Source organism: Camarhynchus parvulus, chromosome 5 (assembly GCF_901933205.1).
Source record: "Camarhynchus parvulus chromosome 5, STF_HiC, whole genome shotgun sequence".
NCBI lineage: Eukaryota > Metazoa > Chordata > Aves > Passeriformes > Thraupidae > Camarhynchus > Camarhynchus parvulus.
Window position 1 is genome coordinate 18,766,561 of NC_044575.1, and position 71,389 is coordinate 18,837,949.

Below are 71,389 nucleotides of genomic sequence, written 5' to 3' on the forward strand. Positions count from 1 at the left end.
CCCGTGGGCTATTTTGCTTGTCTTCTCCTCAAGGTTTGCCACTGGCGTGACAAGCAGTGCTCTACAGAGGAGGAAGCTTTAGAAACACAGAAATTAAAGATGGAAAATTCCTCTGTAAAAGATCAACTAGCCCACTGTGCTTGGTAGGCCAAGGGATAAACACTGTGTTTTGCTTATTTAAAATACCGCAAGAAGTCTCCCACAGCAACTGCTTCACCAGGCAGTGGATCTTACAGCCAAGCCATTGTGATGGCACTCATCCTAATCTTTTTGCCTTGTTTTATCCTAGTTTCTCCCTCCTCACAATAAAAATGCTCTCACTTTTGTAAACCAAAATAGCTGTTCTCCCACAACTGTGTTTATTTTTTTGCAGTGTTGTGTCCTACACACCGTGGGCAGCTGTATTTAGTTCTTCCAACTCACGTGACAGGGTCTCTAAATCAATCCTCATCACTTCTGCTTTTTAAAAAATAATTCATTTATGTTTACTGATGTCTTTTTGATGAGAAGATAATCAGGACTGAATATAGTATTCCAAAGAGTTTCCACAACATTACCAGTAACAGAGGCTTTTGTAACAGTTTCTGTTTATGAACTCTACCATCCCATTGTTTTCTTGTTTCTGTTTTTTTTTCCCCTCCCATCATCTCAAATTATGGGCCTGTCTAATTTACTGTCTGCTTTCCTGCTATTTTAGGTCTCTCTCAGCATTACAGCTTCTGAGAATTCATCTTCTCAATGAGTATCTGTGAGTTGAATTATTTTTTGACAGATGTAGTAGTATCCCCTGTAGAACTACATTTTGTTTCCTGAATAACATTTGTGCCAGAGCTTTGACTTGTAAAATTAATAGAATAGTGTACCCTCAACCCCACAGCTTAGAGGTGTTTCCTTCCCTTCCCCTTCCATCCCCAAGCTTGAAATCATAAAAATGAACATTAAATGGCAACTAAAGAAATTTTTTTTTAATTCTCTTTGAAAGAGTTGTTTAAGCTTCATGGCATCACTGATACATGAAATTTTCTCACTACAGTCCCAAGAGAAAGATGAATTGCTTTGTTAAACAATTTCCAGTTTCACTGAGGATTACCAGACATGTCCTCCCCGTCTGAGATGTGATAGGAGGTTGCTGCTCCCAGCTTATCCTCATTTGTCTGCCCCATACTGCTTGCAAGAATCTGCAAGGCAACTTCAAGTGTAGCTATTGCCTAATTCTTTGTTGCCAAAATCATCTACTTTAGTTGAAGTAATTTTTTTTTTGCTGGCCCCTCCTCCCTACCACACATTGGACAGATGCAGGACCTACTATCCTTGCAGATGGAATGGGCAAGAGATGCATGTGGATTGGATAAGAATAAAATGTAGGTTGGTGACTTCTTAGCCTGTTTTAGCTGCAACCCTCACTATTTGAAATTAGTGCTAGGATTGGCACTAATGCTCTTCAGAAATGATGACTCTCCTCACTGCCCTCCTCACAGACTACTCTGTGGATCTTTTCCCAAGACTCTTTTCTGGGAAGCACATGATGCTGAAGACCTGTTGGATCACACAGCCAAAGTGAATGCGATACATTGTGGGTTCATCCCATCATCAAGTGCATTATAAGCAAACCAATAAAAGGTCACATCTGTTAGTCACAACTCTTGTGGTTAGGCTCCTATTGAACAGCAGGCTGTGTGACAGCAGGGCGTGTGTGTGCTCAGTCCGCTATAGAGTGTGCTGCAGAGAGGATGTGTGGTGTTAAGGCAGAGTGGCAAAAACAAAATTAAGGCTGTAGCTATTTTCCACATGGCTGTTCATTATAGAAATGTCTGTGGCAACATTGTTGATGCTGTCAGTTTGCCTGCTTTTCAGTTCTCAGAGATGATGCTGTAGGACAAGGCCATAGAAGAGCCTGTTCCTCTCACAGAAAGCACACAGCAGTGCATCTGCACCACACATTGTCTTTGGGGCAGAGAACAGACACCTGTGAATTAGCACTTGTCTGTGTAAGGCAAAGAGTTTTCTTCGAAAACCATGTTCTTCTCTTCTTGCTCAAACCACAGCTAAAAGGGGAAAATGAGCAATTCAATTTTCTCATCTGTCAACCTGAACACAAGTCTTTTCTCTTCAGATCCCTTTTACTGCTACCTTATTCCACTTGGGCAAGCTGTAGGGCAGGATTTACCTTATCTAATTTTGAAAGCCAGATGTGTTTTGCATGGACTCAGAGAGCTAAAGTTAGGTAAAATGAATCCCACCTAAGTATTTTATCTCTTTCTGCTGGGCTAGTATTTCTAGTTGTCTTTTTTGTCTGCCCTTGCCACATATTAAAGTCTTCCCAGTACCTATACTCCTGCATAACATATCTGGAGGCCCTCACTCTCAGAGACAAAGACCATTTTCTTTCCACAGAATCCTGACTTCTTCCTAACGAGGAAATTAAAGAGGACCTCCCCTTTCCTTCTGGTATGGTGGCAGGGGTCTTTTCAGCTCTTTCCTTCCTCTTCTCCCACAAGTGAGAGTCCAGCCATATATCAGGATGGTCACAGTAAATCTGTGCTGTGGCAGTGATGTCCCTCAGTGGTAGTCCTGGAGCTAGAACCACATGGGTACAACAATGACCTTTTCTTTCAAAAACCTTATGCAGGAATTTGTCCCACACCTGAAATGTCTTGTCAAATTTTGATTCATAAATATGTGAGTTAAAATTTGGGGAAAGATGCCAGCTTGTAGGATGGTGTTTTGGTTTTTTTAAGAAAACCTGGGAATTTCTCTTAAATGGAGCATGCCACCTGAACAAATAGGTCAGGTCACCAGACTCTTCACCTGAAAATTCCTTAGGATTTTTGCTGGCCCATGGAGAACAGTTGAAGTACAGTAAGTCCCATCCTTGCTTTGCAGTTGATCTACCTGCAGTGATGGTCACTTCCCAGCTATACCATGAGTCACAGATTGGGATCACCACTCAAACTCCACTCCAGCAATGCTATCTCTGAAGAATAAGTAATTGTTGGCTTGAAAAGCAGGTGCAGAATGAATGACAATATGCAACTTTAATTATTTGTAGATTAACCGATTTTATATTCTGAGTAGGTATCAACTCTCATCATATGACACGAGTCTGAGACAGGAAATATGTTTTTGTATGTGTTCATAAGCTTGCAGTAAAGTCTTGTCTACAATCTCTAGGTAATGATTTCATGTTCATAATAGTAAACCCTAACTAGTAGAAGCAATGGGGAGCAGGTAAGGTTCGCAGAACCCCAGTGAGTCTTTGTTTTAAGCATCTGGAGATAGAAAAAAGACACAAGAATACCTCTCCTACAAACACATATGGCAGCTGTTCTTATCTAAGCTTACTATGGATATTGACACAACTTAAAAGTGTTGAAGGAACTATGGATATTGACACAACTTAAAAGTGTTAATGGATCCCAGCATGAGCTAATGGATTTACATACTGGTTTCAGAGTAGCATCAAGTTTTTCCATTCTGAGACCAGAGACAACTCAGTTGTAAAGTTACGATTTGAATTCTCTTAACAAGGAGTGCATCAGGTTACCAAGCTTCACCAGTATAGTGCATAATTCACAAAACGCTCTTAAACAGTTTGAGAAAATTACACTATTTTACCAATTTGGTTTGTCTCCTTTAAGCGCTTAAAAGTCTCAAGTGTTTTCAATTAATGAGCAGCTCTCCAAAAGTCAGCGTAACTATTTGACTTACATGTTCCATGCGACTGCTCCCTGATTGCAACTAATTGCGGCTTTTAATATCTTTAAGGACCCCGAATTACACGTGGTTTTTTTCAGCAGTTTCCTGTCTGATACCTGCTGTATGCTGTGACAGCAGAACAGAGCAAACTGCACGGCGCTGCGGCTGCCAGAGGAACCTTGAACCGTGAGATCAAAATAAAATAAACCCTAACTTTAAACGGCACATCCCTTCCCCCGTGCTACACGACCCGTTGCTTTGGCTGGGTGCGCCCCGAGCCGGGCCAGCGAGAAGCCGGCGGAGGTCCAGCATCTCCCGGCCGAGCCGGGACCCGGGGCCGGGAGCGCCCCGCAGGACCCGGGCCGGCCGCCCTTCCCCGGCAAGGGCCTCCCGAGCTCCTCCATCCTTCCCATTCCCTTTCTTTCGCTTAAGGTCAGAAGAATTTAAACTTCCTGACTCCGGCGGGACGGGAGGGGCACCCCCGGGCGGAGCGGGCCGGGAGCCGGGGAAGGCAGGCGCGGCCGGCCCCGCTCCGCCCGGCCCGGCCCGGCCGGCTCTTGTCTCGGCGGGGAGGAGCCAGCCCGGGGCAGGCTGTAGCAGCAAAGGCTGGCCGGCCGCCAGGAAGTGTAAAATCCTGGCCGGTGGGTGGCAAATTTCGCCAGATCGCGGCGAGGAGGCAGCGCGTCCGTCCGTCGGTCCGTGCGTCCGTCCGTGCGGGCGCGGGCAGCGGCAGCCCGGCAGCGTGGCCCGGGGTGAGTGCGAGCCGCGACTTCGGGCGCCGGCCCCGCTCGGCCGGGGGGGCTCGGGCGGCCCGGGCCGGCGGCGGTGCCGCAGGGGATGGATGTTTACCGGGGGGCGGCTGCGGAAGGGAGCGGGCTGGGCCGGCTCCCCGCGCTCGCCGTGCCTCCGGAGCGCTGTGCAGGCATGAGACCTGGGTAAGTTCTCCATTTAAAAATATTAAAAATAGACCCTCCGGCTCCATAGCGCTGCCGAGTGAGTCATTTCCAAACCAAATGTCTTAGTCTAACCCTTCCCCCCAGGAGATGCAATAATTCTGAAACCGGGGCGGAGGGAAAGAGATTCTTCTCCCGTCTCTCTCTAAATAAATTGAATTAGCACGTAGAGGAGACAAAAGCCATAAGAGTAGCTGGCCACCTGTTTAACAAAGTGAAGCATAGCTCCATCCCTTTCTCTCTTCCCTTGTACCTCTCCCGTGCTGTCGCCACCCATCTTCCCCAACGTGCGCTCCGAGCCTCTCTGCCCTAGGAATATTTACAGTGCTTTCCAATTTCGTGGGCATAATCTACTTCCCAGTTCCTTCCACTGCCAAACACATTCACTGCCACCGTCTTCTCCATGGGACATCAGCCACAGCCACACGTCATGCCAGCAGTCCCCCAGTCAATGCAGCTCCTGGCTGTCTATGCTGAAAAGAGTAGTCCAAAGCACAGCTATTTTTTTCTGCCTTTTCCAGTCATATGATGATTTGTTCATGTAAGTGGGCTGTCTTGACTAGAGGGATGTTTCATTTGTCAAAAACAAGTGCTGAGCGTATTTATAGGCAATGCTGCAATTTTGTGGTGTGAAAGACCTCGGTTATGCAGAACTCGTTGATACCTGGATCAGCATGCAGGACCTGTTTACATCTTGCCTATAGTGCTCTCTGTGTGTGCATATTTCATGTATATACCCACAGATCGTATTTCATGGTGAGGCAGCATGCACAAAACACAGGAACTGATACACAGGTTGCGTATTTCTTTTTCTTAAACAGATGCCACAGTCCAGCTGTGCAGTAGCTCCTGACAGTATAGCTCTAAATCAGAGAAGACAAGACACTGTGGTCTACTAATGAACTGACTGTCCTGAAAACCCCCTACCAGCAAGTAAAATCCTATCCTCTTACCTCTGTGAAGAACTTTGTTAGCAAAAATTTTGACAACAAAAAATGACCTACAGTTGAAAATCTGTGCAGTAAATTATGTCCCCTGTTTTACAGCCATGATAAGGATGTTAGATTTGAGAATGTGGTCTGTGGTAGCAACCCAAAACTTAATGGCATGTTTGTGTAGGTAAGTGGAGAATTGTGATGTAAAAGCACTGGCATTCTTTTTTTGCTGCTTAGATTAAAGTTCTCCTATTAAAGCTACATATACTTTTTACAGCCAAGAGAGACCATTGTGATTGATGGACCTGTCACAAAGGTGAAGAGTGCTAAGAAATTCCTGCAGAAGGCATGCAGCTTTTCTCTTAGCTGTAACATAGAAGAGATTGATGAACTTAGGGGTGCTACTGAACTTAAAAAATGAAAAGGTTATTCTCTTGTGTTCCAAAACACAAGAAAAAGTAGACTTCAAATCCCAAGTAACTGCAAATTTCACAGCAATCGAGGACGAGGTATGCTCTTCATGCACAATCATTAGCATTCAGAATGGCATTCTTACTAAGATATAACATCTGAGGGAGCAAAGTTCTTGGGCTTGAGTCAAAAAACGTGCATTTTGATGAAGCTAGGAAGAAACTTTTCCAGAGGTGGATTATTCTTGGTTGTCCATGAGGGGGCGTGTCCTAAATCTCTGGCTGAAGTAGCTATCATGTCAGCTATGGAGTGTTGCACTGGGTTCTGCATGGATGGCACTGGCAAGCTGGCAGTGATGAGGGTGGGCAGGGAAGTATGAGTGCACTCAGGCCCTTATTGGGAGTCTTTTTTGGTATGTCAGCCTAATAGTAATATCTCCTTTTGGCAGTTTTACAGCACAGTTAAGGTGACAGTTTCGCATTTGTCTTCCGCCTTCAAGATAAAATTCTTTGTAATAACTTCATGCAGTGTGTTTATGGGTTGTCTGATATCACCTGAAACTCTGATAAGGCTTTCAACGTTCGCTTTCAAAGTTCAGCTGGAACACAGGTAGTGTTTACTGAGTCCTTACTCCCTTTTGGAAGAATTTCAATTCCTTAAATTTTCAGCAACCAAAGACAGAATAGGTGAGATATTTAACCTTTGATGTAGCTTCCGTTCTTATGAAAAGAGTGGAGGGATGGGACTTGCATGTATCAGCAAGGATTTGAAAGTAGCACACACATAAATACCAGAATTTTATCCTTCTTGTAACTCATATTCAGTGAGTTCAGTTTTCATGTGACTTTTTTAGCCGCCTGTAGTATTTGTGGATTTTTTTGCCCATAATGTATGGCCTTTTGTACTCATTGTTTCTGCTGATGTGAGTTCAAGCATAAATATACACTGACTAAATATGTGCTGGGTTCCAGGGCCTATTCAGTAGGGCATAACAACCTGTTTTTACTGCACAAGATGAGTTTAAGTGCAGCTCAGATGGACTGAGGATTTTAGCAAAACCCCAGTTACACTACAGCTGGCTGAGGATGGGCTGTGATGTATAAGCAGTTACTTAACTGCCACGTTTTGTAGCCTCAGGGTTAAAAATGTGGGGCATACTTAGGTTTTTAATAACAACAACAGGAATTTGAAAACAAAAGTCAAACAAAAAGGAGTAAGAATGAAGTGCAAGAAAGCACAAAGATAATAGATTCTCATTCTAGTTGCAGTAGGGATAGTTCTGAAGTCATTTTGGTGGCTGACTTATTGTTTGATTTTGATAAAGTATATCTTGCATGCTTCTGATTAACATTCCTAGAAAATTGAACATGTCATTACATTTAGAGTGATAATGACCTTTTTGCTTCTGAAATGACATTTTTCGCTCACGCCATACTTTTGCCTGGCATACAATCATAGAAACATAGGATTAGAAGCATTGGATTAGAAGGGGCCTTAAAGATCATCTAGTTCCAAGCCCCAGGCATGGGCAAGTACGCCTTGCAGTAGACCAGGTTGCTCAGAGCCCTATGCAACCTGGCCTTGAACAATTCCAGCTTCTCTAGGCAACCTGCTCAGTGTTTCATCACCCTCACAGTACAAAGTTTCTTCCTAATGTCTAATCTAAAGCTATTTTCTTTAAAGCCATTCCCCCTTCACCTATCACTGCATGCCCTTGAACACAGTTCCTCTCCAGCTCTCTTGTAAGGCCCCCTTTAAGTTCTGGAAGGTGCTCTATCTCTCCCTGGAGCTGTCTCTTCCCCAGGATGAACACCCCTAGCTCTCCCACCCTGGTCCACTGCTCTGATCATCTTCATGGCCCTCCTCTGTATTCCTTCCAACAGGTCCTTATTGTGTTGGGGGCTCCAGAGCTGGATGCAGCACTCCAGGTGGGGTTTCAGGAGAACAGAGTGGAGGGGAAGAATCCTCCCCACTGACCTGCAGGCCACGCTGCTTTGGGTGGAGCCCAAGATGTGGTTGTCTTTCTGGGCCAGAGCTGCACATTGCTGGGTCATGTCAAGCTTCTTGTTCACCAGCACCCCCAAGTCCTTCTCCTCAGGGCTGCTCTCAATCTGTTCCTGGCCCAGCCTGTATTTGTACCTGGGATTGCTTTGACCCAGGTGCAGAACTCTGCACTTTGCCTTGTTCAACTTCCTGTTGAGGCCCTCAAACCTGTCTAGGTCCCACTGGATGGCATCCCCTCCCTCCAGTGTGTTGATTGCACCACAAGCTTGGTGTCATCAGTGAAGTTGCTGAGGACGTGCCCAGTGCCACTGTCCTTGTCACTGACAAAGGTGTAAAATGGTGCCTATCCCAGAACTGACCAGTGCTCTCCACTTGGGTAAGGAGCCATTCACCGCAACTCCTTGAGCGTGACCACCTTTAAGAAATCATCCTGTGGCTTGTCTGTTCCTCTCTTGTGAATTCCCTTAGGAATTTGTTTGTGAATTCACCACATTTGATCAAGGAAGGAATGGTCTAAAAGGTCAAATGGTCTAAATGGTCAAAGTTTCTCTGAGATTTGTGAAAATATTTTTAGAGCCCGTGCTGAAGGAATGGCTCTTCACTTCCCACATGGGTGAAATTCAGAAGGGAGAGCAATGCTAAGTTAGTTTCTGGGTTTGAAAACCTATTTGTCAATTCAGTCCAAAGGCCTTTTCTACAGAAGGAGTTTGATAGCTTACTCATGCTTGTGTCATTCAAGTGATACATTCTTGGGCTGTTTTTCTCCAGTAGGGGTGCATTTACTAGGGCATCTGTTGAATGCAGGAATACTGCCAGTGGAAGGAAACAACTGTGTGTGTTTCATCTTCCTTGTTTTCTTGTGTGTTCCCATTTAGCTGTATTTCTTGAAAATCACCTGCTTATCAAGTGAGTTTAAGACTGGTAGGAACAGCATAAGGGGGCCTGAGATCCTTGGAGTACTTTGCTATTAAATCAGCTGTGGTTTTTGGAGTGTTAACAGCTTAAGTAAAGCCTTGCTACAGAATTGGAGATGAAGCAGTGGTGATTTTACATTTGCCATGTGTTGGTGGGTGAAACTCAAAAAACAGTTGAGGGTAAGTTTGGTGCTGTGGATTATGATAGCACTGCAGTGATCCATTTTGAAAGGATTGTTGCTCCAGCTGTTATGGATGCAACTTTATGGAATGCCTAAAATACCCTAAAGCTTTCAGTTGATCAGAAAATGGTGATAGATCTTATCTTTCCCCCTTCTTATCCATTCCTCCTCTCTGTTGGATTGTTTTTTATTGTACCAAAGAGGTAAGTGTATTTTTTCATTCTCAAACCACTCCAACAGTTTTATTTTTCTGAGCCTGTGTGACATTTTTGTAGCTAGGTTTTGGTGTGGTAATCGCTTATTAGGGAGATAAAATTTATTTCAACCAGATTAAATAATCTGTTAGTGCATCTAATTCAAATTTGTCTCTACCTTCATTCTGGTCAGCTAAGTGATCCTAATGAGCTCTTCTTCTCACCCAGGCATGTCAGAGTGTTTTGCAACCATATCGTGCCTTTTAATAGCCATAAAAATTTTCTTCAATTTTTGAATGATGTGAGTCCTAGGAATTAAAAAAATTGTTTGAAATAACTCAGAACATCTATGGTAGAAAACAAAATAACTTTGCTGTCTTAGATGCTACTCCTATATAAGATATTTATTTTTCTGTGTGTTCTTTACTCTGAGCAGATCTCTTTAGTTCACATTGAACTGGCTTGCTCTGTGTTATTATTGATTTCTTAAATTTCTAATGAGTAGTCGTACTATCATGTATATAGATGTGAAGTAGCAGTCTTGCTTTGAACTGGCTGTAAACTCCAAGGGGACTGCAGGGGTCTCTCTGCTACAGAGAACGTTCTCAGACCATGGTGGGATATACACAAAGGTTTTTTCCCCTCCTCATATATTTACTCTCACTCTTAAACAGAGTTTCACTTTGAGTTTCAGGTTTGATTTAACCTCAGAAACTCAGAGCACAACTGAGTGAATACCACTGAATTTCTTCATAAATGGTTCTGTTATCAAAGCCAAGTTAGATCTGTTTGTGAAATTGTTTGATATGTATGGTGAAATAAAGGCATGGTGTGGGTCAAATTGGAAGAAGGAGTATGCAAAAGGTGGGGATGGAAAAGAGGGATGCTGTTGTCTCTGTTGTGGAGATGGGTGTGTATGAGGAAGATAAGGAAGGGGAGATCTTGTTTTGTGGCAGTAAAATTGTTGATTATACGATTGCATACCAGAGTGTGAACTTTGTATCAAGAGGGCTGTTTTCCCCAGTTCTATTGATGTCACTTTGATAACATATTTAAGCTCAATAGTTAAAATCTATCCATTTTAATTACAGATATATGAGGCCAGTGGAACACCTCAGGACTATTTATGGGACATCAAGTTGCTGCCTTTGTGGTGGTGAAGCCAGGAAAAAAAAAAGACACCTTTTGGTATTCAATCAGCTTAGGAAGGGAGAGGTAAGGAGAGGTAGATCAGATTCATCCTTTTCTCTCCAACCCTGTCAAATAATTTGAAAGGTTCATTAAAGCAGCTTAGAGGGATATTTTTGTTTGATGAATAGGATCCTGGCTTGCAAGGTTGAAGACCAGGCTAAGTCACTTCACTGGCTTAGCAACTTTTATTTCCTCAGCCAGAAAATTGAGCAAATTATTTTTACTCTTATTAGCATGCCTCCAAGAGCTCTTGATGAAAGGAGTGATTTGCAGGACTGAGTGGCCCATCTGCCTGGGGCTGAGCCTCCCTGGGATCCCTCAGGGCTTTCCCATGGTGCAGGGAGGGGTGATGATTTTTGGGATCAGAAACAAATGCCATTAATTTATGGGTGGAAGAAGCTGTCTGTTACAGTTTGTGACTTGGATCAATCCTATTGACAAGACTGAAAGACCTGAAGGCTGGTCTCACACTCTTCCACTTACCTTCCTGAACTGGGAATGTCTCCTGGCATGGGCTGTGCTCCTGGTGCTGGCATGAGCACACCTGGAGATAAACTTTTCCTTATTTAAGGAGCTGCTCACAAGACAAAGTGTCACCACTTCTCCATGCTGATTCAGGACTTGATTCAAATCATATTAAGATCAATATTTAGTTCAATTCCTGTTGTTTTTATGGGCTGTAGATTAAGCACTAAACTTTTCATGGGTCAGATAGCCAAAGGTGTGAAGGCATGAAAGCATGACGGTGTAGGAAGGAATATTTCCTAAAACTGGACCCTAGACTGCTTGAACATTTTTGAAACTCTTTCAATAGCTTCTGAGGTGTATCTAAGACACAGCTTCTGATCATTGTTGACCAGAAATAACCTCTGTTAGTTATTGAGTGAATCTCAATTTTATCATCTTCTCTCCTGAAAAGTAGGCGAGATGATGATCAAACCTTGTTTAAGAAACTGAGCAACTGGACCTGTAAGAGGAGCTGAATGTGCTGTTGATGTAGTATTGGCAAATACTGCCTGTGTAAGAATATAAATAAAATTCATGCATGTGCCATGTGTAATTATGATGAGCTACAAGGCTCCAAGTTACAGGTTGTGAGCTGCTTTTCCACTTCTCAGTGTGGCTGCATAGCAGGTAAATAAGGGATTTTTGTCAGAAGTGGTGTCTTCAGATCTTGTCAGATGAACTTTCATCAAGGGTTTTGCCAGTCACATACTTTGTTGAAGATTTATTGGGCTGGAAGAAGAATCAGCTAACAAGAATCTGGTTAGCTCTCTGCATACTTTTTGTGTCTAAGGCAGGATGGGACCGCTCATTAAGCACTGTAGGCTTAGTACAGTGGGGCATTTTTCTAAAGGTTCTGTCTTCTACACTGAAAATGATTACAAAACACTCAGATGCTTATTGCAGTGTCCAGTTTTTGTATTTTATGATCATACGTCATCAATGTCACAACTGCATGAAGCATATAAAAGACAAATATAAGCAAGTGTGTATTTTTCTTCATGAAGGGGCTATTTTTAACACTAAAAATAATTCAATGGCAAAACGTCAGTTATGTCAGGATAACCCATCATTCTCTATTGCTCTGTTTCATTCTCCACTATTTCTTTCCCTCCTGTTTTAAAGTTACTTTTGGACCTGTGGCTTTTTGGTGTGAATTTGTTGTGAAGTAATGTTGGTGAAAGTTTTCTTCTAAGAAGCAAAAACAGTTGTAGATTTTTCTGCCATGTCACTTCTGTTAGCAACTGTTGCTCTGAGTTTCACAGAGAAGACATCAGAGGAATTTTAAACGGTCTGTTCTGTTAAATCTCAGTTACCATGGGCCTTTTGTTTGTTTGGCCCAAGATTATCATGAAGATTCATAATTTGGAGACCTTGGTGCCCATTTTTAATTTGGGTTCTTCTTTCTTCAGTAGAGAGAGATGTTGAAGTAGGGGTGACTCCTGATCTTGCTTTTCCTCCAGACAGTCAGATGTATTATGGTCTGTTGGGAGGGAAAGGTCAATTCATGAAATCATTTTATAATGATTTCTCTGTTGTTTTTCATGGCTAACAGAAAACAAATAATAAAAGTTTCCTAGCTTCATGACTGTAATGTTTTTATAAATGTCTGTATCTATGTGTGTTGGAAAAGGATTTGTCTTGATGTTCAATTATTTTCTTTGAAGATTCATATTAATCCTAAAAGTGTTTACTCAGATGTGATGAATTACAAGTAGATGAAATTACATTGTTGTCAGATTGACTCATGGTCCTGCTGTGCTGCCTCGGTTGGGGACATTGACTTTCATCTCTGCAGAGTTAGCTCCCTTGGAGACCTGAGTTTTACACAGATGACATTCTGCCTTGTTAGAGCTCTAGAGGGTTTTGGTAGCCGGACTTTGAGATGACAATCAAGGGTAAGGAAAACAAAAGGACTGGGAGGTAGGACATCTGGCAGGGAAGGAAGAGCAGTACCTATCTCTCTGACTTAGTCATGACAAGTGACTTGCCAAAAAAGGTGTGCACGGTCATTAAGCAAGATGAGAAGAATGGGGAATGTTTTAGGATATATCAGCTGGCAAACAGTTTGAAATCCCCTGATGCTATGTAAAGCATTATCCCAGCAGCTCAACCACATGGCAGTGAAAAATTATCTGGTATGGCTGTATGTCTTATGCAGTCACTGCACTTCAGTCTCTGACTCTTAATGTGTTTTATAATTGATGGAGAGAATGTTGTTTGGTGCCCGGAACATGCTGCATCCTGGTGTCTCCCATCATTCTGTGTAAAAGGGGAAAAGTGATTGCTTCTCTGTAAAGCTTTTTCAAGTTCTGTGTTTGCTAATAGGATTGTGATTATTAGAAGTTGAGTTTTATTTTGTAGCCTTCTAAACCACTTTAATCCTAGCAAGAAGACAATGCAGATGTGAAGGAGTTTATAGTGAAAGCCTCTAGAAGAACAGTGTGTTTCTGAACATTTCTGCATAATTCTGTGAGAGTTTTCACAGCAAGATGAAATTGTTCCTTGCTCAGCATTTTGCTAAATGCTGTTTGTTCCCAATAGCTCAAATAGCCTGAATACCATGAGGGCTTCTTACTAGCCTATAACTATGTTAATGCCTTTCTTGCCACAGGGGTAGTTTCTCCCAGTTTTTAAAAAGCCAAAAAATTGCACACTGCAGAATGCACACCACAGACATTGCCAAGAAACTGCTGCTGCAACCTCCCTGTGAAAATGAAGCATTATTTACAAGGCTTCCTTGCTTTGGGGAAAACATTCAGTGGAAGCTAGTTGCTGTGAAAGGAAAATCTGGAGTGATGGAAGTGTTTGATTGGGTTCAGGTGCTTTGTTGTACCTTCAGGTAGGTGCACAGGATCTGCAGAGTACCTGTTACAAAAGTCAGTTTTTTAGTAAACACTCTGTTACTTTGAGCTTTATGGAGCTCTGAAAACAGTTTAAATGGGCTGTGGGCATGGGGAGAGAATGATCCTTCTCACAGACTGACATTTCCAGTTCTGGTAACACGAAGGTCAGTTATGCTTGGATACCATTTAGGGTTAGCCTGCCTTCAGAGTAAGAGTTTGGTGGGCCTGCTATTTAATAGTTACTGGGTTTAGATAAGATAGGAGAGATTTGAGTCTTTGAGTCCTGAGGAAATAAGACCATGAATCAAGTCCTAAAGCTGAAGATCTTGCTTTAAATTCTTAATGAGATTCTAAAGTAAGGTTGACTTGACAGGAAATTCATCATAGGGCCCAGTGTAAAGCCATGGTTCTGCTGTGTGGAATCAGTCTTGTAAATCCCTAGCCCAAGCTCAGAAGAGACCTTCCTCGTGCTGGTTTACTGTTTGCACAGAACGGGCCGAAGAATTCCCTACCCATACCTGAATTTATATATGTTAAGGCACAGAGGTTGTTATATTGTTTTACATTTCTGATTTTAAGCTTTCCCCTTGCAACTTAATATAATTCAAATGGATATGAATGCATCCTATAAAATGATTTCATTGTTGGGGAGAAGGGTGCTTGCATGCCTTTGTGGCACCTGGGGTAGTGGTAAGAGGAGGCTTGTGGGTTAGCACATCTTAACCACTGCTTTCTAGCCCTGTTAAATGCCTGCTAGAAATAATGCTTATATTGCATTTTATACCTCTGAAAGTGAAAGGTGTCTCTGCCTGTGGCAGGGGGGCTAGAACCAGATGGTCTCTAAGGTCTCTCCCAACCCAAATAATTTTGTGTTTCTATGTGTAAAGATTGTTAAGTGAGAAGTTTTACACTGTGCTGGGAGAAGTGATCTGTCACTCATTCAGCTCCTCATGCTGTCAGCTTTAGAACTTGTAGACAAACATTGGCAGGAGCTCTTGTTTTGCAACAGAAGCAGCCTCTATACTTGGGCTTTGCCTTGCGGCCACCCTTTGGTCTGCTATGAAAAGAACCTGCCTCGGCTCTCCAAGGTGCTGTAGCTTTTTCCTCTGGTGCTTTCTGATGTGATTACAGTTGTCAATGGAGAAATTGCTGGCAGATTGAAAATGTGTGGGCAATGTCAAATGAACTGCTGCTGCAAAATGCACACAAAAGATTCTGCTGATGTGGTTGTACTAGTTTACATTTAGTCTTAATGTCTAAAAGTTATGACTTTGTTTTTGTTTTTAGTTTAATTGTAACAGAGCAGGCAAAGAATCAACATACCCTTTCAAGCAACAATAGTTAAGGCTAAGCTTATGTCACAAAAGACTGTCTGGGCTTTGTCGTCTCTGAAGACAGCCAGGAGTTGTCTAAAGCAGGAAAAAGTTGCACTTGTAGCCATGTTCCAGTTCCACAGACATCTCTGCAAACTGTATTTAGCTTGTGAGGATATAACAATGGTATTTATTTCTTGAACAGCACCAAGAATGATAGTACTGTGTGTTTCAGTGCCTAAAAAGTGGAGTGTTTTCTCCATTAGCTTCCTCATTGGCAGGGCATGTGGTGTCCATGGCACAGCAAGGGCCTTGCAAAGGCCTTCTGGTGATGGATCAGAATCTGCCAACGCTGTGCAGAACTGGGGTAACAAAGTGAGCTCAGCATAAAATGGGGCTGGCCAGGTGGGAAGAAAGCTGTTTTCTTATATGTAAGAGTTAATTATAGTTTGGGCAGTGGAAAGATTTTCCCGAGGCTGAACACCAGTCAAATTAGTGCAGACACATAGCATTGTTTTTGTCTGACCATCTCTCTTTTCACCTCGTGCTGTAGATGTAGTAGAAAAGAGATTTTGCTTTACATCTTTCATGTACAGTTCAGTTACACAACTCTTTTGTTTGTTTCTTTTCTCCTCTGCTCTCCTGTGTCTCACATCTCATTCTCAAAACTGCCGACTACATCTATTGCTTGTATTCATCTAAAGTGGGAGGATTTCAAAGTACAGAAGCTTTGCCAAAGTTTTTTTGTGGCTTTTATTCAAGCTCGCTTCTTCTATTTCTGTGGTTTACTTGGGGCTACACAGTCATCTACATGGAGATGATGATCAGAGTGGAAAATACGGGCATTTCGTAATTGGCCTAGCAATTACTTCTCATGCTGTAGAAAAACCAGAAACATAAAAGCCCTGCTCATGCTCAAAATATCTGTATGTTAGAACTCTTTTGAAGAAGCTCCTTATTATATTCTTTTTGTAGTGAGCTGATAGCAAGTGGGTTTATTCCCTTGCACAACACTTCCCAAAAAAAAGCACTGTTAGACTATTCATCTCTTTTTCTGTTGTTCATCTTTTGTACTTCTCTAGTGGAATAGTTTTCTCTTTCTCCAGTTTTACTATTTTATATACAAGCTGAGTGGCTAACTGTATTTAGGGGTATTTGCAAGTGCCTCTGGCAGAAGAGTTGAGGCATCTTGCAGCTCTGCTAATTGAAGTCAAAAGAGAGACCATGCTTGCATTTCTGACTGGCTCTGTTGGGTCATCGTTTAAGAGGCAAGATGGGAAATAGGGCTGTTGAAGAACTCTGGAATTCCAGAGTCTTCTCAAGCTGCTGTTAATGGCACAGGGTATTTTCATCCCTCCCTTTTGTTCCTTACTCTTTTCTCTTTTTGTTGCAGGACTGCTTCAGTTCCTTCATCATGCAGCGCATGTACAGCCCGGCACGGTGGGGAATTGCTAGTCCAGGGCTGGCTTTTCAGTTTTGACTGAGTCCTTGGGCTTGAAGACTCATGGACATTGCTGAGATTGATGCTTGAACCTTGGAGAGAAGAGCCTTTCTGATGGTCCTGCTCCGCTGCACCTGACCCTATGAAAGGAGGGTTCACCGTAGCTCTGTCCTTTGCGCTCCAGTTCCACAAGATGGGCTCGTTCAGAAGGCCCCGACCTCGCTTCATGAGCTCCCCTGTCCTCAGCGATCTGCCTCGGTTCCAGGCAGCCCGGCAGGCCATGCAGCTCAGCTCCAACTCTGCCTGGAACAGGTCAGCAGGACCCACCTGCCTGAGCTCTTGCCCTGCAGCAGCTCCTCAATGAGGGCTGTGTGTATCTTATGCTTGTGCTTCACACCATTTAAGACTAAACTCATCTGTTTATAAGCATGCACAAATTTTTGGTATGTCCAGGCTTTGCTGGCATTGAAAGCATCTGTGGAGTTGAAAAATTTAGACCTACTAGTGCTCAGTTGGTTTTGGATAATGTTTTTCAGCCATACTGTCTTGAAAAGCAAAATTGCTTTTTGTAAACAGTTGCATCTTTTAAGTACCATTTAGGAAAACACAATCCTAGTACTGTAATAAATGCCAGTTTATTAATTCACAAAGGCATGTATTTGCATATTATGAAGCTTTTATCACAGTCAAGTTCCTCTGACAACTACTAAGCTTGTGCTTCAATCAGCATTTCCTACTGATAGCTAAATCTTGTCTGCTGTGTGTGTCTTGCAGCAATGGCAACTGGAAAAGCAGTGTGAAAGGTGAAGAGAGAGATGTCCTGTGTCTTGATCTGCTGTAATGGTCTGCTGCTACCAGAAGTGGGTGTTCCCACCTTCCCTTCTGCCACATGGCACCAGCTCTGTGCTCTGCAGACTGTTCTTGCTTGCTGACCTAGCTCATTTTACCAATGTCACACAAAAGTAGCCTGGCAAAAACACAGCAGTTTTGTGCCGTGATAGTGAGCTGAGGTCTGTGAAGCATGCAGATGCCATAACTGGCCTGCAGAAGGGAATGTCTGCTTAGGGAATGACATATGCCCTTGTTAGCCATGGCAAGATTTAGAGCTGCTAAACCTTCTTGTCCGCTGTGACTTTATGACTTCCTCTGTGCTGGTAAGAGAATTAGAAGATACTCCAGCAGCATCTTACAAGCATTAACAGTGCTCAAACTCGGATCTGACTGAGGTGATGTGGCTGCAGAACATCTTCCAGCATGGCCAGGGTCTTGCCAGATGCTCAGAGTGGGTGTTTCATGGTAGAGTCCCTGGATAATGCAGCATGATATGTTTGGCAAATATTACCAAAAAAACCTATGTCTCCTCATAGCAACTAGCCTGCAGCACCCAGCAAAGATCCCCCAAACAGTTGTGTTCAAGAGACATCTGGCATGAGCAGGACCCATGTGACAACTTTCCCTTGCTTACCCTATGCAGAACTTGAGGTTGGTTCTGCTCTGTCTCCCAGGGCAAATGTAGGTAATTAAAAGTAACAATTTCAAGGTGAGAAAGCGTGGAACTATTTAAGGGCAATTATCTTCACCTGGTTGTAATCTCTGCCTTTGGTGCCTTGCTCACATTGTGCTCTGTGGTAAATCACACTGTTATTCATGGATGTTGTCCTGTCTCATTTCTTTTTTTGGCAGTGTACAAACAGCAGTGATAAATGTGTTCAAAGGGGGAGGCTTGCAGAACAATGAACTTTACACCCTCAATGAAAATATCAGGTAGGTTGCTGAAATGCATGAAAATGGATTTTTGTGGCTTCTTGTTTGGTGTTTGCTGGGATCTGTTGCCTTCAGAACCACAGTTAAAAGATATTGGTGGGAGGAGAAGGGGTGAAAGCAAATTTAAGCACAGCTTTGGGATTTCTGGCTAAGTTCTTTCTTGCTGTTGAGTGATATGAATGGTACGGGATAATTTGGATAATTTTTCTCCAACTTGTGTAGTTTTGATAAGGACAGGTTGTGTATTGGCTTGGATTGTGAGGATTTTGTTCCCTCCTAGGAGCTATGCCTCTTTTGGGTGTGTTTTATACATAATAATATTGGCATCTCTTTTCTGAAACCAAACTTCTCAGAACTGTGTAGTGTTTAAAGCAAACCACAGCATTTTGTTTAAAAGCTTAATCTTCACATGATAATTGCAGAGCAAAACCTGAAAATATGAACAGTAAAGATAAAAACAACTAAAAGCCTAGCTAACATTTTTTGTCACTGATGCTAGTGATGGTTAAAAGTATCGTTTTCTTTTAAAAGCAGGTTTCATGATTATCTGTGGTTTCATTCTGATTAGTTGGAAAGTTTGATTAGCAATAGATAGGACTGTGGAGTAGATAAAGAACTATTTATTCTTGCCTTGGTTTCAAGTGCTGCTGAGAGAAGTATTGTCAGGGCTAATGGATGTAGGTTCCTCCTTCTCTTTTTACCACTGCATCCATATTAATTCATCAAGAGTGCTGTCACACGTGTCTCTACTTCTTCTTTTGTATGCCCTCCCCTCATTCCTATTGCATTTTTTTGAGGTCCTAAAAATTCAAATGACAGTTTGAACTAAGTATGTACCAAACAGCAGTCTAAACTACCCCTTTCCCCACTTTCAAAATAAATGCAGCTATTAGGGCAGGAAACTCTGTCCAATTTGGTCTAGTCCCAAACCCAAAAAGTTTAATATCATTCCTTTTGAGAGTTGAGCAAGGGCAGCATCTTGCAGTTTAATGATATTTTAGTGTGTTCAGGTCAGAAGTCTTCAAGTTAGGTTTAAGCACTTGGAGCAGTCTTAATTCTCCACGGGATGAGTATTTGTGGACATGAAAATAAAACCAGATGTCATAAGGCTTGGGAAATACCTAAAGCCCCAGCTTGTTAGCAGACCTGGGGGGTGGCTTTGGGCTTTGTGACTCTCCTGTTGCCTGTGGCAGTGGCTGCATCCTGTTTTTCCCCTGAAGTGCAAGCAGGTGCTCCTTCCCAGCCTTCCAGGGAGGCAGAACTGGGCAGAACTGCTGTGGGGTCTGGGCTTGGCCCCAGAGGCTGGACCATGTTCTCTTCTTGCTGGTTGCTGAAGTGAATGCAGACTGGCAAAAACCAGGCAAAGAACGGGAAATTCTTTATGAACTATGTACGCTTTGAGAGCAGTGCTCATGGTGGGAGGGGAAATGCCCTTTTCCCCAGACATGCACTGCCAGGCTGTACTTGGAAGCACTCACCTTGAATTACATGATTAATGTTCCTGCAAGTGTCCTGAGCATTGGTTACATCTCCAAATGTCACTCTTTAAATAGATCATTTCACATCCACATTAATGCCCATCTAAGGAGCAAAGAACAGGCCTCTGCATGTGTCTGTATGAACACCTGCAGCCTCACACCTGTGGTTCTGGATGGAGCTCCCAGCACAGGGTGAGCTCTGTGCACAAGGCGAATCCCTAGCTTGACACTGGGGAAAAGCCAGACCTCTGAGACAGACAACTCTTGTGGGCCATGAAGTTGAGCTGGTGCATTTTCCTTGCCCTTGTTTGTAGTTCTCCACTCAGCTCCTGGGTTGTAGTTTGCAAATACAGTAAGAGGCTCTCAGGTTCTGCACGATGCTTCATCATTTGGCAGAGGGGAAACACAGGACAGTTTTGAAGGAGGATGGTAATGACAGGACCAGGAGATGAGCAGGTGGTAACATTTTGTTCTGGATTGCTGCCACCTAGATTTTATCTTGCTGTGATTTGATACCATCTCACTGGCTATTTTTTTTTTTTTTACCTGCTCTGAAAGTCAGTTATCACAGCAAGAGGAAATGTAAGAAATGCCTTTGGTAAATGGAATTTCCCTAAGTGGGAGATGACCTGGCCATGCTTAGGAAGAGACCCCTCCCTTGATCTTTTTCTAAGGTGCAAGAATCTGGCCTTACCTGCATGAAGCCAGATCCTGCTGGGCTTGTCAAGTCAGGTGGAGAGCCTGCTGGATTTGGCTGAAGCCAGTGGAAAAGCTTCTGACAAATCAGTCCCCGAAGACTTACCTGATTTATTGATCTCATGGACATAGACATGGGTTTTGATTTGGGTGGATGAATACAAGCACTCAGAGAGAGAAAGAGTAAAGGCATCTTGGCATGCAAATAAATGCAGAAGCATTGTAAAATGGTTAGAGAGGAAGGCTGTTGAATTTGACTTTGAGCAGAGATGAGGTAAAGTGGCATAGTTTGGTGGTAAAAACCCAGCCTCAGAACTGGCTGGTTGCTGATTCAAATGTTATTTTCAAGCACTCTTGACTGTACTTCACATTGGTAAAAAGCAAAACTCTTAGAGCAGGAAAAAAAAATTCAGTGTTTGGCATTGGAAAGTGTTGGGCAACCTTTAAATTTTAGGCAGAATTTACTGCTACAGAATTTATTTTCAATCACTGAAAGCTTAAAGTGCAAATGCACTGAATATCCTAAGTTGTTTTTTTCAATGCTGCGTCTGATGTAAAACAGTCCTGATTTTTATATAAATTTTTTTAAAAACGCAAATATGTATCAGAATTTAAAACTTTTATCACAGCTTAATTTAAAAGCCAACAATTTTCATCAGAAAGATTTCTTTAGAGTGGCTTTTCCTGTATGTATTTAAGACACCTCTTGTTAAATTTCTAGAACTTCTTCCTTGGAAAATATGCCTTGTTTTTTATTGTTTGAAATGTGGCAGTTAAAATATGGGTGCAGCTTCTGTTTCATTTCTCCTCTCCTTATCCTCACTTTCTACTTCCAAAAGAAAAGGAAGTACAATATTAGGGAGATATGCTATCTTCAATGACATGAAAAGCATCTTTGTTTAAACAAAAAAGCAGAAAAAAATTATGGATTTCAATCTAAATAACTCCAGATTTTCTCCCCAGCTTTCTGTTCATTCAGGGAGGTAATTTCTTTTTTTGCTTTTTCTAGGTATATGGTTTATAATATTGAAGACTTCAGATAAACTGTTTAATTCCTTTATAATTTGAGAATAGCCTTTGTAAAATACATATGTAAGAGAAATCTAACTGTGTCCAAAGGGACCCATTCCCATACATTCCTGTATCTTTGGTATGAATGGTAGTAAAGTGCAGGTATAGCTGTAAGAAATGACCAGCAGTGGCTGCTACTTCATGGCTCCATTCCTTCTGTCTACAGACGGCTGCTGAAGAGTGAACTTGGATCCTTCATCACAGATTACTTCCAGGTATTGCATGACTTGCTTGCTTTATTTTGAGGTTTGCTCCCTTCAGCTTTTTAGCCTATAACAAAATTAGGATCCCTATTTACATGTGTGTAGCCTACAAGTTTTGGTTTTGTTTTACTGAGGAAGATGATGGAGGTACTGGACTTTTAAAATGTGGGCCATATAGCCCTGGGAGTAATCATTTTTATTGATGTAAGTGCAGAATTAAGGACAGTCTTCCTTTGCACTTAAGAAATGCTGCTAGTAGCCTGCCAAGATTAACAAGGAATTCACTTGAAGTTTTTAAAGAAGATAGGATGCCTTTTCTTGAGTGTAGAAAAATCAAAAGGTTTTCTGCAACCGAGGCCAGCAAAGGGAAAGAGGAGAGATAATGACAACTGCCTGGAGGCAGGAGGGGGCAAAGAGAAGGAAGTTTCTATCAGCAGGAAATCAACCTGGGTGCTGTTTGCCTTTTACTCCCACAAATATAAATGCAGTTTCTGAAAAAGGAAAATATGCAAGATGAAGTAACCATGACAGACTTGAGCAATCACAAATGTGAATACGTGTTGCTGTGTTTTATTGACACTGGTCAGATAGATAGAGGTTCACAAGTAACCACGTGAAAGCCTGCTGGATGATTTTTAGAAGGCACTGATGGCTTTCAATTTTTTAATTTGTTCAGTTTAATTTGTTGATTATTAACAAAAAAAAAAAGAAGGGCTGCTGGAAACAAGAGGGTTTTCTTCCCTTTGAGTAAGGGAGAGAAAATTTCTGTACTTTCTGAAGCGGCTGATGCTGCTGTGTGCATGCTAACAGCTTAAAAGAGGAAAAAGAAGAGTAGTGTTGTTTCCTATCAGATTACGTGATTTATTAGATTACATGACTTTAAAAAGTCCCCCTGCTGTGCTATCAAGTGAGAAGAAAACTCCTGCCCCAGGGGTAGTTATGTTTCACTTCCTCAGCCCCTCTCTGCACAAGTTGTTTACTGCAGAGGCAGCTGGCAGCACAAGGCAGGATGTTTCCTAGACCCTGAGTGGGGTGGCAGCCACCAGCACTCACATTTAATTTCTGGGGTATTTTTGCTCAGTGTCAAAAGGAGCAACTTGGCATCTGTCAGTCTTAGCCTGAGGTAAAACTGTTGGTGCAGGCAAGTTGTGGGACAAACTGTGAGATAAAGGCTATTGTCAGAAGTGAGATTTTTCCCTCTGTGAGCTGAGATGCAGACTTATTTCTGATTCTAGATAAACGGCATATGGCCATGATAAAAGTTACCACTCCCTCCTGAATGTCTTTCCTCAGAAATCCTCTTTCCTCAGAAATCCTAGGGCCATGGAATGGGGAAAGACTGTTCATGTGCCAAAGAAGGGCTGACAGCATTATTTCATTTGTCTGTGGGTTCTGTTTCACTGCTGATGCCAGCTGAATTATGGCAGTACTGCTGCCACCAAGATGAGCAGAGTTGAATCAAGCTGCTGATTTGGCTGAAAAATAACCTTGAAAGAAAAAAACCAAAGTTTCCAACTACTTCCTTTGACGTGTTGTGGTCATCACCTCTGACATGGGGGAGGTGCTGGGAGTGGGTCACCAGGATGCGGAGCAGAGTGGAAGTGCATCTTTTGGCAGTGACTTCCTCTGACGTCTGTTAAAGCCCACTGAAAACTATTCCAAGAACCACGTTTTCTGTCCTCCTGCATTGAAATGGACCCTGAAGAATATGCTCTCTGTGTAGCGAGGCAGTTTTAAATATCCTAGCAGCAATTAGAGCAACTAGCGGGATCATGTAATATTTAGATGTGATAAACTGACTTGAACGTTTTCCATTTCTTATGCTGTGGCACTTATAACTGGAGCCACTAAGAGGAACTTTAAAATCACATTTGTTTTAAGAGTTGGGGATTTTATATTATGTAAATTTTATACACTCACACATGCACATTTTTTATAAGCATTGAATATTCAAGACTAAAATGGAACAGAGCTTTTCTAGTGAGACAAAGCTACCTTTGTGATCAACTTGACTTAATTACTCACAAGTCCTTTTCATCAGCACTCATGCAAATTAAAAGTTTTTAGCTCCTGAAATTGCTAAAGGAATGTTTAGGAAATGGTTGGAGTTTATGCAGTCTTTTTCTGCTACCAAGCCATCATCATACCAGAGTTAATGAGTCTGTTTTGTCTTTGGAAGAGAAATGTAATTCCCATAAGGGCTGCAGTGCAAACTCAGATGTTTCATTCTGAAGGAAAGTTGTGTTTATAAATCTGCCGCTTTAGCAATCTTACTGTATATACAACCCCTCTCCTTGGATTGAAGCCTGAGGGAAAATGCTGGATTGCTGGGACTTGCAGCATTTACTGCAGATCTGCCTTAAAGCAGTGCTTCATGCTCAGGTTTTTCAGGACTGACTTTGCCCATGAACTGAGTTGAGAATTTCCTGGAAAGGGGCATTTGTACCTACCTCTCTGCTCAATAACCCAGCAGGGCACCATTTGCTCTCACTGCTGGGTTAGTTTGTTGGTGGTCAGCAGAAGTGCAATAGGTGGAAATCCTATAACTATGGAAGGTAAGAGGCTGGGATTTGGAGGAACAGGGTGTACTGGCAATTGGGACTTCTCTGGTGCAGCTGTGTGATTTTTCGGATAAGCTCCCTTCATTTTCCTACTGTCTGGCCCTTGTTTTGGTGGAGAAAAATATTTAAATATAAGATCAGCAAGCGTTGATAAATTGATGCATTATCTGCCTCATTCTGCAACAGCCTGAAACAAAACCTCTGGAAGGGATGAATTTAGTCTTTTCACTCTGTGTGGGTTTGTTAATCTTGAAACTCATGGGGGGCAAAATGGAAATGCGTTTGTGTCTATTAACTCCAAACTGTCTCCTCCCAAGGCAGAGAGACCTGGTCCCTTCCCAGGCACTGTATCCTCTCCCAGCACCCATAGGCTGCAAATCAGAAAGTCAAATTCCCAGAGCTGATGCCTGATCTCCACTCCCCGCACTGGCAGAGCTGGTAGGTGAGGAATGGCAAGTGGACTGTATTTCCTCATCTAATCCAATGAGATTTTTGATGTCTCAAAACCAGAGCCAAGCTGTTACATAATTTCCAGCCTGCTGCAGTGGAGAGCTGCCGGAGGTGGCAAGTCCTGACTCAGAATTAGACCCAGCTTTCTGTTTGTGCGAAGCTGCAGCGTGCACACATTGCTGAAGTGTCAAGCAAAGTCCAGGCAGCAAGATGATAATAAATAGCTGAAAAGCAAGTGATGTCAGCAATGAGGCGAGCCTGGGTCCAAACCAAAACTGATTTTATCTTCTGCCTTTAGAGCAGTCAGTAGTGGTGCTGGTGAACCTTTCTGTGGTCAGAGTTTCTCTCGCTGTAGGCTCTGCAGCTGTGCAAGGTGGCTGCAGTGATAGGGGGAAAGCTGCTCTCCTCCCTCTCTTGTGGCACCATAAAGATTTTGTTTTAGGTCCCCACTGCATGTTTTCCAGGGACTCCAGCCTGGAGAGATGACTCCAGCATCTCTCATGATGTTTGCTTGCTCCTTTGAAAGGCTGCTTTGTGAAGCCTAGCTAACAGCTGAAAAGGCCATGTGGCTGCTTAGCCAAAGAGAAAAATACAGGGGGTGTGATGCATCCTTCCTCCATGCCAGGTTTCTGTGTCTACCTGTTTCACAGCAAGGCAAGGAAATAATTGTGTAGGCTATTGCAGTGATGGTTACTCCTGGATACAGGCAGCACCAGCTTTTTTCTGGCCAAGTGCTGTCTTGTGCCTGCTGCCAGGGGCTGCAGCAGCTCAGCTGCTGCACAGGGAACAGAATTCACACTTGTGTGATTTGCAGAGCTCAGCTGTGTGTCTGCAATACTCTTTTGGGTCAAGCTGGTCTTTATTATTGTATTTGTCTCCTCATTGGCTGGGAACCTCTGTTCGTGCAGGTCTGGTAATTATTTCTGCTTCATCTGGCACTTTCTAGAGCAGCTTTCATGGAGCAGCTCCAGAGACTCTATGGCAACTGCCCAGGTTTGTTATCATGGATGGAATCCCCCAGCAGCTCAACACTAGTCCTGGGCGGCAGCAGGGACACCTCCTTTCATGCCCCAGGACCCTGTAGATGTGTGTGAATCCTTCCAAAGGGAGCCAGGTTGCTCCCACTCAGAGCATGGTCAGGGTGCCATGGCCTGGCTGAGCAGGATTCCCCCAGGAGCAGGGATAATCAGGGTGAATTCAGGGGCCCTGGCTGTGGGATTTTCCCAGAGTTGCTCCCTGCCTCGTCGTGGTCTAGATCGTAGCAGTGCTGCCTACTTGGTCTGCCTGCTCTGCTCTCCTTCTTACCCTCCTTGCCTCACTTTCATCTCTTCAAGTGGGCTTTCTCTTTTATCTGTTGTGAACAAAACCAGCTCTAGGAAGAGTCATTTTAGGATGTGATTTCATATTTATCTTGCAGTTTCTCCCCTATGTAAGATTGAAGTGATCTCTCTGCTTCTGTCAGTATTTCCCCTCTTGTTAAAGAAAAAAAGATGGGGGTGGGAGGATGCTCTAGATATGAGATACTGCAGCTAACACAAATTTGTATTTTGTGAAACACTGCCAAGAATTAGGTAGGTGTTTGTGTGCAGCTAGCAATAACTTTGTAGAGAATACTTGCCAAGTAAGTTTGGGTAATGCTTTTTCTCTCAAATTTACATCAGATTATCCACAAAGCAGTGGCTATGTGCTTGTAGAGCCTGTAAAAGTGTGGTTTAGCCCTAGAACACAAAGCCTCAGCTGCCTATAAAGCAGGGTGCATTTAAGAAATGCTGTAGCATTCTGTAGGAATTTTTTTTCCACCCAGCAAAATGAGGTCAATTAATTTGAGTATGTTCTGGATCAGTTTACTTCTGTTTCAAGCTTACGTTGTTTGATGAACTAATATTAATTTGTTAATTTGAAGGTGGCTTTTAAAAGGCATACTAGCCGTGTTTGGCTTGGAGGCATTAAGGGAAAGCAGAATTTATCCATAATTAAATGGATGTTTGTGTAAACCTTTTTCCCTCAAAGGTAATGACTTATTTGTTATTAGCAGGGGGATTAATTTGTACTTTGCTGTACTGCAGACATGGCATTCAGGCAAGATGTGAAGTTGCCTGGGATGGCTTGAGCCTCCTTGATGATTTCTGTGGAGTTGCAGCCAAAGCTTCTCAGCTGTTTCCCACCACCCTTCTGCTTGCATGTAGCACTCTCAGCAGAGCAAGCTGTGCTGGTGGCATGGCTGCCACCCCAAAATCCTTCCTGTTGGCTCTGTCTGGGGGCTGGCACCACACCCATGCTGCTGACTGAGTGCTTCTGACAGGCAGCCTCTGATTTTCCTGAGGCACAGTCCGAGGGCTGCCATTCTGCCCAGGGTGTACTGGGGGTGTGCACAGGAAGGGCCCCACTGGGAATGCCCAGATCCTGCAGTGGGAGGGAGGGGGAAGGTGCTGGGCACTGCAGGCACTGCTGGTTTGAGAGAGGAGCCCCAGCTGTTGTGCCTGGGACAGCTTTCACCACCTGGGAGGATGGTGGCACTGGTATTACTCCATTGGGCACGCATGGAGAAATTTGCCTCAATTTCTCTCTCAGGGAAGGGAAAGAGGAAAATATCTGTGCCGGAAAAAAGGAAGGAATTATCAGGAAAGTGTGTGGGTTTTATAAGGTGGTGGCTGCCTGCCTTCAAATTTTTTTTTTATTCCAAATGGTTTGAGGATGACTTACTTTAAGGAGTAGCAAACACAGACATGTTGTGAGAGTCTTTTTACTGAGGAACAAATGAAAAGTGATTATTTTCACTTTGAATCCTGTCTTTAAAAGCTTAAGGCATTTAAAAATTTACTTAAGAGCTTTCTTTTACCTGCCCTTCTTACTGGTGTATCTCAGTCAGCTATTTTGGTTTTCTGCTCTCAGAAAAAGAGTCAGCCTGTGAGATTTCACAAGGTCACTTCTATCTGCTGCAAAACAGATCTCTATCTAGATTTCTCAACTGCACGTACATGTTTTGAAGTTGGGACTTTGTTTCTCTGCACAGCAGGGTAGCAAAGAGTAAAGGCAGGTTTCCACCTCCCACAATGAGCATATAGCATCCCGTCGTGTCCCAGCAGAGGGTGAGGAAAACACCCTGGGGAACCAGGAAAAGCTCGTCTGGGGAGGGAAGGGAATCCCTGCTCCCCCAAGATCCCATCCCTGTTCAGCTGTAATTGCAAAGAGATGGAAGGTGGCGGCTGAACTTTTTCAAATAAACGTACCTTTCAAGCTTACTTGGTATGAGTCTTTATCTGGTCCCACTTTAAATAGAAGATTTATTTTTCCTCTTAGCTCTGTGCTTCTGGCAAGTAGGGATGCAGCAGCAAAATGAGACTTGTAATCTAGACAAGGTCTGAAACAGACCTCCCCTGCAGCTGCATCAAGTAGCTTGTATTGATTTGTCAGCAGAGCCTGTAGGGTTTGCTAATGACAATTTGCCTGTCTGGCTTGCTCTGAGGGATTAATGTTTGGATTGAATCAATTCCTAAGCCTGTGACTTCTTGCAGAAAATTAGGAAAAGTAACATTTCCAGATATTTTCAGGACCGGGAGAAGGGAAATAAAGTGTGGTTGATTTTACTTAGTTTTTTTTTTTAAAGTCTCTTCCACAGGAAAAGGAAAAATCCGAGAGGATAAGTGAAAAGTCTGCAGTAACTACAGTAACTATATAGCCCTAATCTCTTTTTTAAGGAAACCTTTCAAGTGGGATTATGCAATCTCTTTAGCACATGGAATTGCTATAATACATTCATAGGAGCATTATAAATTTGTTACCACAGAGTAATGATTAATATATCTATTTTGCAATAGATACAGCTGTGCTGTCCATTAGCATGTACAAATGTGTTCTTTGGTTGCTGACATAGTTGCAAAAGAAAAAACTATCCCTGGAAGCAAAAAATATCAATAATATTAACTTTTAGGCAAAGTACCTGGAAAATTGTATCCAGAGTGGGAATCATACATAAAATGAAATCTAACATTCTACGGCAGATAGAGAAGAAATTAATATTTCTTGAGAGAAACACAAAAAAATAAGAATCACATCCTCATATGTGTGTATATATGTATATACACACACCTTTATATTACAAAGTCGTTTAAAATAATACCGTATTAAAGACCAGCTGTAAATTTCCCCTGCAGTATATGAGAAGTAATTGCCTTGAGCTACAGGTTGAAAAATAAAGTTCAGTACTTTTTTTAATGAACTGAAAGCAGGATTAACATGCCATATCACTCCAACATCTGTTGTTCAAGCAGAAAAATATTTCTAGTGTAAGTGCGTTTCACTTTTTTCCCCTTATGGTTTTCTTCATTACAGATTTCTTTCTCCCTTCTTTTTCACACTGTTGGTTTTTCCTAGAAAGTTTTTTTGTTGTTGTCCAGATCATGACATGTGTAGCCATTTATATCTGTTGAACAAATCTAAAGTGGAAAACAAATCAAAACGGACAGCCTGGCAACTGAGTATTTCCCTCTAAAGCCCATGTTTCTGCTAGAGGATCTTCATAAAACTGTCACCTTCCACTCATTGCTAACATTTGGAGATGTTGTAGGTTTTTTCATTGTGTGACCATATTTATCCAGCTTGCTAATTCCTGTTGTCATTGCCCAAGTGAAAAATATCTCCCAGCCTGAGAATGTCACAGAGCAATGTCTCCTCCTTTTTATACCCAGCTTTGTGATAGCTTCTTGTTGAAGGGAGGATGCAGAGGTGTGCTGCTCTCTTGGCTCGGGGTGCTTCCACAGATGCCTGTCTTCTGTGTCAGGGTGAGCCAGGCTGGTGTGTGGTTCCAGAGGCAGGTTTGCAATGCAGAGCAGGAGATCCAGGGCAGGATGCCCTATAGCAGCTCATCAGGAGGCTGTGGTGGTGTCCAGGCAGTGGGGTAACAGCAGTGTCCCCTGGGAATGACAGAGATGTGCCTTGCTCCTTGGCTGATGGAAGGTTCAAAAGTGCAGCCTTGACCTGGTTCCCCATTAAAACCAGAAACTGAACAGTGGGGGAGTCATCTCTGACTATTGTGGGCTACCCTGATACTGAATCCTTTCAGAGAGGCAGAAGGCCTATATTCTCCATCAGTGTGATCTCTACACCTTTTTTAGGATGTAGTAGTAGTGTGTTATGTGGGATTGCAGTGCCTTTCTCTGGCATTCTCAAAGGTTTTCAGAATAACTGATTCACCTGGTGCTGTTGGGAGAACAAAAGGATAGGTGTTGTTTTTGCACCATTCTTCTGTTTGGGGAAGTGGGAACAAAAAACTAGTCAGGTATTTGGATGTCCTGAACTGCAAACAGGCATACTGATGTCCTGATCTGTCTAGTCCATGAGAGTTAAGTTTATCTGGAAAGACCAGGTCCTGTTAGTTCTTCTGCAGCTTGATACTGCACACTGAGATGATCCAGCTTCTCAATACAAAAAGAATGGCCTCATGGAAAGACAATAGGTAGGAAGAGAGATGATGTTAGGGAGCTGAACTTGGCCTGCTGTGCAGTTAGACGAGCAATGAGCAAGTGCAAAAAGAAGAAGAGAGTGGGATGTTTTCATGGCATTTGACTCTTTGATCACCTTCATCCTGTAATTGAGTTATAGCATATGTGGGTGCACCATTATGGTAAGAACCATTTTATTTTCTTGACTCCCTCCCTGTGACCTTTCCCATTTCTGGGAGATGTTTCAACTGCTGTGTCTGTTGCATTCTCATGTCTAGCTGAACAAGAGGGGGTTAAAGAATGTTGAGCACTCACACTGAGACGAGTGCTGGAGGAAGGTACTGCAACATGACTAATTTTAAGATTAATAAATGCAAAGTGGGTAGTATCTGACAAAAATGCATTCTTCCATGTTCATTATAAATAAATAAAAGGCAAATGCATGTCTCTCTTTTCCCTTGGCAGAACCAGCTCCTTGCGAAAGGCTTGCTGTTAATGGAGGAGAAGGTCAAGCTGTGTGAAGGTAAGTATAGTAGGAAACCTGTTCTGGAAAGGAGTTATGCTTTGATGTTTGGTCAGATGAGATGATTTTCATGTCTGGAAAGTGAACAGCCCTGTCTGGAGCTGTCCTGGGGTGTCACACAGCCCCTTGGGAGCCCTGTGAGGCTGAAGAGAGGGTGGGCTCCTGGAATACCCCACGATGCTCCCACCAGCCATAACTGCACCACAAAAGCAGCAACGTGGCTCTCGTGTGGCAGCTAAACCTGAGCTCATGGCAGTTCTGGTCTGAACATGGATCCTCTTGTGAACTGCTTGGAGCTGCCTTCTGCCTTTCACTTCTCAATGTGATTTGCAACTTAATGTGAGCATAATTTTGGTTTCTCTGTCATGCCATTGAGAGCTGAACTATCAAGCTTTGTGTAAATTTAAAGAAAAGAACAGTCTTTTGGGTGAGAGTGAAATCCTTCAGGAAAGAAGTTGATCACACATGGAGCTGTGTTCAAACTACTGCTGCACAGCCTGTGGGCCAAGGCAAGTGTGGTGTGGCCGCTCACTGCTGGACCTGTGGGGAGCTGCTCACATCCAGTAACTGTTTGCTCAAGCGAAGCCAGCACATCTTTATTCAAAACCAAGCTGCTGTTTGGTTTGACCCAGTTTTTTAGCCTGCAGGGAAGATCTCTTGCTAATCACCAGTGTGTTGTGTGTGGGTCATTAAATGCCAATAGATGCTTATAATCTCACGTCATTGCTGGGCCTGGATTCCTCTGAACCAGTCTTCACCAAGTGACTTCACCCAGCTGGCAGGCTGTAGGATTTGGGCCCCAAAGGAGTTAAGGGGTTGCCAGCCTCCTGCTTGGGGTGTGCTTCTTCAGCATTTACCCTGTGAGGGAGGAAAAAGGGCAGACTCCTGTATTTTCCAAGATGTGGAAAAAAGGCAGACTCCTGCATTTCCAAATGTGGGTACCTGCCTTGCCACTGCCAGCTCTTCAGAATGAATGCTGCACAGCTTATCAGAGACTTTGGTTTCTGTACTCTTATAAAACTATTCCAGAGTCTGCTTTAGCATTATGAAAATTGGATTTGAGTCTGTAAGCTGAGAGCTGCCCAAGAGTATTGTGCAGGTGCTCAGGTAGTTTGGGTCAGATGAAGTTTCCCAGGCAGACAGAAAAACACCTTCTATGCCTCATTTTTCTGTCCCTAGCTTGAAGTGACACTGGAGCCACTTTGCTGTGCCAGCTGGCATCACTGCAGGAGATGACTCATGGGCACCTTTCTTTTATAATGTGTGGGCTTGTTGCAGGTCTTGTGGTCAGAGCAATGAGGATTTCTTGTACATGCTTCTTGGTTAGTTCTGTCTTCCTGGAAAACTTACACTGCCCTGCACCCAGACAGAGTGGCTGCAGGGCATGGCAATGTTTCATCTGTGTCTATTTTTCAATCACACCCTCTTTAACGTGATTTTTCTTTATACTGTCTGTCAGAATCTCTTTCAATGCCTGCAGGATTTATGATTTCTTGAAGAAACAAACCATTCCTGCTTCCCCTTCAGAAGGAGAAGTGATCTCTGACATTTCATTGTGTCTCCAGACAGCAAAGCATTGTAGTCCTGGGTAGGAGGCAGAGGAGGGAAAAATTTAAACATTCAATTAATCTGTTTCCTGTTGTCTTTTTCGCTTGCCCTTGGCTGTTGTGGTAGCTGTTGTGGGGGTTTTGGGTCGTTTCTTGTCTGCCTGCAGTTCCAGTTTTGAAGCCATAGTCATACCTGACAGAGTGAAGCATCTCTTTGAAGTTTTCTGTGGTTGCTGGTGGGCTGGCTCTCTGCTTAAAGGGAAATGTCTGCAGGATCTAGTCTGCTGGCTCTCTGCTCTCTGGCTGTGCCCTAAGCAGCACAACCCATGGGCAAGCAGAGTGAAAGTCTGTGTGGAAGTCTGCAGATGAGGAAAGCACTTCAGTACAGAGTCATAAGGCTCCTTTGAGTTGCAATTTTACATGTATTCCAGTTCCTCATGTATTCCAGTTCCTCATGTTGGGCCTTTGGTGACAGTGAGGATGAGCCTTCAAACCTGTTTTGAGTGACCATCTTCCATTACTGCTCCTTGAATCTAGACTGCTTCTGACCTCCTGAGAGGTATCCTGGAAAATCCTTTTGTCAGAAACTTGTGGTTTTAACCCTGAGTCTATTTACACCTGAGATTTTCAGGGATCACTCTAAAACTTGAAATAAACATTGCAAACCTTAAGCTAAAAAACTTAGAGGCTTTGGGCCCAGATGCTGAGGAGTGCCCAGCTCTGTAAGTCAAACCTATGAGCACAATTTGATCACAACTGTATTCCTGTTATGGGAATCCCAAGATTCATAGCTTAGTCTGCCTTGGTTTTAAATACCCACTTACATTTGGGGATGTTTGTTTGAATTAGAGTCATATAAGGGTTGGCCACACGTGGATTTCATTTGGGAACCTTCCCAAGTGCCTTTGGGAAGCAGTTGGGGTTCCTGACAGGTACCTGACTGCTGCTTGGTACTGAGTGGATGCTGGAGGGGACTCAGCTCTTCTGCATGCTCTCCCTGATTCATTTGCAGCATCGTGTTGGAGGATCAGCTGATGTTGGCTGTGACCTGCTGGTTCTCAGATTCAGCTGGTTTTGTGTGATCTCTCCCATGCTAGTTGAGCATGTTAACTGTGAGCTGTGCCATTGCACAATCCTGGGCTGTGGAGTTAAAGCCTCTGGTTCCAGAGGGGCTTCACTCTTTTCTTGGAATTGGTCTCATGTTTTGCACAGGAAAGGTCACAGCCTTGTGTCTCTGTTGGTTAAGGGGAAGTGTAGCTAGGTGATGTCCAGTTTTGGGCAGAAACTGCAGAAATGAAGTTCCTTGCCTGGGGAATTAGGGAGTACTTGGAAAATCCAACTTGCTTTTAATGTCCCTGTCACTAAAGCTCTTGCTCCAATCTGTTTTCATAGGCAAGGATCGCATTGATGTCCTGTCTGAAATCTGGGATCACTATTTTACAGAGACTCTTCCTACACTCCAGGCAATATTCTACCCAGTCCAGGTAATCCTAATTACAGTTCACTCAGGTGAAGCAAAGTGACTGCAATGCCTGCTAATGGCAGGTTATAACTTCTCTGCCAGCAGCATTGCTTGGCCAGCGGCTAAATACACGTCAAAACCTTTAAACTAAATCTTGGAGAAAGTAGAGTTTATCCAAGTATTAACTATAAGAAGGACTGCTAAAATCTACTGGACAAGCACGGTGTTTTGGGGAATTTACTGAATTTACTCCTAATTGTCTACTCTCTGTGCTTAGCTAAGCTTGCACACTGAAACTGTTGGACTGTGCCTTGTCTAGACTGAAGCTCTGGGCTATTTGTATTTATCATTCCTTGTTTTTTAAATAGCTGTGACTGTTGGTGCAGATGACAACACTGACAGCTTGTCTTAGAGGTATAAATCTGAAGACTAGCTCAGGAAAAAATGTGATTAACTCACCCTAATGGGTTTTGAAGGGCTTATATCCCATTTGTGCCTTTGGGAAATCCTCAGTTAGGTTTTTGAAGCTTCAGTAAGGGGCCGTGTAAGTCTATGGGTAGAGGAAGAATGAACACTTTATGTAAAACCTTTTACACTGTGTATTTTGAAGGCTGAGTATCCCATCAGAAATGTTGAGCTGTATAATTTTTTAATGTAGTTTTACTCAGAGTTTCTATATGAGCAGTCTAATTACCTCCCCAGCCTATTTTGACTTTTCTGCCATCAGAGAAAAAGAAAAATGTACCTCATGTGGAGAATGACATTCTTGGAAATGCTAGCCTCCTCCTCTTGACTTTTGCCTCTTCTGGAACACATTATTTCCAGAGCCTTTTAGAATTATTTTTCCTTTGTATTATTTGAAAGGCAGCAGGTAAAGCTCAAAGCTTGCCCTTTTCCTCTAATCCTATTAAAGCTGGCATTTCCTAAAAGAGAAAGGACTTCTGCAAAGACAGACACTAACCTTTCTACTGTGTTTATTTTTGTTCTTTCCTTGCTCCAGATGCTTGAAGGTAGGTGTTTGACAGGTAAAACTGTGCAACTATAATACCCTCCCCTTCTCTCCTTTTGTAGCTGACACTCAGTGAGGGAGTGACCTATTTAGGCAGGGGTTTGTCTGCACTGCAGCTACCTGTGTACTGTGGAAACAGTTGAGCTGACTGTGTCATACCCACTGATGCTAATAATTCTGCCACTTAACAGAAAAATCTACTGCCCTGCTATTAAATGTCTGTGATGAAAAATGGGACAGAAGTTACAACACTGTGGGTAAAGTTTTTGGAATTAACTTAGTGGTGAAAGGATGACTATGGCATGTTGAGATTCTTTGAAAGCATAATTGTTTAGCTGTATTTGTCTTGTTGCAATATCTGAGTCACTCAAAATATATCAGCAAAGCTGTAAAGCTTGGGAAGTATTGCCACTTTCTGGATGAGGAACTGAAAGGTAAACAGGAAGGATACAAAAAGCTTTGTATGCACCTAAGTACTACACTGTATGTATGTATGGATTAACTCGGAGTGAGCTGCTTTAGGCTACCACAGAGAGAGTTGCTGGTGCAGCAAGAAATAGAAATTGCTCTTATGCCAGGCCAGCGTCCTAATAACAAGATTGGGCTTTTCCTAGAAATAGGGAACTGTATGTAACCACTTATGTGGTGTGTCACATGTGAGGAGAGCTCATCCAGCGCTGCAGTTCTCTGTACATTGCTCTGGTAGATGGGAAAGTCAATTTGTTCTCGATTCCCTATCCTTTCCTGCAAATACCAGCAGGATTTTTTTACTTGTGCTCTTCTGTGATCCCAGCAATTACCCATTTAGAATGAAACTGAGTCAGCCACACGTGTGACTGTATGTTACCAAAGGTAGCAGCTCACACCAGCCTCATGTGGCTACTGTCTCAGCTAAGTGTAACCCCAAGGCTCATAGCTCTTGCAGAAATATGACCTTTAAGCAGCCAAGTTGGTTAAATTGCTGTACAGAGGGAAACTATGTAAACAGGTCACTCACTGGCTTTGGTAGAGTTGCAGCTGTTGATGTGACTATTGGTGTGGAAAAAGAATAGCAAATCTTGTTTTGCTTGGCACAGAAACATATTTGCATTTTGAAATGGGGTATGAAGTTAATGGGACTAAACTGCATAATATAAATAAAAAGTTTGCAGCTGCTGAGATATAGTTTCAAGATAGGTACTGGTCTTTCCCTACACAGTGACGGTTTAAAACAGCAAACTGTTTTTTTTTATGGCCAAGCTCCCCTCCATACTATTGGTTTTAATTCATATTTGCATATTGATAATGCTGTTAATTATGACCTGCAACCTGTTATGAATTAATGATTACCTGCTGTTAATTTCTTCTAGCTAAATATTTGCTATCTTATGAGTGCTAAATATTTGCTTTGTTATGTTATGAGTGTGTTATGGAGATCATAAAATGATTCCCAAGCAGACCATGGGACAGAGATTAACATACTGAGAAGAACAAAGCAAACTTTTCAGGCTGGAAAGTGCTAGGCAGAGCTGGGAGAAAAATTTCTGCTACTGAGTTGCACTGGGGCAAGAGAAAGTCATGCAGATATTAACATAGCAGAGGGAAGGTGGTAACACCAGAATGCCAAATGGAGTTAGACTGTGTTTAAAAATGCTGAGAAATATTATATCATCTGTTATGCCTGCTCACTTGTGTTGTTGATGTAAAATAGGAATGCCTTGCAGAGGATATTAAAGCTGTTGCTTTTTAAAATTATGTTTGGTTCAAGCAGTCTTGCTAGCTTTGCTCCAGCCTAAATTCTAAAATGTGTAATGGACTAACTTGCAGCTTTTTGTCATATCAGCAAGTGCAGATGTTGAGCAAAAAGAGGGCACAGTACAGGTCAGAGGTAGGTTTAGTTAAGAAATATTCTGAAACAACTTCGTTCCCTACCAAACCTTCTCTGCTTTTTCATCTCCAAGTGCCAGAAGCACAAGCTACATCCAGCCTGGGCTTTTTTGTGCATAAATTGGATGTCAAGTGGGTTTTATGAATACATACATAATCAGTCATTTGGTGAACTACAGGCCCATTTCTGGCTTCACTCCAAACCCAGTGGTGCCACAGCTGAGGCGATGCCCACTTCAGAATTTGTGAGACTGAGAGGGAAGAAATTAAAGAGTATCATGAATCCTCAACATGAATGACTGGGGGTGTTCTGCCACAGCAGCAGTGGGCCCAATAAACCCTCCTGTCTGTGTGCCCATGTGCTGGTATGATGCTCACACATCCCTTTATCTACGCTTGGATTTTGCCTTTGTTTTTTTAGGGTCAGGAGTTGACCATCCGTCAGATTGCTCTTCTTGGCTTCAGAGACTTGGTCTTGCTAAAAGTAAAGTTGGAAGAAATCCTTCCCCTGGTCCAAACAAAGGTTCCAGCTTCCATTGTCCAGATGCTGTTAATTCTGCAGGTGGGGAACCTCTGCTCTTCTTTGTCTGGCTCACTTGGGTATCTTGACCTCATTGAAATCATACAAACACTGGAGGAAAAGTGGGGAGAGTGGAGGGTGTGGTGAAGGGGATGTGATATGTGCTTATTTGGGAGTGGTCAGTGTTAAAATGAGAGCTGAATTTGGATGCCCTGGGCTTTCCTGGGAAAGGCAAAGATGTTGCCTTGAAAGAGAAGGGATTTTTTATTTTTTTTGGTATCTCTCCTCCCCATCTAGGAACAGTGTCAGGACTCTTTTTTCCACACAAATTTTCATCTTCTAGTTTGTCTGAATGCCTCTTTGTGCCCTAATTTTCCTGATTTCTCAGCTTTGCAAGGACAGGGCAAGTCTCCATCGCAGCAGATAATGGAATTTGAATGGACTGTGGCTCTGGCTGCTTGACACCAGCACCGAGGCTGGTTGGGATGCTGAGTAGTGCCCATTAGAGGAGAAATACCTTTTGGCAGCAGGCAAAATGAGAGGCCATCTTTCAAAGGCCTCTCCCAAGAGATCTAGAGCATCTGTGGTAACTATCCTCTTTATCCAGGTCTCAACAGAATACTTTCCAAGCACGCCAAATACAGCCGCTTTTGGTTTTTTCTGATATTGCCCAGCCTGACAGTCCTGAAAAATGCCATCTTACATGTTAGAGTGGATAGAATCATAGAATGGTTTGGGTTGGAGGGGATCCTAAAGATCATCTAGTTCCAGCCTCCCTGCCATGGGCAGGGACACCTTCCACTAGACCAGGCTGTTCAGAGTTCCATCCAGCCTTCCTCTGAACCATGTGCAGGACCTTTCGTTTGACCTTGTCGATGATCATGAGGTTTGCACAGGCCCATATCTCAAGCCTTTCAAAGTCCCTCTGTGCCATCCCTTCCCTCCAACATACCACACAGCCTAGTGACTTTTATTTCTTTTCCAACATAATGGGTGTCTGAGAATTAAACTTTATGAAGCACAACCAAAAGTGCAAAGTGGCTAAGCTGGTAGTTCTGTATGAACTCTCACTGTTCTGATGTTCCAGTGACCCAGACTGGAGCAGGTGATACTAAAGTGCTACCTCAATTTCCCTGAATGTTTTTTAGTACAAGACTCTTGAGAGCAAAGAGAATCTCAAAGCAACGCATTTGAGGAAAAAAGCTTATTGAGGCTTTGCAGGAAGTTAAGCCTGAACGGTTTCTGAAATTGCTGTTAAATTGGTTGGTGTTATCTACCATCTTCACAGCTGTAAGCTGAACCACAGAGGGTGCTTTGCCTGCAGTCCTGCCTAGGGAAAGAGCAGTGCTTTGCCCAAGGTGTGTTAAGGCTTTTCTACAAAGTGATGTTTTCTGGTAGAACCACCCTGGCATAATGTCACTGCTGCAGTGCACTGTGCACATCCTCGGTGTGAGCACATTTCGTACCTTCTGTCACTTGCTCAGAAAAAAGAACTGTCTGCTCAATGGCCATAGGGTGTGCTGTAACTTCAACAAGGAGATTGACCTGAAAGGCACCCAAACCTCCGTCAGCTCCAAAAGCTTTACTAACACAGTTGGGATATTCCAGTACAGAGCAAAGTGACAGACCCCAGGCTTTGTTCCAAAATCTTTTAAAGGTAATTTGACCTTTTGTGTTTGATTTTCAGAGTGTCCATGAGCCTACTGGCCCTACTGAGGGCTATCTACAGCTGGAAGAACTGGTCAAGCAGGTGGTATCACCATTCTTAGGTTTATGTGAGGATCACAGCTCCTCTGGTAGCACCTGCTTGCTTGGTAAGAGATGCACATTGTACTGGGGCTATTATTGGGGTACACAGGTTGGGTGGTGGGAGGCATTTGTACTGGAAAAGGAAACAGTGCGTGACTCCCTGAGAGACAGAAAACAAAGGCTAAAACACCCTTGGAAAGGCCCTGATTAATGTTTCTGTATACAAGTTTTTGTGACAGGCTTTTTCTTGTCCATGACCTAGTGAACTATTAGTACCCCATCACTGCACACAGACCCCCACAAAGTCTCCCCTCTCTCTGGACATGGACTGGATTTTAAAAACCCTTTGTCCATGCTTGGTGTACTGCTTTCACCATAGTGAGAGCAGTACCTGGTCCTTTGCTGCCTGCTTGCTAGCCTGCTTTACCTGCTGCATCAATCAGCTTTTGCAGACAGCAGAACTGTTGCATATTAATTCTAAGGGATGACAGGGGTTTTGCATGAAGTCTTCCTTCCATCTGAGGATTCTGTTTAAAAAAAACCCCAAATTAAAATTCTGTGTTTAAAGTATGGATAAACATGTCCAGGTGAGAGAATGGGCACTTCACGTAAGGAAGAGCATGATTATTCTGGGAAACTTCTTCACATGATGCAGGAGCTCTGCTTACACATGTGGCCAGGCAGAAGAGATTGGCTAGCAAATGGGCATAGTGTTACTGATTTGATGGTCAAGAAATTTAAATACAACAAGTGAAGAAAGCTCTGGTCTCCCTCTGTTTTTACTACCTTTAGCCTTTGCTTAGATGCAACATTGTAGCAAGCTGGAGACCCACAACCTGCCCTGTAGTACACTTCGCAGCATATGGGCAAAGATGGTCTTGTGGTAGGAGAACTTAGTGGAACTCAGATAGTCTGTGCCTGTGATAAACCCATGGCATTGCTTTAGGAAAACTGTGGCTCAAGATTTTTGTTCTTGTGGTTGCTGGGCAATCAGATATCTTCTGTACAAGTGAGCATGGTTGTACAGTTCAGCATGGATTTGCAGATCTGATCCTAGACCAAAATCCCCTGTAAAAGTTGGACTTTGACAGATTTGATTGCTTTGCTGTTTATGGACAAGTGCATGCTCTGGGATAGATTGAAAGGTAGCTGCCTGACCTGTGCTGAAGTTTCTAGCCATCCTGGATTTCTGCCAGCTGAACAAAGCATTTGTGCCATTAAAAAAAAAAAAAAGAAAACCTACACAAGCTGGCCTTGTAAAGCTTATATGCCTTAAAATAATTGAACTTACTTTGATATTTAGCTGTCATTTATTTGTGTATATTTCCAAGGTGGCCTTTTACCCTTGCTCCACCCTTTGCTGATCATGAGGAAAGAAGGAATTTCTGTTTGCAGTACAAGACAGGGACTGCAAAACTGCAGTTTTCTACAAATAATCTCGGTATTTTCACAGTGCTGATATGGAGGGGACTTCTATTCCTTAACTTTCATTTGTAATCAGGCTTCTTTCTCTTCCTTCTCCCTCTCTCAGTCATCATTTTGCTTTCTCAGAACCAGTTTCTTCTCTCACTGGGCAGCCTGTAATGATGGTGAAGCCCAGTAGGTTCCCTGTAGTTGCTTTTGGGAGGGGTGCTGTTGGGCTTTGGGTGTGCTTGCAGGCCAGACTGCCCTCTGGACTGGAGCCTTCAGGGTAAATGAGTGTTGGGAAATGTGACTGAAGGTGTCTGCTCCCAGCTGCGAGTATACATGAGGCTTCAGCCTGCAAGGCTGATGTATCTTAGGCTGATTTAAAGCAGAGAGGTGTGAAAGGGACAGGACCCCTCACAGAGGGGAATTGTAGATGGCAGCATTTCCATCTGGTCTGTTAACTTTTTGCCTTTTGCTTTGCCTGTGTGAATTAGCCATAACCTGCATGGTAAGGATGGAGTATGCCAAAGGGATCCAGCTGGCTAAGAAACAGGGTTTGTATTGAGGATAGGAGAGAAGATAAAACAGCCACACATCACTGCTGATCTGAGGTTGCTTGCAAAAAAGTCCCAGAAAAACTCCTCCCAGTTTATATTCCTGGTCATAAGGCACCAAAATAAAAATAAAATTTCTAGTTAAGCTATGCAGAACAACTCCCTTAAGAGACTGTCTTTTGTGGCCAAGAAAGCAAAGGGGGAAAGTAAAGCAATAAATGCATGTTCAGAGTTTAGACTAATTTCTCCTAATTTTTTTTCTCAAAAGAGTCATATCCTAATGCCCTTTAACACTACAGCTTGCTGTGGCTTGAGCTGCAGATGAAACCTAAAGAGTATGTTTGCTGTAACGAGCCTCAGAAGTGATTTTTGCATACTCTCAAGTGTGAATGAACCATTTTGAATGGATGTATTACTGGCAGTAACAGGGTGAAGGCTGCTCACCTGTTCCTCCCTGCAGCAAATAGTTTGTTTTCTGCTTTTCTTCCTGATACAAGCTTCCAAAACTCTTATAACCTTCAGTGATGAGTGCTTTGTTTTGCATTTTGCTACTCTTATCTTCTGCAGTCTTGGTTGGAAGCCTTTTATATGGTTTAAAGGCTTCTGACTATGAAATGAGACCCTCCACTTCAGTGAAGTTTGTGAGAAGCACAGGGACACATAGGGAATGGCTCCGTCAGCTGCTGCAGGGATAGACCCCCAGGAGGTGCCCAAAACCACCTGGAACATTGCAGAAGGTGGAAGCCAGCAGGGAAACAGTAACAGTGTCTGATTCAACCTGCTGGGGTGGGATTACAGTGAGCCCAGGCAAAACTCTGACCCCTGCCTTCTTTCAGGCTTTCAGTGTTCGAATTGACATGTGCTTCATGGTACTGCTCGGGGGACTGTGCCTTGGGTCTGTGCTTTAGACCTGGCAATTTTCCTCAATGTTTTTTGCTGAGCAGATTGTACAGCCCACAGCCACCCATTCTGTGCCACTGCCTCTCCTCCTCAGCACAAATCCTGCCTTTCCCTTGTGCCCCTCTTCCCCAGCTGTTGTGGACTGTTCCTGTGCACTCTTAGGTGTTTTCTGTGTCCAGCCTCCAAACCAGATGTGTTGCAAAGTGGATGAAATGTCCTTTTCTGGCATGATTTTTAAAAAATATGGTGGGATAATGCCAACAGAATGGCCTGTTCCTAGGCAGATGTAGAGACAGTGAACGTAAGCATCAGGAATTTCACATTGACAACAGCTAATGGCACTTCCTGAGAGAAGTTTTTCAGAGACAGGGATAGCAATTCAAATCTCCACTGAATTTTTTTTTTTTGGAGACTTGTGCCACTTTAATGTCACTTATTTTAGTGAACCTGAGGCTACCTGCTTGGTCTTCACCCCTTGATAAAAGAGAAGACTCTGAGGATGCTAAAAAGGGTCCCTTGGCTGCACTGGTGACATTTTGGCTCACTTCTCTCGCAGGCAGCAGCCCCTGCAGCAGGATGGGAAGTCTCTCCTCTCTGTGGCAGAGGCAGATTTCCTTTCCCAACACCTAGCAGTGTGAACTAGTGAGCTTCTGACTGCTTTGCAGCAGTAATGAAGGGGGGCACTCTGTAACTGCACACTGAATTCTCTCTGTTCCCCGAGGCCAGCCCAGCAGTGTGGGCAGCTCTCTGCATGCTGTTGACCGTTCCTGCTGCCTCCTTCCCTTCCAGAGAGAAGGTACTCCAGATCCTGCCCTAAGGCCCTGACCCCGCTGACGGAGCAGGAGGGCGAGGCTTACCTGGAGAAGTGTGGGAGCATCCGTCGGCACACGGTGGCCAACGCTCACTCGGACCTCCAGCTGCTGGCCATGGCCTCCATGATGCACACGGGGATGGTGGTGGAGGAGCAGGACACTCCTGACAAGTGCCTGCTGCTGCAGCCCAGCTGCTTTGGGCACCGGCAGTGCTCCAGCGAGCCCAGCATCGCCGACGGCCCCGAGGCAGCCGCGCCTGCAGCCGGCAGGCAGGACCCTGCCGAGCTCAGCTGCACCTCTGTCTGCTAGGAGGAGGCTGCCTGAGGAGTGGAGAACTGCGTGCACCAAGCTGGACAAAGGGCTGTGTCATCCCTGCTGGGGAAAAAAGAGAAAAATAGGAATTTTGCTCATGTCATTGAAATGGGCTCGAGGGTTGAGAATGGTATCTAGATAGGTTCTTTTACCAGCCTGGGGTCATTGCTGCTGGAGGTACCAGGCTGCTCCCAAGTGACCACTGAGGGCGGCAAAGGTTTTGCTGTTGAACAGCACAGTCTGCCTTCTGTAAGCTTTCTCTCTCTGTTAGCATAAACTTTTTTGTGTCAGGTTTCCTCCTTTTTCTTTAGTATGATACAAATTGAGTTCTTTCTGCTTTTCTCCATCTTTCCCAATTGTGCTTGTTTGTTCTTTGTCCCTGCAGTGGAGGCCTCTGTGCTCAGTGTTCTTTGCTTCTGGTGCTTTGTGGTGAATGCTGAGCACTTAATTTCTCTTTTAAAGTTGAACTCAGGGTTGAAACCATTTGCATCCTGCAGAAATATCTGCTGAGGTGACTTGTGAGAGAAGATCCTTCATTTTGCTTCCCATGGGCATGGATGAAAAGTCCAAATCAGAATTGATCAGACTTACTTTTTTTTTCCCAGGCCTGAAGAGAACTGAGTATATGTGGAATCTGAGCTGAGTACTTCATATGTAGTTTATTTGGTTCCAGTCATATCCTGGGGGTTCTGGTATAAATTGGGTGCAAAGGATGGCTGCGGTGTGTAAATTGGGTGCAAAATATACTGAGCATCCTGGCATTTGACATCAATTTGCTCTCAAAATTTCAGTGGTGGTAGGGCTATGATGAAGGAGAAAATCAAATGGGTAGGAGATGTAAAGGTGCTTCTCAGCACTGGGCCATTGTGACTGCAGATCAGGAGGTGATGATCAGTATTTCATCCTGGGCCTACCCTGGTACTTGTAGCACTTGTGGATTTCATGAGACTGAGGATAATCAGCGGGGTGTGGAAAGGAGTCCTCACTCAGTGTATTCATGAAGTGCTCCTGACCTCCAGTGGTATCTGACTCAGTGCAGTATTGCTTTTAAGATAAAGTGAGGGCTCTTTGCAGTCTTTGGTTTTGTTTTTATTGTGAAGATTGGGAGGTGTCTGTGTCAGGCACTGCAGTCTGCAGTGTCTGCTTTGCAGCATCACTTGGTACCCCAGTGCTGCTTCTGTGGGGACAGAGCCAATCTGTTTGAGCTGTCCCTGGGATACTGTGCTGATGTCTTGCTAAGCAGATTTGCAAGTGTTATTATAGGCTTAGAGATGAACTGCAGTGCTGCCTTAAATGTCAAATCCCATTGAAAATATGGATACAACAAAACTACCACTTGAATCTACTCCAAGTGGTACTTGGTAAATAAGTGTGTCTTGACAGGGAAACAGAAAGTTAGGATGAGCCTTTGGGATGTTTTTTTTTGCATGCTATGACATTAACTGCAGAATTTTCCATGCTTCTGTTAGGCATTAAACATCTGCTCCACTGGCTGCACTGGAGCACAGCTCTGACCTGCCAGGATTTGGCATTAGTAGCACATGGAGAGCTGGTTATTATATGGCAACAAAGCATCAGAAATACCAGCTATGAGCACAAGCCAGGCTGCCTTGGTAAATGAGTGTTGCTTTGTCAGCTGTGCTTTGCAGTGTTGAGACAGGTACTTGGAAGAGCCTCCTTTTCCGTCTGTCACTGGAGCTCTTGGCCTTTGGGAAAAGGTCCAGTGATTGGATGGATCAGCAGCTGTGCTTTCCGTGTCAGGAGAAGAGGTTCAGTGGTGCTGCCTGCCTCCTCTTCCTCAGAGCACCCACAGTCCAGCAGAGGCCAGGAAGATGTGCCTTTAAGCAGCATTCCCTTCCGGTGGATTGTAGGATAAATTGCTCTCCTGTCCATAAATTGGACTGACCAGGCCAACTTACTGCCATCTGCCCCAGGGCAGCCATGGGTTGTGGTGGAGCTGCAGAACCTCTGTGGTGGCAGCCGCACCATGCTGGTCTCGCCTTGGCACAGTCCCTCCAGCATGGGGCAGATGATGGTGTCCTGCTCACAGTTAATTTCTTCAGCCCTTGCTGTGACTGAGTCTTCTCTTAGTCACACCGAGGTGTGTGGGGAAGTGGTCACCCTGCAGCATTTCAGTTCACTCTCATGAATGCCTTTCTTCTTTCTGTTTCTCTTGTAACCCATTTGGCTTCTGTAAATACCCAAACCATTTCGATCAGAGAGCAGCACCCTCTTTTATGGTGAAAACTAGAACAATGTATTTATTTCCTGACATATTCTTGGATCATCTCTAGGGCTAATAGGAATTAGTCCTGGTTTTAACTTGAATTTCTTTTGTTTTACACGTATGTATGATTTTAATTATTTTGGTTTTGTATCTGTTACTTTGCAAAAATTTGCACCAAGCCCTCTGAATCATGCACTTGCCCCATTGTTTTGTTTTTATGGAGAATTAAAGCTGGTGGCTTTACTTTGTGAACTGAAGTAAACACAACCTGTTCTGTAAACCACACTGAGTGTATGGTCATGACCACCACATTTACAGCCATGTGAGGTTGCACAAGCCTCTGCAAGTGCTTTTCTTTTCCAGGCTGGGTGAACCTGAAGGTGGCTGGAAAGCTGTGCCATGGTGGCAGGGTGAGGCTGGCCTGGAAGGGCCCTGGGAGCAGCTCTGAGGAGCGGTGCTGAGCAGATGCTCTTTGCTGAGGAAACTTCCAGTCCTCTGGAAGCAAAGACCCTGTCCCCATGCCAGAGCTGCAGCATGAGAAACACTTGCATTTTGGATAGGGGGTTCTGGTTTTGGGTTGCACTGTGGTTGCTGACCATGTCACATGGCTGTGATGGGGCCACAGGGTGGTTCTTTTCTACCCTCGTGGTCACCAACCTGAGAAAACCTCCTGGAGGAGCTGTCAGAATGGGAAGAAGGAATTTCTCTCACCACCTCCTGAAGTCTGTTACCTTCTACTTCAATAATGACCTAGACTGAGCCACTTCTCATCACACTGAATCTGTCTTCCCTTTTTATTCTGTCTCCTTCTTAAGGTAAGTGATTTATTCTGTGTCCATGCAATTCTGTCATAAACTTGTTGATGGGGCTATTCTTATTACCACTGGCCTTGTTCCTGATATTCCCCATAGCCAAGCACATGTTTTTATTGCCAGGAAGCAGAGCTGTTTCTGGTCCTAGCCACGTGGACAGCAACTTGGTTTATTTTTTATTTTTTTATCAATCAGAGAACTTGCAGTATATCTTGCTGCTGGCACTGATGGGAGCAGGGTGAACACTGCAGGGTTTGGGTTGCCTTTTCTTTTTAGGTCCAGGTTCACCTGGAAGGCTTTTTGGAACTTGCCACTGAGTCAGCAGATGGAAAATATTTGGCTCTTAGAGGCAACCTGTGTCCTCCAGAGGAGAAACTGCTGGTCTAGTGAGAGACAAATTGTGTATTTATGGTGTGCTTAATTATGCAAACTTCTTAATTTTGCTGTAGTCTCAGAGTAGAAAACCTTCCTAACTGGATTCCCTGTTCCTTCCCAGCCTGGCTCCTTCCCCATGGCAGCAGCAGGACTCCTGGGCCTGGCAGAGTGCAGCTCCCTCACCCTGAAGGAAAGTTGTGTGTTAGACAAAGCCACCAAATGGGTGTCTGAGCTCCTGAAAGAGGCCAGGCTGGCTGGCTTCCCTGGCTGCCCCTTCCCCACTTGGGACAGGTCTGCACAGAGCCAGCACCACTTCCCACTCAGGAAAGCAGGTGAGAAAGCAAGACCCACCCTGACACAGATTCCCCACAGTGCCCAGGGAGTTTCCCAGGGGTACCTGAGCTGGAAATTCAGCCCACGGTCAACATTCTATGTAAGAAAGTCACTGCAAATTTTCCTGTTAATTAAAAGTGTGAAGGGCAGGGTATTTGGTATTTCCCTGAGCAAAGAGGAGGTGATTAGTCATCCTGTTCATATTTCAAATATGAAGGTGGATCTGGCACGACAAAAATAGGTTAAATGGGATATTCTTGCTTACCCACACATTTGGAGAGGGCTTTCTCTTCCCCCTGCTATCCCAACAGCTCCAGGTAAGGGCACCAAGCATTCAGCTACATAAACAAAAGCTTTAAAACAGAGGTAGCAGCTTTTAAAGCAACTTTCCAGCAAAGGTACAGCTCGTTCACATCAATGTGGTGCTCAAAATGGCATGCTGTAAAATAACTGCCACTTGCCACCTGAGAATTGGCTGCCTTTTATTCATTACTTGCATATGAAATTACCTGGAGTACCCTTGTTAGTTATTTCCACCTGGGAGAGCAAGTGCTGTATCATTGTTGTGCCAGTTTACATCTCTCCTATGTGTGAGTTCCCCCTTCCAGGGGGCTAATCCTGCCCCAAGCCCTTCTTCAGGTCTTGTGAAAACTGTTCTAAGTCCACAAGGAGTGGCAGCTCAGATGTTTGAGTAGTTTGGATACGTTTCTCCAAACCAAGTGATGAAAAGAAGTGACAACTCCAGTGCATAAGTAAGTGAAGTGAAAATTGTCATTATTTATCAACAGTTGCTTGCTGTGCACAACCAACACACTCTTGGGGCCACAAATATGGGCTTGTGTGTAGGAGACTCACCTGTATGGGAGAGAGCAGCAAAGAACAGGCACATGCAGGTAAAGGAAATAGCTGGCTAGATTAATCTTCACCTGAATAATTGGTATAATGGAAGGTGGAGGCCTATTTGTAGTTTGATCACCAGACTTTGCAATGAGCAAAAGGAAAGCAAACTCCTTAAACAAAAAGATAATGGCTTGAAGAGTCCTACCTACCCTGAACTCCTGCCAGAGCACAGAGTAGATTTTCAGTAGCTGTGAATTCCAGGAGTATTCAGGGAGTTGCTGTTTGAAGTGTCTCTCATTTAGCTTCAAAGCTAATTCCCACTTATGCCAAGAGCTAGTTGATAATTCTTGTGGCATAATTATTATAGACTGTGCAGTTAACAACCTCTGTTACATTGGAAAATAGATTGGAGTCAGAGAATCATTCTTTCTGACCTTGAAATTTATAAGGACAGCTGTATTGGCTCTCACACAGGACTTTTCTCTGGTTGTTGAGTTGGTTTTTTTTTGGTTGGGTTTTTTTTTTAACTTTTTAAAAAACTTTTTTTTTTTTTTTTTTTACCCTGAAAGAGTGAGTTCTGTTAGAATTGCTTGGGCTTCTCAAAGACAGACCAGTTACAAGATGCTCAGTCTTCAAGTCAGTACCTGCAACAGGACTACCTAGAAAGTGACAGAATTTATTTATATTAAATGTCAGTAAGAAACCACAGACTGTGCCACAAATCACCTGCCCTGCAGGCCTCTGAAACTGATTTACACCCATCACTGGTAAGCCAGCCCTCTTTTTCACTGGAGATTTTTAATCCTCTTCACACAAAAGGCTTATTGACTAACATATCAGTGGTTGTTAGTGTAGAAACTTGTTCACTTTTGTCCCCTGTGTGTCTGTGTCATGGCTTCACTATGACAAGTGCTAAACCTGTCTTTCTTCAGGCACATCTCAGGCTGATGGATTGTGTGTTTGCTGTGTGGCTGGATATAAGAGATGAGAGGGTGGGAGAAGCTGTTCTGCAGGAAAGAACTGACAGTATGTGTGAAAAGTGCTTCTTAAGTGGTATGTGCACCACATCTACAAAAAACTCTTCTAATTTTTTTTTTTGGTGGGAATGGAAGAAGAATTCCGATGTGCATTTGGAACTTTGAATCTCAGAGATTCAGAACCACTGTCCATTAGAAGTTTGAGTGAATGTAGAGGATTTCTTGTGATTTTCCCCCATCCTGTTGCTTTTTTCAGAAGACAGCAGTGGATGGTGATTACGTGCTGAGCATGGCTGTGTTTGATAGTGCAGATGGAGCTCCTCTGAGCTCCTCCATTCAGCCTGTCACTGAATGCCATCAGCCTCTTCTGGCTCTTAAATGTTCAACACCTCTCTTCCCTGAAGCAACCCTGCAGCAGGCTGGAGAGATGCTGCCTGCTGGACCCACAGTCCTGGTTAAATGCAGTGGCTCACCCTCAACAGCACTGTGTTAAGGAACCTTTCCTGTCTGACTATCCAGGAGCTGCTCTGGCAGTCACACTCCCACCCCCTGAGCTGTGGGAAACCCAGAACTGAGCTGGTAAGGAACCCTTTTCTCTGACTGTGAGTGTGGGGTGTGCATCAAGCCAAGAGGGCACCCATGGGGTTACTGGGGTAAAACCCACTGGGCTTTGTTCCCAGCAGGGACAGTCTGGAGTGGTGGGAGTGTGACTGCCAGAGTGACTCCTGAATGGTGAGACAGGAAAGTTTCCTTAAAAACTTCAGGGAAAAGTAGTTGCCACCATCCAGCCATTCCCCTGTCAAAGAGGGTCCTGTAGTTGTTAAAAAAGTCTGCTCTTTGAAATCAAAGTAAATGCTGCAGTAAATGAGACCTGAGAGCGTTTGTCATGAGCCTCTCCTAGCTTATTGAAATGTATGAGCTGCTGTGAACAAGGCACCCACGCTTGTCAGGCAAACAAACAAAAAAGCCCATTTTCAAAAGCTTATTTCTTTGGCTTTATCCAATGCTTAATCTAACCACTGTTTGTCTGCATCAACATAGCTGTCCTCCCTTGCCTGGGGTTTACAGGAGAGGAAATTGTTCAAGATCTGGACCTCTCTCATCTCTTTTTTTTTCCTGATTAACTGTGGTGGTTGACTCACAGAGCCCTTAATTCGCTTCATTAGGGTTTGTGGGTTTTCCTTGGAGGAGAATTAAGAGTGAACTTAGATTCGTTTCACAGGCAACCAGCTATCACCCAGCTCGATTGGCTTTTCACCTCTACTAACAAGTCATCCCACTCTTTTGCCACAGAGACGGGTTCGCTCAACAATAGCTGCTCGTAAGTAGCTCGCTTGGGTTTCGGGGAGGCAAACTTAAATTCATTTTGCTTGGTTTTTCTTGCTAGACCATGATGCAAAAGGTACAAGGGTTGATCTTTGCTGTTTATAGCTTAGGTTTCACTGCTATTTCATCTTTCCCTTACGGTACAGAGCTGGTGATGCCTTCAGAGGGCAGCAGCAGCCTCTCTCCACTCCTCTGCCTTGGCAGTGCTTACAAAGACTCAGCTCTATATGCAATAGAGAATGAGGGTCCATTCAGCAGCCGACACTGCTGTTTGTGGAGAGACCAGTGGAGCAGAACCAGGCCTTTGAGGGAGTGACTATTTACTTTGCAGATGTGCTCTTCCTATATTGCTTGTTAGGGATTGTCCTTATTGGGGAAGCCTCCAATGGGCTTTTGAGAGTCTTAGAGGAAAGCAAATTTGTCTCTTACCCTCCAAGCCTGCCCTCCCTTCCCCAGGCTCTGCCTCTGTCCCTGCTGTGTGCACTGGGTGCTGTGGAGCCTCTGGCTTGGGTTGTACCTGGTGTTACTGCAGAAAATGTGGGTTTGGGAGGAGGAGGAGAGCAGAACCCATGGGCCAAGCCCTGAAAGTCTTATTTGTAGTGAGGAGTCCAAAACTGAACACAGGATTAGAGATGCAGCTCAAAGGAACTATGAGTAAGTACAGTTCCATGGGAGAAAGGCTTACCCACCCTTTTACCCTTTCTCATTTTGGTAAGGACATGTGATGGTGTTGGATGCACAGTTCTGGCTCAAAAACCTGGGGACAGTTGGACTGGACTGGGGAAATTTTTGTTAGAATTTATTTTTCTTATCTTTGTATAGATACATTATTATGTATTATACATGATCTATTTACAGTGTACATTTGTATATGTTTAATACAGTACATCAATATAAAACTACATTTAATAATTTAAAACATGTCTCTTTATGTATATAATATCTTTTTTATTTTTGTATTGAATTTGTTATCTTTATAATTATTTATCTGAGACTATTAAAACTGGACTGAGAATATACAGGAATCAAAAATAGGCAGAGGTTAAAATATGGCTCCTTTGCATTCACACCTTGGTTTCCACTGCTGTTTGAAAGCAGCCAAGAAACCAAGAAAGCCACTGCGCCTGTTCATTGCTGTCCTGGGTGTTTGGTGGTCTGACCTCCCTTTTCCCAACAGCACTGACTTACCTTTCAGGATAATTATATTCCAGGACAATTTTATTTCTACCTATATAAAGTCTAAATTCCTTCCATTCCCAGAAGATCCAAAAGCACATGCTGTACAGATCACTGAGATGAATTTAAAATATTCAGTCCCTGCATTTTATCTAGAAGGATGAGTACAGGCACATGCCCATGTAAAGGACTTTTGCATTAAGAAATTCAAGCTCAGGGAGTTGTTTCTAGAAGGTGAATCACACTGGAGGCACTTGCTTAGGCAAGTCTAAACTCCACACTGTGAAGTTTATCACACCTGGGTGTGATACTGAAACTAGGAACACTTGTATGTGTCACTTTTCCCTGGCAGTACCTTCACTCCTTAACACTGTTAGCAAAGGCCAAGGTCATACCTGGCTGAAACTATTTCTTTATTAAAGGCAGCAACAGAAACAAAGTTAAATCTTGGAGAGAAACAAGTCCAGGGAGGCAGGAATACCAGAATGGAAATACAGGTGCTAACTCAAGCATACTATTATAGGATTTAACTCCTGGACTTCACACCTTCACCTGACACCTGCTGTGTGTGTGTGCAGAGAGAGGAGCAGCTGCTGCTGGAGACAGAAGGGAAAACCAACAAGTTACTAATACTGGTCTGTAGCAGGAGTCAGGACTCTGCACATCAGGCGCGACAAGGAAAGGTTTGTGTTGTTGACTTTTTCTTTTTTTTTCCCTCCAGTGTGTCAATTATCAGCTGAGTTTCATGGAAATCAGGTCTGTCTAAGAGGACTAAGAAACTGAAACCTCACATTTTTGGACAGTTTAACACAGGGCTAGAAAGATATCTGTCCTGCTTCTAATCAGCTAAGAGAATGGAGGGTTTTTTTTCAAAATTGTCAGTACCAAACTGCTAAAACACTACTCTTATTCCCTTCACTGTTAAGTGGGATCAGTCTCTGGACAAAAGCCATGGCCTACGAATCCATTCTGCCCCAGGCCAACACCTGTCAAGTCTGGCAAGTCACGTCAAACCTGCTGGTACCTCAGTGAGAAACTCTCAGCTGGAATCTTCAGGACCAGGGGTAGACCAGAGCTTTTCCCCTGCTTCATCAGCAGGTGACTGGCTGCAATTACCACCTCCTGGTGTGGCAGAGCAGCCAGCTCCTGGAGGCAACAAAGGAGCAGTGTGAAATCACTGAACTCGGAAACACTCTGGCTGCATGGCCTCAGAGATCACTCAGAGCACAAACCAAAAGGAAAAGAAGGCTCATTAGTTGAGGCTGGGACTGTAGCTAATAAAGAAATTGTGCAATAGGAAAATAATCTCCTCCTTGCACACAGTTTCCTGTTCCATGGAAGAGGAAAACTCCCAGCCAAAATGCAGCTTTCAGAGCTGTGAAATGCAAGTGGTTGTTTCAGTGGAGCAAACGTTCAAAGAACATGATCACCAGAAGAGCAGACAGGGAAGCAGGGCCCCAGCATTTGAGCAGAAAGATTATTTTCACTGTGCTGTAGCTCAGTCTTTATTTGCTCTGCATTCAGCATGCACTAGCAAGGTAAATTTTTTTTTACAGAGCTTTTTTTTTTTTGAAACAGAAAGAATTGCAGTCTTTTAGAAGTGTTGAGAAGTGGTGGCAACAGGTCCACTTAGGATAATACCTGGGTGAGGAGGGACTCAAGATATGACCACACTTCAGAATCTTTCTGCTTTTGTGCAGACAAGAAGAAATGAAAAAAAAGAGAGGACAGGAGAAACAAGGACAGTTCTGGCTGGGGGTTGGCTTTTTTAATGCTGTTGCAAACTGGAAAGGACTACAGAACTAGCATGAGCTCTTCACCCATTCTGAGCCCTGACATGCTTAAAATAACTTAAGCATGTTATCTGCCTGTGTGCTCAGAGATTTGTATTTTATCAAGGTGGTTAGGTTTAATTGTAAGAACTTAAAACCAGTAAAGGAAAAAGACCTGAAGGCCACAGCTCCTTACATTTGGTACTTCAAGGTCACGAAGACTGTCAGGTCCTGTGAGGGTGGTGATTGCACAAGGGTTGACTCACTCTGTCTTTAAGATGGAGTGGACAAAGGCTCAGTGGTGGTAAATGATGAGGGTGAGACCAGTGCCAGGGAAATGTTTCCTTTGGTTAAGTTTTTGTGCTAGCATAAAAATTTCCTATTTCAGTGGTATGAGATTTTTGGTTTGTTTTTTTTTTTTAATCCCAGATGAGTAACAGGCAGAATTTATCAGCCCTCTTACTCATTTCATCCAGACAGCCCTTAGATTCCCTCTGCACCATTTTTGGTCCAATAACCTCCCCTTGTATTGCTTTCTATCTGCTGCATATGCCAATACCACACTTGACCTTTTTCAGGGCTAATTCAGGAAGTTTTGTTGATTTCTGTAAATGCTGTCTTGGAACAGATGAAATAAGTCACAGTTCCTAAATGAGTGACAGCACAGAAGAGCTGAAGTTTAGCACAGCGTAGTAAGGAATGGCACAGGGAGTTTCTCTTTCCAGCCAGAACAGCTGGAGTGTTGGGCTCCTGCTTTTTGGGGATGAGGAAGGTAGCAAAGCAACTGGTTTGGCACTAGTTAAAGTTTCTAGCTAAAACACACTCTTAGTGAAGTTACTGCAATGAACTGGTATTTGTTCAGGAAAATATCCAGTCAGAGTATCCTGGTCCATATCTAGTTCAGCCATTTTTTTTCAGAAATGTACAGGTACATGTACGTTTGTACTTACACAGGTGAGAACATGCTTCTGTATTGCTGCACTTCTGCTTCTGCACATGGACTTTCCATTCCTGGGGCAGCTGCAAATGCCAGCTTTTCCTGCTTAGAAAAAAAGGTTATTATTACTGCATCTCATCAAATGAAGACTTTAGTGCACTTAAAATATGGAACACTAAAAACGGATTAACACAACAGATAACCAATGTCTGAGCAAGCCTTCCTATCCATTACTGATGGAAGCTATTAGGACCAACCTGGATGAAAGACAAAGTCATAATTAACTTGACATTAACAACACATTGCTGCAATATCAATAACGTTACTCAGAAGAACCTTAAGATTTTGAATATCCCTTCCTGCAGATGCTATTAAAAACAGATCCAGACTGAGATAAATCAGAGATTGCAATAAAGACTGTCTGTACCTCTCCTACTGACAGAGGAATTTCCTCTAGTTTTTGATCTCAGTCTCTTGGAACAAAGTTTCAGCCCATAGTTGCTTTTATGACAAATAAAACAAGCAAGCAGATATGAGCAGAGAGGTGATAGTGTGCAGCTTTTTTGAGAATTACATCTTAAATTACAGGATGATTATGAGAACACTTAATTTATTATCTATTACATGAGCTGTATCTTCTAGTAATGAATAAAACCATCAACACTCATTATAAATGCCAGAAGGTTTTTATCATGAAATATATTCTTTGCTTTCTGGATACTATATGATACCACCCATCTCTAAAACCCACAAGACAGAGAAACTACCAGAGCAGTCCTGTACCAGTTAATGTTTTTGAACAGCCCTCCATGTGAATAAAGATGCAACATGCAGTGCACAGTTTAATTAGTTTATTTTTTAAAGTTCTGTCAGAAATAAAGATGTGCATTATTTACAAAATATATTAAACTATAAATCAATTCATCCAAGGGAACAGGAGTAGTTTCATTTTGTTCAAATGCAAACCAATACAAACCTTTAACATTGATACAGAATAATCTTTTGTATCCATCATCAATGTATCTGGTCTGCTGCCATCTCTAAATAACAATAGAAAGGTCACCCTGATTTCATTTCATTAACAAGTTTAATCCCTTGATAGCAAACATGACCGACACATCATAAGACTGCTTAAAAAACAACTCTATACATCTCACATTATCTGAGCTCCCACATATACATTACATACCAACATTTCTAGCAAAATAATTTTCCCTGCCCTGCAGGGGAAGACATTCAGAGGCAAAGAGATAACACGTTCATAATATATTGTAATTGGAAAATTTGTGCCATAGCAGCTTTGCAAATACACGTACTAAGAGTCAGTGACTTAAACCATGTTAAAGACAACAGAAATTTGGAAGATAAAAGAAGTTAAGCCACTTTTTAAACCACCTTGAGATCTAGGAATGCTGCAAAGCATTGATTTACAGAACAAAACCCCACTGCTGAACAAGTTACACAGGACATGGGTTAATCAAATATTTCTTTGATTGAGATACAACTCAATGCTGCAGACCTTTCTCCTTCCATTTAAATAGTTCCAGCAATTATACCTTAGTCCACACCATGGTAAAACAAATTCTCAAAAGAAGATTTGAAGAAAGGGGAAAGAGGAGAATAGAATAAGTATATGAATAAATATTTAATAAACATTTATAATCTTTTTATGACAGTAAGATTTAACTGCTACTTAGAAAATTATCTCTGACAGTCTCTCGTGAAATACTCTGATATTACAGTAATTTGTCATCACTCAGAGTTCTAGTTGGTAGTATAAAAATACAAAACCAATAGAATAGCAGCAGTCAATAAAGAATCCATATTACTGTGGCCAGTACAGAATTATACATGCAGTAGCCTTCTATTCCCTATTGGCTTGTGCTATGGTACAACTTTAACCTGAATCATTTAAATCCTGCCACCACAGGGAGTTTCCTCCTCAGAGGCAGAAGTACATCAGATCTAGCAGATAAGGCTTGAAGCAAAAATTCCATTCAAAACTCAAATCTTCAAAAGCAAAGAAAGTGTTAATGCATTTAGTGGGTCTTGGGTATATATGATTTGAACAGAGAATAAGGACATTTTTCTTATTTCTAGGGTTGAGGAAGGACCTGGAGTAGGAAGAAGCTCTCAAATTACGAGAGCCTCCCCCTCCCTTCCCTCCTGCCCTCCCAAAAACAAGTAGAGAAACAAAAGAGAATGGCAGTTTTAGAGCATCTTGAAAAAACACAGATAGGTAGCACAGCCTGTAAATGGAGAACCTGTGTACAGTGCCTTCTGTGCAGAGTGGCTCTGTGCACTGCCATGGACATTGACAGCTCTTGGCTAAAAATAGCTTTACTGGGAATGCTCCAGCTGAAGACACTCCAGAACAACTCAGCTGATAGGACGAGGCTATTCATTATAAAATCTGCTTTGGTTTTAAACCTGAGATCTTTCCCTATTTTGAGTAACATATGCTTACCTGTCCCCTAATGACAGAGAATCAACTAAAGTCATCAACAACTAACTGCAATTACCATTAGCCAGGAAGTTCATGTTTCAGTAGTGACAATACTCCACTGAACACAATCCCTCTTCCATCTAATAGGTTCTACTAGCAGAAGAAATTTTACTCATCTGGATTTGATGAACAAAGTGGTAGCCTGGGTCCTGGAACTTTTACCTCTCATGCAGGCAGGCAGAGTATCCTCCCAAACCACTAAAGTATAGTAGTGTTTCTTTAGTCTTTTATATTAAGCAATGCACCCTTTTCCCACTGGTATTGCTTTGATGATGCCAAATAGTTGGAACACTATTCACTATCTCTTAAGCTGCAGTGTCTCCAGTCTTTAGGTTGTTCCACTAGCTTGGATAAATAATACACATAAGCTCATGCATCTTTGGTTCTTTCTTCAGTATCTGGACATGTACTTAGGTTATGGGATGAACAAAACTTTTTTCTTCCCTCCTTTTAAAGACAAGATTCAGAACTTTATCAGCACCATGAAAGTTAAAATTTTTAGCACCAGTGTACTGTAACTATTCAGCTTTGACTGGTCAAAGCTAACAATTACATGGCATATAATCCGTAGAGAAAACAATAATACACACAGCATTAGGAACCTCTTTGACAGTGAATCTAGTGTTTGATAAATGAGTAACTAGAAAGCCAGATTTTCTTTCTAAAAGCAAACAGGATTACGATTTTTCATCACACTGCTGAATTAACAGGCTTTCCTTACCATCCATATTTCTGAGTTGGCCCAGCTCCTATTGTCTAAAGGGACAGGCAATACCCACAGCAGTTGGATGCTGATATGGCCAGCTGCCCATGGAGAATTCACAGGGGATGACTTGGGTACATCACCCACAACACCAAGAGATCACTTGACCAGATGCAGGTCACAAGTTCAGCTTTGGTACAAATTCAGGTTTCAACAACAGTAAAACAAATTCTGCATCACCCTCTCTGTTCACTACATCCCTTTGCTCCTCATGTGTGCACTCACAACCTGAAACATGTCCAGCACTAGGAGATCCCACCAGCACAAAGGGATTTCATTCAAATGCTAAACTTTCATATCTCTTGATGATTGCGGTTGACATTCTGGGTCTAGAGCACACACTTCTAGAAAGATTTATCAAAATAAAGAGAATTAGGGAGGCATCTTCAGACCACATTACAAATATTTCTTCAGTGAACTCAGCTCAGAGTAATTTAGCCTTCTCCACAACACTACCTTGTATCTTTTGGAAATACCAACATCAACTCTGCACCAACATGCAACTTCCTGAAGGAGGAAAGGATCAAAGCATCCCTGAACCCTTGGTGACATGAACAAAGTCTTAACCCTAACTTCAAACTTCAAGAGACACACAGCCAATTCAAAATTCTAGATAAGTCAATATAGAAACTCTCTCAACTTTCCCAAGCTCTGTGAAACAAAACAAAACAAAAAACAAACAAACAAACAAACAAAAAACCCCCCAAACAAACAAAAAACCCCTCCTCTTTAATAATTTCGTTCCTTCCTTGCAACAGCATCTATTCCAAGGCACTGAGGTGAAAAGACTTACAGGTCTATTCGATATGACTAAAGTTTTACCAAGCTGAGATGCACAGGTTCTGCAATAGGATTTTCCTGTAGGCGGTTAAGTTTTGATTAACACTTCATTTATTTAGCTTGCTACAGAAGTAGCTTATTATTTTAAGAGAGAACCTTACCAAATATTTAAACTATGAGCTCATATAGAGAAAAATATACCAGCAACAACAAAGTTCCATTGGCAACTATGATCTTTTACAAACCCAGCCTTTGTGGACAATGAAGCTCTTTTGTGATCCATGTGGATAAACACGAACAAGGCTCTATTGCTGTGGTTAAGCCTTGCAGGCTACATGGCTCCGTCAGTGCTGCGGGCCTGGAAGCCTTCCCTGCGGACACTGCTTAAGTCCAGGCGCGTGAGCACCTCGCAGCGCACCAGCAGCGTGTCATCCTTGATGAAGGTTCTCTGCTTCAAGGTCTCCAGGTGCATGAAAGTCACATAACCAAAACCTTTCGGATTGCGGTGAACTGTCGGTTTCTGGAAGGCCAGTAGCTCTGGCTTGGTTTCCATCACCTCTTCGCGGTTCTGCCTTTCTGGGCCTTCTGATTGATCCAGAATAGAAAGTCGAATGGTGCCTTGGAAAGGCCAGGGCAGGTGGCCATCATATTCCCCTTGCATAGTGTGCACAAACAGAGAGATAAAATTAGCACAGCGCTGAGCAGTCGGTAACTGGATATGCAGGCGCAAGCACAGCTTGTAGCCAGGCTTCCCTGTATAGAAGCCAGGACTGTGTATCACTACAGGTCTTTCTTCTTCCTGGGTTTTCTGCAGTTCACTGAATTTCTCAATCTTCCAGATATAAATACCATTACATTGTTGTGCCTCCATTTCAGTAATCTTTTCCTCCAAATTTCGTATAGTGCGTTTGAGTTCTGCCACGTGTGTGTTCTGAGTCTCCATTTTAGCAATGAGTTCCCTGATTTGGTGATCTTGTCTCACCAGACGACCTTCCAACTGCTGAATAGTTTCCTTGAAGTTTTCAACTTCTGGATTGCAGTTGTATGCAGCATGTGACACATGTGAGAACAGGGCAGGCTCAAAGGGTAGGCCATTGATGAAGGGCACAGGATTTGCAGCAGTAACACTGATATTCTGAAACTTCTGAGCCATCAACCTCATGTGCAACTGAGTGAACTCCTGCATATGTCGTGCCAGTTCATTCCTTTGCATCTAGGATTTAAGAGATACAGCATTAGGAACACATCAGAAATCTAAAATCACATTTTAAATGTGGCTCTAAAGAAAATCAAACAAGTAGTTGCTTTTGTCATGTGAGAAAAGCTGCAGTGAATCAACGACAAAGGTTTTACAAAATAGCACTTTACCAACGGAGAGCTCCAAATTCAATATCACTGTTAGGAAAAATGGAAAAAGAAGTTCAAATACCAGCGGGCAAATCACAGAATCATTTAGGTTAGAAAAGACCTTTAAGGTCTTTGTGTCTTTGGCCTGATGTTGATACAGCTGGGGTTCAAAAAAAGCACAGATATGAGGTGATTTCAGCATAAAATTGTAAACCTGGAAAGTTAAGGTAGAACTGACATGAATGACTGTAATATAAATCAGATATGTGCATTATTGTTTTTGTTGGCGTGGGACTTTGGGATGTCACAAACATATTCTTGTTAGAATAATTATCATTAGTAATAGCATATTGTATAGTTGCATAATTCTATGTAATGCTTAATAAGGGAACTTTTGATTGTATTTTTACAGAAGCTGCAGCATCTCCAGGAAAACAACAAAATTTAAATTCTCCGGAAAAGACTGAGAACTGGCCTTTATAATAATATAATATAACAATATAATAATAACTTCTTATTAAAGGCCAACACCCACACTTCAAATGGAGGCAATTTTGAGTAAAAACATGAAGTATTTCAGTAGTACATAAGTGGGAAATAGGAACAGTATATTTCAAACTGTGCACCTGAAAGTAAAAGCAAGATATGAAGAAATATGGAATATTTTATACTGAAAATATTCTTGTCAAATATTCCAAAGGCAAGCGCTGTGCATTCACGGTCATCTACTTGTTAATGAGCATTCATGATAAAAAAAATCAGGTTTTGTAGGAGTGATAATATCCCTATGAATCCATCATTAATTATGGTGTACACTTCCAGTAACACCGTTCAATTCAGAACAAACACATGCTGAAAGACTGTTAGTAACAAATTACTTAGAATTTTTCTGTGTTCTAAATTTGCTAACCTGTCCATGGTACCAAATGGTGTATGAAAACTACTGTGGAAATGAAGGTGAAAGACCCAATTTTAGCAAGAAGTATTAAAAACTAGAAATAAAAGTATCTAGATTAATAATTTTAGAATTTAATAAAATTGATTTTCTTTATGGAACTCTAGGAGTCATAAGCGTATTTAGCCACAACTTTGGAAGAAATGCTAGAAGCTACTTTTTGACATGAAAGCTGAGAAAACATGAAACAATAAAAGCAAGATCATCAAGCAAATTGTTCACAGAGCTTTTTAAATTTGAAAAAGCAAATTTGAAATGCAATGTATCAACATGCACTGCTTCAGAATTAAGATACCTCCAAACAAAAAACCCACAACCACAAATCACTGAGGATTTTGGGTTGGTGAATGAGACCATACTAGGAAAACACATTACAAAAGCAACGGACAAAATCATGCAGAAAGTCTGCAATTCAGAAGGTACTGATGAAAGTCTTACCTTTTCAGGACACCCAAAGGCACTGTAAAAACATGACACTGGGGCAGTAGGACAATCATTATCATAATGGTTAGGCATCTAAAACAGAACAGATTTGATATTACTTCTCCATCAAGAGTATTTTCTTATCCAGAAAGGATACAGCTGGATGGATTTTGAACAGAAAAGTTTAAAATGCACCTGAAGTCAGATCAGTTTATACCTACGGAAGTTCTTAAGGGAATACAGAAGTTTTGAACAGAAATTTTAGCTGATGATAGAAATTATACATCCCACTTGTATGTACTGTAACAATTCATTGACTTTGTTCTTATATAAGGCCTCAGAAAGCATTCAGGTTTCCTTGCTAGACCAAACACTTTTTGTTTCTAGCCTATCCTCCAGCCAGTTCACGTTCAATTCCTTCCCTTCTGAAGGACTACTTGCACAATGCTTATTGTGTCACTCTTTATTATCATCTCAAAAAGTTCAATTTACTTCAATTTTTTTTGTGGTCCATGTTTTCCAGATCCAGATCAGTCATCTCACTGCTCTGGATCCTGCCTATCTATCCTCCCTCAAAAGCACAACAACTTCAGCTGATGCCTTATGAGCCCTAAACAGAGCAAAGGATAATTCAGTGTTTCACAGGCAGAATCCCTGTTTATATAACCCTGGGTGTTTGCCTTGTTTAAATATCATGATGAAGCACAAGGCTAATAAAGACCAGCTATTATTACAAATGTTTAGAATTCTTTGTTCCCCATTTCTGCAATTCATTATTCTACCTAACAACAGACTTTTTCCTTTGTCATTACTAAGCTCAATCCTGTTTCTCAGAGTATTTTGCAATTTTACAAGATCATTCTTTATTTTAACCCAGGCCATCAACATAGTTGCCATCCCAAATTAAACAAATCAATATTTATCATTTTTCTGCCAATGAAGTTGTTATTGAACAGAAGAAATAATAATGGCTATTACAACAGTAATGGACAAGCAGTAATGGACAAGCAGCATCTCAGTTTAGTATTTAATTTACTATTTATACCTACTTTCCAATAGCAGCTTTCTAAGTACAAAAACTACCCCTCTCTGCCCAAATCAAAGCCTTCCCTTGTAATGTCAGCTATAACTACTGGCAGCTGTTGGTATTTTTTCAACTCCATCCAAGATTAAAGATGTGCAGCATGGCCCCTGTCAAAAAGCAGTACAGCTGAACAATGTGATGTGCAGCCAAAATCCTACAGAGGTTTGCCAGACTGCAACTGCAAGCTGGAGCAGCATTTAAGGGAGTATCACACCTGCACTGAACATTTTGAAAGAAGGCAGATAGTGATTTAGCAGCTAGTAGACAAACTGTATCTCCAAGTTTAATTTCAGATTAAAGAAGCAATGTAAAAACAAAGCATCTGACTTGGAACAAACAGAGCAAAAGGGAGTCTCTTACCTGCTCCCTGATGAGCACTGTGTTGCAATATTCACAATATATATTGGCAAGTGGACAGGTTTGGTCATGAAGCTTAAGTGATCAAACAGAAAAAAGAAAGGGAAGAAAACATCAGTAAAGTTACCCAGTTTAAGAGAGGGCTTGATCAGACATTAGATTTTTATTTATATACCTAATTTTGCATTTAGCTATATGAAACTGTGAAACAAAGATAATACCTTTACCCTTAACAGTATGTTTTACATAACTGCTTTTTCCTGGACTTATACAAGAGATTCATGAAGTTGCAGATATTTGATTTCCTAAAGCTCTTATGCTTCAAAGAAATCTGATTTTAACCGTAAGTTTCTAAAATTCATGTTCAATTGTACTGGAACTATATGAAAGCACTTGTTTGTTTTTTAATTGTATTGCTGGACTATATGAGGTACATTTGATTGACAATTCACAATATTAATATCCAAGAACATTCAATAGTCTTGGAGATAAAACACATCCATATAGAGATAAAGAAATGGTAACAGCAAAAGGAAAGTATTATCCTCAGTATCACCCAAGTGAAAAATGCATAGCCAGAAGAAGAATTCAGAAATTATCTTGGTCTTGTGTGGTAGCAGATATCCCCAAAATAGTTATCTCCTGCTACATCCTCTCTCCCAGGCATAAAAACTGCACGTGTAAATACTGCTTTTTGTGTTCCATGGGCAGTAGATACAGCCTGTCTGATGGTAAGGTCAGAAATCAGTGGTTCTTACACAAGTCCACAAGTCTCCTCACACTACATGGTTCCACATAAGTTTTTACTTAAGGACAATCTCTCCCCAGCTTTTGCCTGTTCTAGGCTCATGTCCCGAGTTCGCAGCTTCTCAGCTGTGCAGCAGCACAGAGAGCTCTTCTAGACCAAAACCTTTCAGTTGGTTTTTTTTTGGTTTTGTTTTTTTTTGGTTTGTTTTTTTTTTATAACTGCTGTTCCCTTTCCAAGCAAACCCATGTGAATGCAGGCTGACAAACTGAGACTCCTGCTAAATACCTCTTTATCTTCATAGGCCATGGACGTGGCACAGTTTGGGCAACACACTTGACGCCTCAGACACTCTTGGGTCATGTGCTCCTTCAGTCGGTTCTTTGGGAAGGTTCCTTGGCACTGTAGGCATTCCACAGTGGAAAAATCACACTGCAGCTGGTGGTCCTGCAGAAGGGCAGAAGAAGGATCTGATACTTCAAATCAGAACAATCATCTCATCCATTTTCAAGAGAAAGCACAGTGCAAGACAAACGAATCACACTTATGCTGACTCTACCAACAGCCTGTTACTGTCGCACTACTAAGGTTAAGGCTTCATGTATTCAGAGCTTTAAGAAAGCTCTCAGTAAAAATTGAGTTTTATATTTATCCTTTTAATGGCATATATTATTTTCCAAAATAGTTATTTCAACTATTATATGTAGCTACTTTGAGAGACTATTAAATAGTCTCTCAAAGTAGCTACATATATTAGTTGAATATAATAAACTTGTGTGAAGCACAGACATAGCTGATCAAAAGACAGACATGAATGATCCTCAGCAGAAGGCTGCATTAGTACAATTGTCATGCACTCTGATGTTCACTTGAGAATCACCTAACTATAATTAAATACTCATTAAAAAACAGTATGTGTAGTTATAGTCTTGAAAGAAAAATGCATGGACTCAGCATAAATGAGTACTAGATATGACCATCTATTTAAGTAACTTCAAATTTTTACTTGTCCATGAAAGCAAGGTTCCATATTTTCAAAACTACTTCTCACCTCTAAGTGCCTGAGCTCCATCTTCATGCTGCAGCCCTTGTTGGGACATTTGACCATTAATGAAAGGATTTCCCGTTTGGCGAAGTTGTCAGGAAAAAGTTGATTTTCAAGCAGAATTTCATTGTCTACAGGACATTTGTGACCTGCATCTCTACAATGCAGAAAAGCAAGGAAAGATATTCCAATATTACCAACAGATTTCCAAGCACTTAATTTAAAATATTTTTACCACCAGCAAGACATTAGTGGCCAAATAATAACACAGCGAGAACTTTAAAAACAATGGTATTTATGTGGCAATGACCAGAAAATATGAAATGAATTTCAGAAAACTTGGAAATACATGGTTTCACTGGAGGTGGCATGACTGGGGTTGTAGCACTTTTCAAACTCAAACACATTTTATTTGTACAAATGGCACGTTAAGTATTCTGGAAACAAACTTGAGGAATATGTAAAGACACTAAGAACTTAGTCCTGTTTCTGCAAGTACTTCACATAGCTCAAACATCAAAGAATATTTCACATACTACTTCAAAACAATTACTTAAACTTTCTTAAACCTCCTCTCATTTGTTTCTCATTTTATAAACAGCCAAGATGATCACAGCTAAGAAAAAAAGCAAAATTGTCTTTTTTTCCAGACTGACTTCATCTGTTTGGCATTACATTATACACTGTTCAGTTTGTTGGTTTTGTTATACAACCATTTGATCAGTTGGTCATCCTTCAATTTCATTATACAGCAAACAGGGTGAAAACCTCCAGACACAAAAATTATTAGTAACTATGAAAATTACACTGGACTTGGAATTGAGTGTTGCATCTGAAGCCATTTGAACAGCAAACAGACTGGAAGTCAGTGCTAACTGGTGAAGGTTTGGAATCTGATGGAACATGAATGCCTGCAACCTGCACAAGGTAACTAACAGCCTGTTCCAGTTCATCATGCCTACCTGCATGTATGCACAAAAATCATTAGAAATAGAGTAAAAAAGGGAATCACCTCCATCAAATTTTCCAGTATCAGCTCATTCTGAAAAAGGGGATCCCGTCCATCAAACTTGCCAGTATCAGCTCATTCTAAAAGCAGCAGGCTAACATATTGATTCACAATTAAGTAGTGCAGTTAAAGAGGCATGAGGGATCAAAGCTCCCGAGTGCTAATGGAAACACCAATAAAATGGAAAAATACATGGGGTGGAAAAATGTCAGAGAGCACTTGTGGTGCAAGGATCAAAGGCCAGATCATTGTCACTGCCTGCAAGCACAAGGGGAAGTAGAACCTAGTGGGCTGTGGAGACCAGGAAGGAATTTATGTTCTTTGCTGGAAAAGGAAATAATTGCTCAGCAACTACATCAGCAACACTGCTAGGGGAAGTGGAGGTAAAGTTGCCACTTCAAAAAGAGGTAATGAACTTCCTTTCACAATGTTGCTTGCCGAGCAAGCTCACCACATGCCTGAGAATCATACTCCTAAACAAGCAGAAGAAAGAAAACACCTAGCTTGCCTTGTTTCAGAGCTCCCTGAGCTATGACCAGCGTGATCTTTGTCACAAGCTAGAAATGTTCCCTCACTTCACAACAGGAAATCAGTTTTCACAGCTATAGCTTGGTTACAAACACCCTGTTTAGTGGAGTATGAAGACAGCTCAATAGGCCTGCTGATAAAACAGCAGCTTTATTTCTACAAAGAAAAGCTAATCATAAATAAGAGCAGCCAACAAGAGATTAAAATGGAATAATGCTTACCAAATCCCCAGTTTAAATAACTAGCAGATAAATGGAAAAATAGGAATGAAATGCAATTTTCCAAAAAAAGAAAGTGTAGTAAGAAAAAAGCAGTAACTCATTTTAGGATATTAAACAGGTTTCAAATACTATTTACAAGGCTCAGGATTGTGTTTAAAACACTGCTAAGATCCATCTACAAAGATGTTGCTGTGTATTTCCTGTGACAGAATTGAGTTTATGCACCTCAGTTTTAGCTTACATTACAGTGAAGGCTTTCCTATGCTGGAATTATTTATCACAGTGCACTCTGCCACTCACAACAGTACCTGTGAAACAATAGCTATCTGCTACAAAGTACAATGAATATTCCTGTAAATTCCCTTGAGATTAAAATACAGGTATCAAGAGTAAAACCAGAATAATTTTGAAAGAAAAGCCTGCTCTGTGATTTTAACAAGTGAGCGGTTTAGCTGAGAAGCTGAGACAGTTGGCAGAGACTTTAACTGCAGCCATGCCAGCTGCTGGATGAACTGCCAGCACCCAAAGATGTCCCTGCTGCCCCTTGTTACCTCACAACTCTGCTTTTCCAATAAACAGAGGTTCTGATATTTGGCAAGCTCTACTACAAACCCTAAGTCAGCTTTGCCCTAAGATACAGGAGAAGACTGGAGTGAAATTGAATTAGCTACTGCACCTGCAGTTAGTTCTTCTAAAATTTCCAGCAATATGTTTTGTTGACAAGTAACATTCGTAAACACATTTGTAGTTACTTAGGTAGATAAGCTTCTCCTCTTCCATGAATTATAGTACTTCAAAGCACTTCAGACAGCTTTATTTTAAAAGTTGCCAAAGATTTTCTGGGAGGCAAATATTTACTGTGATCAAATCTCATCTAATCATGTCCTTCACACTGTAAGAGTGAAGATAATCGAAAAATCCGGTTTTTAAAAGGTTTTCCAATTATTGTTTTCTAGTTGCAGCCACAACTTCTTCAACACGAACAACTACAATTGTTTGTGTAAGTCACAAGAAGTAATTACTCAAAAAATGCTTGTCCATCCTTCCTCATTTAAAATCCTTAATCTCTGTGTTCACTTGAGTTAAGACAGTGGGGAAATGAGGAATAAAGAGAAGCAATTTTTCCTGGTCAAATGAAGGCTGTGACAATCACTCAGTGAAAAAAAAAGCAGTACTTATAGAATGTAAAATATCACTTTCTGTTTTCATTTTAGTTCTGTAGAAGCTTCTCAATACCTCAATCAATCTGGTACTGTAGACAGTACATACTGCAAATCAATACCATACTGTAGACACTATATAATCCAAATCAATAGCTTGATCTATGGTTACCAATTAAGCATGCAGTTCAGCCCTTCAGGGATTCAGAGATGAATCTGCCCTCAAGCTTCCTCCCACACCTCCATCCTATCTTCTAACCTCTTCAGCAAAAAATCTAAGAGGATTTTTCATAAAAGAAATGTCTGTGACAGTCCTCCAAAGACAGAGTTCAGTTGGGAATGAGGGAAAACTTTTACTAGCAATAAAACATCTGAAGTATTACACTGATGGTCTACAGTCTCAAGAGAAAAAAATGCTTTCCACCTTGTTTAGTATTCACTGAAACAGTCATCACTATTCATAGAAAAGAAATAAAATACAGAAAAGGTATAAAAGAAGCAGAAACTTCTGGTCATGGTCCTTTCCATGGAGAAATTCTTCCAGAGAATTTATGTAGCAGAAACTGCATAAACTACAGAGAAACTACAGAGAAGCCACAAAACTGTATTCAGAGAACATAACTGCTGGCATACTATTCATTTAGTGAGCTACAAATGATGGATAGGGAAGAAAAATAAATGGAATACAACTATGGACAAGTGGTATGAAAGACCAATCAAGAAAGCACTATCCATTTTGCATGCTATAAGATAAATGCCGGGGAAAAACACAGTAACACTGAAGACAGTTTAATGATCTTTACAAAAAGTGTGCAAAGTAAGGTTGAAAATGAGCCAATTCTACATATGGGTCACACAGAATTGAATATATAAATTCCTACCAAAGTGACATTTGAGCTATCTGAGCAATTGCTGAAAAAATCCTACAGCATAATATCTATCAATGTAATCCAATACTCACTCACACATATGGGACACTGATGACTTCATTCCAGGTTTAAGGCAAGTGCTCTCTACAAGGTACTCTCTGCCCTTTCTTGCCTTTTCAATCATCCATTTTTATAAACCCAGCCTGCTCTTCCTTTGTTCCATATTCCCAGTCCCTCATATGCCACCTGGATTCCTCTCTCAATGCTTTGCTCACAACTATTCCCTCATCACATTCTCTCTTCCAGCTCAAGAGAGAAGCAGCTAATTTCAAGGGAAGAACTGAAAGCATGAATTGCCTTGTCTGCACCAAGAAATCAGGTTATCTTTAGTTTCCTGCAGTTACCAAGGGAAACAATCATAGGCAAAAGACAGGTAATTTTATAATCCTGAGATGGAAATGGAATTTATTTGGGGGACTTGTCTACCTTTCCTTCTTTAGTTATGATTTGAAGTTTAATCAATTTTTTAGATTCACAGCCTGGGTAAATTTGTGAAAATGGCAAACCATCTAAAGCTCATAAAACTTGCAAACTTGGGACATTCTGGCCATATATAGCACTTTTAATGAGTAATAAAATTCCAGAATTCTATTAGCACTCACTGCACTCAATACATTTTGGGTAGCTTTATTCAGTTTAGATTGACCTTAAACTGCTCTGCTACATTAATTTCTTCTTAAAAACAGCTTCTACAAGTTTACCTTATGGATTTGACAATGCATGCTTTGCAGAAACGGTGGCCACACGGTGTCTGCACTGCTTCCCGCAGAGCCATCAAACAGATGGGGCACTCATATTTACTTTCCAGGGGCGGGTCGAACTCCACGTCGTAGCCCTGCGTCTCCTCGGAGAAGGAGGCGGGCGCGCTGCCGGCGGCGCTGCCCCCGCCGCAGCTCTCCTCCTTGGCGGCGGCGCTGCAGGCGCTGGCCATGGCCGCGCAGCAGCGGCTCTCCGCCTCCCGGCCCCCGCAGCTGCCCTCGCTGTGCAGCAAGCTCATGGCACGGCGCCGACCTGCAACAGGACAAAAAGATGTGTTAGTTTCAAGTATTTCAAACCCTCCCTCCCAGGGGAGAGCAACATTTACTTCCAACCAGAAATACTGGAATGGGTTTGATTCTATTCAAAATCACTGGCTTTGTTTTGTCCCCATTATCTTCTGTTGCTCATCCTCTGATATGTAGGAAAGAACACTGCATCCTGTCAGGGCAGTTCAAACACCACCCCCTAATCTGTAATTAATTTCTGTAATCTCTTTCATATGACTATCTGATTTCTGTAAAAAGAGGAATCATTCCTCTTTGTCCTTGCTATGTCTACTGATGATGTTTCTTTATCCTTTCCATATTATTTATTTCTAAGACATTCAAATAGATTCTGTGTGGAAAAAATGCCGTACAGAATCATGTTGTCTTGGAGGACAACAGCTCAATTCCATAATCGCCTTGCAGTGTGTATATGTTATTTAGCATTTTCTGTATCAAGCAATTCATGATATAGATTTCAAACCGACTTAGCTGCAGGAACATAAATAAAATATAAGTCCAAGTACCTAAATCAAGCAGTTGATGTGCTGTAAATGAAATTCAAATATACAGCACTGCTGATAACATTTTAGAACTGCCAATAGGACTTTAAATTGAGTAAGAAGCTCCACGTGAGATAAGGATAGTAATTCCACACCTCAAAAGCTATCTACAAATTATTAGTACTCAAACAGAGCTCTTGCTCTCCTTTCCCTCTTGCAGGCTAGCTGGCAGGGAGGACAAGGGACATGATTGTAAGAACAGAAGATAAAAGTCACCTTTCCCCGAAGAGTTGTGGATGGCATACTAAAGCCTGCTTTTACAACACTCCTCCAAAGCAGGGTGAAATTTCATAGGTATGAAATGAAAAAGTGCAGGTATCCCCAAACAGATTGCTAGTGTTCCTACACAGAATGAGAGAACCTTAAAAAAAGTTCTTAACAACAAATAGAAATTCTAAAGACCAAGAAACCTTCCTCTCCCCTGATTTTTTTAATGGTTACAATAATTTTCTAAGAATCCTGCTGTGGTTAATTTTCTATAAATGACATTTCTTTGAAACACAGAGATTATCACCAGGTGCAAGGCAGTATGAGTAGTCTGAGGGTTATGGAGCCAGGCATGCAAAACAAGCCCAATAAGCCCAGATTTGACAATCTTTTGCACAGCAGTATAGGCAAAAGTCTCTTCCAGTGTTCACCTAATGAATTCACTGTAATACCATTGAGTCATTTAAAATATATTAGGGATGGAAATCCAGTCAAGAGAGGAATCCTAAGAACTGTTTATCTGCCTCACTACTGCAGATGCTGAAGGCAGAAGAATTAATAGGATTACCTTGACCATGAACTCACAAAACTGAACATTTTCTTGCCTATATCAGAATTTGAATATCACAACTCATTTCTACAAAATGTTCATGGACAGGAGGAGGCAACACAGGTAGTTTTATTTGGTTACTTATTTTATCACACCTTTAGTGACATAAAATCAACAGAAATATTAATCACACAAGGCCTCAACTAGCATTTATGGGAATATATATTTTGAACACATGCAAAAATCACAGGAATGTGCTTTAGGCCATAAACAACTGGCAATACTGACCATGATAACACACTATGAGCTATTTTTTCCAGCTATCCAGACCAAAAAAAGACGCATATCTATCCAAAGAAAAACAAAGTTACCATATTTTGGTTAGATACAGTTAGAATAATCAAACCAGACCTTTTATTCTGTCATATAAATAGATGACTTTCCATCCTGTTGGGGTATGCAGGGGTATGAGAAGTATCTGAAGAGCAGCATTCTTGACATTTCCAAAATACCATTAAGGTGCAGAGCCTCAAAGCACAGGCTGACAGTTCTGAGTTGTACTGAACTGGCCAACAGTGCTCCCTCTCTGCACAAATAACTCCAGAGCAGAGCTGTCTGGAACTGCACCCAGAGAGTGCTGCTCACTTCCACTCCTGTTTTCCACCCCAGTGTATTGTCCCTATACATTATCCACCACAACAGGCTTTATCACTGAGGCTCCTAAACACAACAGTAATGCAAACTAAACACCGAGCATGCTCCCAGCAGCTGCTCCAGCCATAGTCCAGACATGACCAGTTTAATCCCATAAAGGCACCAGTTCCCCCCGTGACTGAGAATGGATGCAGAGGAATCAGTGCTTAGAAAAATGCTCTGTGTGACAGAGATTAATTTTTTTTAGACTGCCATCAGTAGATCTACTCTCTCCAGAGAAGAAACCCAGCTTGTTTCCACTGTTAAACTAACATAACTAATTTACTGACTGCTGCAGAGGATGATCAGTCCATGGGCCACATCTCATGAAAAATCACAGGAACTGAATTGGGTCAATGGAGTGGGAATGTTGGTATGCAGGATATTAGAATCCACAGGCCAGCCTAGGACTGAAAAATTCACATTACTCTAAGTCACAGAGATATATTTAGTGAGACTAAGAAAGGGAAGAGGAACATACGTCACTTAAGTAATGTCATAAAGGAATTCAGGAAGTCACAAGAAGAAATATAAAACAGCTTTAGTCAAATTAAGCTGTCACATTAATTGCAATGAAGTGCGTGACTCTTCTCTTGGGCTGTTCCAGGGAAAAAAATCCCATACTATTTACAATTCTGTTCTTATAAAGAAGAAGCCAGGATCTGACTTGGTATAATCTCACTAGTTGAACACTTTGTAGATTTAAGTGCTATGCAAGCAGTGTCTCTTTGGCCATTTGAATTGTTTCTACAGACATAGCAGGTAAGTATATTCAGTCTATAGAAACAAACTGCCATACTAGAGTCAGTTTAATGAAT

General features: G+C 42.2%; 2 protein-coding genes across 3 annotated transcripts in view; one reads left to right on the forward strand and one right to left on the reverse strand.

Moving 5' to 3' along the window:
• The first annotated feature begins 4,274 nt into the window (after positions 1-4,274).
• On the forward strand, positions 4,275-45,419 carry PRR5L (proline rich 5 like). Of its 2 annotated transcripts, XM_030950143.1 has the most exons (10): positions 4,275-4,448; positions 10,381-10,504; positions 16,537-16,896; positions 18,268-18,348; positions 21,760-21,808; positions 30,714-30,771; positions 33,711-33,802; positions 37,077-37,217; positions 38,863-38,989; positions 42,575-45,419. In XM_030950143.1, exons 3-10 carry the CDS (start codon positions 16,727-16,729, stop codon positions 42,904-42,906), a joined length of 1,050 nt encoding a protein of 349 aa, XP_030806003.1. In that variant the 5' UTR covers positions 4,275-4,448; positions 10,381-10,504; positions 16,537-16,726; the 3' UTR covers positions 42,907-45,419. The 2 variants fall into 2 exon arrangements, with proteins under 2 accessions (XP_030806003.1, XP_030806004.1); XM_030950144.1 differs by lacking the exon at positions 10,381-10,504.
• A 9,101-nt stretch (positions 45,420-54,520) lies between these two features.
• Positions 54,521-71,389, reverse strand: part of TRAF6 (TNF receptor associated factor 6) — a 21,868-nt gene continuing 4,999 nt past the window's right edge. The window contains exons 2-7 of the mRNA XM_030949917.1: positions 68,238-68,547; positions 63,696-63,846; positions 62,933-63,091; positions 61,903-61,974; positions 60,474-60,551; positions 54,521-58,946 (exon numbers count right to left, since the gene is read on the reverse strand). Of these exons, the coding sequence (XP_030805777.1) occupies positions 58,065-58,946; positions 60,474-60,551; positions 61,903-61,974; positions 62,933-63,091; positions 63,696-63,846; positions 68,238-68,533 (1,638 nt within the window). The 5' untranslated portion in view covers positions 68,534-68,547 and the 3' untranslated portion in view covers positions 54,521-58,064. The remainder of the gene's footprint in view (positions 58,947-60,473; positions 60,552-61,902; positions 61,975-62,932; positions 63,092-63,695; positions 63,847-68,237; positions 68,548-71,389) is intronic.

Bases quoted from the DNA above. Each gene is read 5' to 3' on its own strand.
- PRR5L (XM_030950143.1), top strand. From the start codon at position 16,727: ATGAAAGGAGGGTTCACCGTAGCTCTGTCCTTTGCGCTCCAGTTCCAC. The intron at 21,809-30,713 runs GTATTGCATGAC...TTCCCTTGGCAG, and splicing joins TCATCACAGATTACTTCCAG to AACCAGCTCCTTGCGAAAGG. The intron at 33,803-37,076 runs GTAATCCTAATT...TTGTTTTTTTAG, and splicing joins CAATATTCTACCCAGTCCAG to GGTCAGGAGTTGACCATCCG.